The sequence below is a fragment of the Parus major genome, chromosome 9, assembly GCF_001522545.3.
Source record: "Parus major isolate Abel chromosome 9, Parus_major1.1, whole genome shotgun sequence".
Lineage (NCBI taxonomy): Eukaryota > Metazoa > Chordata > Aves > Passeriformes > Paridae > Parus > Parus major.
In genome coordinates, this window is record NC_031778.1 from 1,586,569 (window position 1) to 1,654,358 (window position 67,790).

The 67,790-nt window shown below is 45.1% G+C and overlaps 1 protein-coding gene and 1 long non-coding RNA gene across 11 annotated transcripts; one reads left to right on the forward strand and one right to left on the reverse strand.

Annotated features, from left to right (window-relative positions):
• The first annotated feature begins 1,972 nt into the window (after positions 1-1,972).
• YEATS2 (YEATS domain containing 2) lies at positions 1,973-49,483 on the forward strand. 9 transcript variants are annotated; one of them, XM_033516629.1, is made up of 31 exons: positions 1,973-2,017; positions 2,774-2,886; positions 5,976-6,073; positions 6,173-6,265; positions 9,440-9,682; positions 11,799-11,914; positions 13,089-13,250; positions 14,873-14,984; positions 16,464-16,508; positions 17,530-17,716; positions 19,386-19,625; positions 21,541-21,699; positions 24,075-24,178; positions 26,675-26,782; positions 27,689-27,859; positions 29,006-29,264; positions 29,998-30,159; positions 31,065-31,201; positions 31,545-31,700; positions 32,292-32,465; positions 32,927-33,125; positions 35,695-35,826; positions 36,085-36,174; positions 37,149-37,260; positions 38,465-38,538; positions 39,582-39,661; positions 40,563-40,764; positions 42,115-42,341; positions 43,396-43,470; positions 44,866-44,939; positions 47,080-49,483. In XM_033516629.1, the coding sequence occupies exons 2-31, from the start codon at positions 2,787-2,789 to the stop codon at positions 47,132-47,134; spliced, it is 4,146 nt and encodes a 1,381-aa protein (XP_033372520.1). In that variant the 5' UTR covers positions 1,973-2,017; positions 2,774-2,786; the 3' UTR covers positions 47,135-49,483. The 9 variants fall into 9 exon arrangements, 8 of the variants coding, with proteins under 8 accessions (XP_033372520.1, XP_033372521.1, XP_015493292.1 ...); XM_015637806.3 differs by having other exon boundaries at positions 1,974-2,017; positions 45,926-49,483; XM_015637807.2 differs by lacking the exon at positions 1,973-2,017 and adding an exon at positions 2,222-2,317 and having other exon boundaries at positions 45,926-49,483.
• Positions 49,484-52,499: 3,016 nt separating this feature from the next.
• Positions 52,500-67,790, reverse strand: LOC107209057. Of its 2 annotated transcripts, none has more exons than XR_001523413.1 (3): positions 67,717-67,790; positions 57,338-57,455; positions 52,500-54,625 (listed from the first exon to the last, which is right to left on the reverse strand). It is a non-coding gene; the product is annotated as an uncharacterized LOC107209057 (long non-coding RNA). The 2 variants fall into 2 exon arrangements; XR_004498761.1 differs by lacking the exon at positions 67,717-67,790 and adding an exon at positions 65,994-67,404.

Sequence of the window (67,790 nt, forward strand, 5' to 3'; positions counted from 1 at the left end):
ATGGGTTGGAAAGAATCCTGTAGGTTTGTTCTCCTAAAATGAGAGGCCTAGCCATCTCAGCAGGGGGTAAGGCTGTGGTAGAGCCCTAGAGAAAACGTGGCAGGCCAGCAGTGACTGCTGCAGCTCTGCAGTGTGGCCAGGCTCAGGTACAGCCACAATGGCTCTTGCTGCAGTGCCAAAAGCAACTTCCAGTCAAGTTCAGTGCTTGCAGAAGCTCAGGCTACTGAAGAAAGAAGTATCTGGGAAAAAAAATAAAAAATGAAAGGGAATCCACAGACTGCAAAGCAATGGAAATATTTTTGAGAGCTGGAGCCCACCTTAAGATATTTTAAGTCTTAAACACAGACAACTGGCGGCAGTATTTAACAACAGCTTCTTCCCCTTTCCATTAAGCAGAAATAAAGGAAGAAAATAAAACTGAGCTACATTACAGTCATTTCTAGTGAGCAGGATAGTAATTTAAGAACAGTCTCTGTCAATCTGCCATACTTCACATCTGTTGCTTGGCAGAAAGAAAGGCTAATAGTGTCAGAAAGGATAGGAGTGATCCTGAAATGAGAGGAGGACTTCGACAGCTAAGCTTTGAACATTCAGACTTGCTAATCAGTGGCCTCATAAATAAGTTTGCAAATCCATGAGTGAGCAGGATGTTAATTTGTGCTGGTTCAGGGCTCACTGCATGAAGCATGAGACTGCCACAGACCATGGTGTTAATGCCATTAGCTGCACCTGACAGAGGTATTGCAGCCTGGCCAGAACCAAACCCAAACCATGGCATTAACTGCACTCATTTGTACTGGTTTAACTCGGATTGGAGAGTATGAAGTATGATGAGCACTAAGTATGGTGAAAGGTTTTTTTTTGAAGTCCATCTAAGGGTAGGCCAGGGCTCATATCCTGGCCCATGCTGTGCACTCCTGCTGTCCTGCACTTCAATCAGCCCGGGACTCCTTTCTCTTGGGTGTTTTCTTCTGCTAATCATAGAATCACAGAATTCATTAGGCTGAAAAGACCTCGGAGATCGACTCCAGCCTACGACTGAACATCACCTTGACAACTAGATCACAGCACTAAGTGCCACATTCAGTCTTTTCTTAAATACCTCCATGGAAGGGACTCCACCGGCTCCCCGGGCAGCCCATTATAATGCCAATCACCCTTTCTGTATAGAATTTCTTCCTAATGTCCAATCTGGCCCTCCCCTGGCGAGGCTTAAGGCGATGTCCTCTCATCCTGCCCCTTGTTCCCAGAGAGCAGGGCCGGCCCCCGCCTGGCTACAACCTCGTAGAGAGTGGTAAGGTCCCCCTGAGCCTCCTTTTCTCCAGGTTAAACAGCCCAGCTCCCTCAGCCGCTCCTCACAGGACTCGTGCTGCTGCCCCTTCCCCAGCTCCGCTGCCGTTCTCTGGACACACTGCAGCACCTCCATCATCCTTTCATGAAATATCTTCACATTAAAGTCTTCCTCAGATCTTTTCACACGTTAAAACAGGTTGTTCCAGGCAGCAAGTCAGGATCAAATCACTGCATTCGTCTCTCCATACAGGAACCCGACCGCGTCGCCCATCTCGGTTTCTCCGCTGCCGCGGGCGAGCGCCACCCGTGCCCGCAGCCTCTGCTCGCCCGCCGCCGTGCCCGGCCCGGCCGCTCCGCCCTGAGGCGGCCCCTGCCCCCGCCGTGCCCGGCCCGGCCGCTCCGCCCTGAGGCGGCCCCTGCCCCCGCCGTGCCCGGCCCGGCCGCTCCGCCCTGAGGCGGCCCCTGCCCCCGCCGTGCCCGGCCCCTCCGGCCGCTGCGGGCCGTGAGGCGGCACCTGCCCGCAGCCGCCCCGCCCCCCGAGCGCTGCCCGCCTGCGCGGGCCCGCCCCGGCCGTGACGGGCAGCGCTCGGCCCTGCGCTCATGGCGGCGGCGGCGGCGGTGGGACAGCCCGGCGGGGGCCGGCGCTGAGCGCCCCGGGCAGCGCGGCGGGCGGGGGCGGCCGGTGCAGGCGGCGGGGCCGGGCCGGGCCGGGCGGCGGAGCGCGGTGAGCGGCGGGGCGGGCGGAGCGCGGGGAAGGAGCGCGGCCGCGGCGGCGGCTTTGTGTGCGCGGCGGGGGAGGGGAGCGGCGGCGCCGCACGTGGGACCGGCCGCGGGCAGCGCTCCGCCCTCCGCTCCCGGGGCGGCGCCGACACCGGCACCGCCGACACCGCCCCCCGCGGCGGCCTCCGCGCCGCCTCACGCCGGCGGGTCGAGCCCCGCGGTGCTCCCGCCTCGGGGGGACTCGCTGCCCCCTCACGGGCAGGGTCGTGGCTCGGGTTGAGCGGATCTGGGCGAGGGACAGCCGGTGTGTGACCCCGCAGCGGGGACCCCCGGGCCGGTGCCGAGGCACCTGGGCCCGTCCGCCGGCCCCGCGCACCTGGGGCGCCCAGCATTCCCCCTCCCACCGGCTCCGGTGTGCAGCGAGTCCCGCTTACCTGGTGTCGCACGCCGGAGCACGGGTGGCATCCCGAGCATCGCTCACGGGGCTCTTTGGCAGCCCTTTTCCGGGGGGGCACAGGGGCTTCACCACTGCGGCTCCGCTGGGGCTATGGGCACCCGGGCTCTGGTGAGCCACAGGCGTTTGAAGCTGGGCTGTGCAGAACAGAAGCAGCTCTCACCTGTGAATCTGTGTGATGATCACTCCCCCCCAGTAGTGACGCCCCTGCTCTTTTGGGGGGTGCAGCACAGGCCTGCCCGTGGGGACAGACAGCCTGGCCAGAAGGTCACTGGAAAACATTAATGTTTTTATTTTTCTTCTCAGTGGAGTAGAGAACATGTCTGGGATCAAGAGAGTGATCGCAGAGAAGGACCCCGACTATGAGGAGATCACCATCACCCATCCCAACAAGCGGCACAAGGCAGCCGAGCAGTCAGGTAGGAGCTGTGGAATTGGAAATTCTGGGGACGTGCTTGCTGTCTGTAAACTGGTCAGGAAAAGGCTGGGGTTGGAGTTAGGGGTAAAGGGCAGATGTTGAGCAAGGCAGATAGTGATACCTCTGTGCAGCCAAATGAGGATGTATCTTATGTGGACTCATCCCTACCTGCTATCTGGACCGTAAGTAAGGTGTGAGGATGCAGCCTTTGGTGCATGATAGGAGATGGAGCACAGGCTCTCCACGGCCCCAACACTTTGGTTCCTGTTGCTTCCTGAAGTACTTATAGTCCATCCTCCTGTGCTGAGTTGTGCTCCAGCCTCTAAAGAAGGCTGTGCATTTTTATTGTGGCTGAAGTCTGCTCTGGGAAACATTGCTAGATTGTTTACATTTTGGGGGATAGAGGTCACAGTGCAGCATGGGGAGGAGAAAAACAATCTGTGACTCTGCAGGGTGAAAGAGATGCACAACCCTGCAGTACCTGCGCTGGCTGTTGGAAGATGACAAATGTTTGCAAGAGCTGGCAGATGAAGCAGAAAGGAGCTTCTTTGATGAAGTGTAGAAAGGATAATTTAGGGAGAAGGAAGGGGCTTTGAAACATGCAAGAGAGGAGGAAGGGGAGCACGACTGACGGAAAGGTGGATAAAGAAGTGTGGTGGAGCAAGTAGCTGGATGAGTAGGTTTGCATTTGGCAGGCTTGGATATGCTTGCTTTGGGAACCAGCCTGTTGGCAGAGTGCCTGGGACAGGTTGCAGTCTCTGGGCAAATGAGAGTAGAGCTGCTTGCCCCGGGGGCAGGGAGTAGGCTAGTGATTTTTGGCATAGCACAGCTAGTGAGAGAGGATCGTGATGGGATAAGAGCTGACAAACACGGAGGTGAGAAAACTGAGGCTGGCTGTGGGCTCTGAAAAAGATCCAGGAATAGAGCTGGAGCTGCCAGTTGGAGAGGGACAGAGGATGGCTTCGTGGGTGATGTTTTGGAGGATGCTGTACAGCTGGACAAGTCTGAGGAGGCTGAACTCTGGGTTAAATGTGTTGCTGGGCATGTCCTGTCTGCCACGTGGGGCAGGGACCCTGCCAGTGGAGGCCCTGTGCAGCTGTGCTGGAGCTGGCTGTGTCACCACTCCCAGCCGCCTGCCCTGCCTGGCTGCCAGGAGTCACCACCCTCTGTTCTGGCGTGTCCCAGGGACTGCAGGCAGGCTTTTAGTCTGCTTCTGAAGCAACATTTCAGAAGGTCTTGATGATGAGCAGGCAGAGTCTCAGGGCCTTGGAAAACTGTCCTTGCCAAAGTGAACTTTGCTTTCAGGAGAGTCCTCCAAATTGGCTTCTTCTTTTCATGGAAGATCTCCAGCTTTCAATACTGGAATTCCTTAAGTACACAAATTTCACTAACATGATCTTAATGAGGGACTGTGGTTGACACTAAGCTGGGAAAAAAATGAATATAAAGTGTTCTTAAAAGCCTCTGTAATATAACCACAAATCCTAAAGTTCTTAAATCATCATGATGCTGCTGTGGCATGGCATCAGCCTTGGAAAGAGATGCAATTGTCCCTCTCTGAACCATACCTCTCATGCCTTAATCTGTTTAGGTTTATTTTAAGTTTATAGCCTTACATGAGAATTTCCTCATCATGGTGTTCATGGCTGGAGGTAAATTACATCCCTCTGGTTTTTAATGTTGCCTTACTCATACAGATTCAGCCATAATTGTGTTTTAATGTAGGCTTGAACTATTTCTGGTCCTAAAATATAAATATATATACACAAACATATATATATATATATATATGTATATATGTGTGTCTGTGTATATATATATATATATATATTTGTAAGTGGAAAGAAGGCAATATATTTAGGATACTCCTGTTGCATATAGAGGCATCAGTTGCCTCACTGCTCTTGTAGGTACCAGACAGTGAAATTATCTGTGCTGTCTGGAAGATGCCAGCAAAGCTTTAACTTGCTTTTCTTTCTCTTCTCTATGGTGATATTAGAAACCTCTTCAAATAGTTACGTACTTTTTAGGAAGATATATGCTTCCTCTAAAGCTCAAGCCAAAGTCATGGTGCTGTTGCCTCCTATTTCATGTAGAGACAGTGTGAGATTTTTCCAGGGAAAACCAGACTCTTCTGCTGATCTGCTTTATAGTGGGGTCACTCTATTACTGACACAGGCTGGAGCACATTTTCCAGGCTTGCTTCTAGAAGTGTAATTCCTGTTTTGCCACGTTCTGACTTAGAATTTTCTAAAAAGAGAAGTTGTTTGAAACCCCTTGATGTAATGGAGGTGACTTAAATGAAGGGCAGTATTAAAGTCTACAGTAGGTGTAGAGCAAAAAGAATAGTTCTTATGTCCTAGAAAAATATGATAATATGCCAATTCCATTCTTAGCCACTAATTTGCTGTAAGGTATTTGCACAGTTTGAAATACTAAACAACATACTTCCCACCAAGGTCAGTAAACTCCTGCTGAAAGCCTAAATTTTTTTGACTGCTGTGCTGGAAGAGGATTTTGTAAGAGGTAGACCAGCTTTTGATAATGTAGTTTCCTTTGTGAGTAATAAACAGCTTGTAGGCACTCCAGAACAGGCTGCTCTTCATGCCAGGGCTGTATAAATATGAGTTTGCTTTATTCTTGCTGCGTGAAGTGGTGTAAATTTCCTGGATGTGGATCTGGCCAAGGAGAGCAGAAAAATGTCCGTGGTGTTCCAGCTCACTCCGGCGCAACCGCAGCACTGATTGTGCTGGGCCAGCACCGTGGAGTTTTACTGTTTACAGCTTTACTGAGGGAGAAGTAAACAAACTGGCCTTGTTCTTCCCATTTTCTGTTATTTATCATCTCAGACCGAAAAAGGAAAAAGTAGTTCTCCACATAAGCCAGATTTTAAAGATACATGTGGTTTTTGTTAAGACATAACTTTTTTTTTGAGGAAAATGATCCATCCCTGTACGTGTGTGTGCTGAACTTATTATCCCTTCACTTCTCACTCTGTAGTGATTTCAGACCTTTCTGTATTCAAATAGATCCTCAGAAACAGAAATGTAAATACTTCCTCCTTTATTTTCCATTTGTGGCCTTGTACAGCTCGAGATGTTACTGTGCAGAAGATCGAGACCATTATAAAGGAACAGTTTGCCGTTGAAATGAAGAGTAAAGAACATGAAATTGAAGTTATAGATCAGGTATAAAGGTTTTGTTCTTACAAATACCTAAGGTCTTGGTGTTTGGGGTGTGGGGGATTGCTGCAGTACTTACCATTGCTCTGTGTTTCCTTTCTGCAGCGCCTGATTGAAGCCAGGAGGATGATGGACAAGCTGCGTGCCTGCATTGTGGCTAACTATTATGCCTCTGCTGGTCTCCTCAAAGCTGGAGAGGTAAAAACTGCTTTAGTAATAACAAGACTTCAGGGAATCTTTACAAAGGAAGGTGTGGAGTTCAGTGGCTGTTCAGCTGATGTTTGGTGTTAAGATGGGATTTAATGAAATAGTTGAATGCAAACTGCAGGTGGGGTGGCAATGGGAGAGGAGACCTCTGAATCATCTGCTGGGCCTCAGGTACTCAGCAAAGAGGAGTCTTCAAGAAGCAGTTGTGAAGTTGTTCAGCAGCCCCTGGTTCTGGTTTATGAAAGACACTGCATTTTTTTTTCATCCTCAGTTTTTCCCCAAGAGTGTCTTGTTTCTCAGACACTGCACAGTTTGTCTGTGCAAAGCCTTGAAAAGTGTGGAATATGTTTTCTCATTTCACAAGAGGAGAGTGGCAAGAGATGTGTTTGGGGACCCTTCAGGAAAAAAAGAAAAATAATAAAGATTTCAGGATTTCCTGAGTCTCAGGCAATGCTGTGAAACCATCTTCCCTTTGCCCTGGCAGTCAGTCTGTTAATGGGTTGGTGAACAGACTGGTGGCAGCAGTAAAGCAGGAGATAAATCAAGGAGATATCACAGAGTGATTAAAAATTCACAAGATTAAAAAACCTCAAAGCCTGTTAGTTAAACCCCAGTTCTGAGAACTCTGCCCTTAATGACTGCTAATTGCAGGGTGTTCATTACTAGTGCAGACTCCCAAATGGCATGTAGTTCATTACCAGTGTAGGCATTTTGTTACCATCTTTTCAATTCAAGTTGATCTGATTTCCAGTGATTTTTGGAAGCTGTAGATGAGTGCTGCAAACATTTTTCACTCTAGTCCCATAAGAATTTCTCTTCCAAGCACTTGATGTTAATGCTACTCCTGGTTTTCCTGTTGCGCTTTTCAGGGGATTTTGAGTGAGGTAAAAACAAAAAGGTTCAGCTTGTTTTTCCCTCACTGAACTGGAGTTGAGCAACTGGAGTTGGAAAAGGTTGTTGGTAGCCTTGGGAGGCTTGGAGATCTCTCTGCCCCTTTTGATTTTTCTGTAGGCAGCTGAAGAATGTGACCTAAGTTCTAATCTTTGTAAGTCTTTATCCATTGTCATCATGTGTCTGCAGGAGCTGTTCCTTGTTCTTTTTGTTCTCAAGAACACCCTCATTCAGGGTGTTCGCTTTTCTCCCTGGTGATTTTCACACTTTCCAGAAATAATTTATTTTGTAATTGTTTTGAGGTATTCACAAAACTTACTGGTGCCTTATCTAGTTTTCCAGTCGTTTTTTCGGAGTTTATGGCTAATCTAGCCATAAACTCAGAAAACTAGCAATGTACCTTTGATTACATTTTTAGTTTTTTTCTAAAAGTCCCAATTCACACACAGATTAAATCAGTTTGGTTTTTTTTAAGTTGTTGTGGATTTCAGTTTTCTTTGTTGTCTGTTTTTAGTTGTGGCTTATGTATGTTTGACCAGGCAGTGAAAGATTGTCTTGTTTCTGCTTCTGGTAGAAGAGGAGTCTTTGTATTTTAATTCAGAACTTCTGGGAAGATGATTTTCAAGTTCCTGACCTGTTCTCATAAATATGAACAATTCTCAAACCCAATGCTGCTGAGTTTGAGGCTTGTGATTCCTCATTATTGTGCTTTATTACGTTTTCCCACAAATTATTGGATGAGATGTTGGTCATTTTACTTGACTGGAGATAAAACAAAAGGAGATGTTCTTGGTGTGGGTTTGGTTTGGGCTTTGGGTTTTTTTGGACAGGTTGTGTGTGTGTTTGTCTGCCCTTGGATAAATAGCTATAATAAGCCATTAATAAAAATACTATTATTAATAAATGGCTATTGTAATATTACTAATAAATATCAGTGTATTTAATTTTATTTTATTATTAAACTTAATAATAGTATTAATGATATTATTAATAAATGGCTATCTCCCAAGCTGGTAAGTGAGAGTTGGTAACTGCTCTGCTTGTGCATGTAATGGACAGTTGGAAAGGAAGTTCTGGAATGGTCTCCTTTAGAGGCCAAGGTGGGACAGTGTTTATAACTCCACTCTTGCTACCACCTCTCAAGGGCAGTTCTGCTGCTCTGTAATGATGCTGGTGTCTGCCTCCCTCCCAGTCATGTTGGCAGAATCCTGAATCAGGGAATTTAATGTGGATTAAAAATAAAACTGCAAAGGGAAAAAAGCAAACAAAAACAGTAACAAAACCAACAAAGCAACAAATAAATCCCAAGTCAGTTTCTTGAGTTGTTTTCCTTTGTGACCAGCTTGGCTGATGGGGTGGTTTGGGCAGGGAAGAAGAGGTCTCTGTGAGCTGGTGCTGCCTGTGCCAGTCTGGTGTGAGTCTGTGGCTGCAGGAGCTGCAGGGAGGCTGTCAGTGCTCTGCTGCTGCACAGGGTGTTCCTGCTGACTTGGTTCATCCTCAGACCCAGGTAACAGGGAGATCTTGTGCCTGGGTCAAGAAGTGGCCAGGGGACGCTTGTTTTGTGTTGATGGATGTTTTCCTTCTACTTCTGAGGTAAAAAGCAAATGCAAGAGAAAAGGAGGGGCACTTGTCATGGTAATGAAAAAAAACAAGAGAGATTTAAACACTTGCCTGCCCTGTCCTCCCCCTTGCAGGTTTAGGAGGATCTAAGATTATCTCCAAGATGTCTGTTTTGAGGAAAGTTTGCAGCATGCCTAAGCACATTATTACTTATCCCCTGTTAAGCTTTGGGAGCAGACAGGGTGTAGCTTGCCTCATAGGTGTTGACAAGGCTGCCAATGAGTATCAAAGCTGAAAAGCCTGATGCACTTTCCTACCCTGCTTGCCTGCAGGAGCTGGGCAGCTGTGGCCTTCCTGTGTGTGGTGAGACTGGAGCTGTCTGCACAGGAAGAGAAGAGCTTATTTTCAAAGGGATGTTTTAGGTAGCTGAGTAGGCTGCAGTTCTCCCTTCCAAAACCTGATGGGTTTCTGAGATCAAAAGGTGTGAAGGAACAGATTCAGTTTGGGGTACTGCTTCTGTAGAACCATTTTAAGCTTTTATCTTCTGCAGCATCTGTTTTTCCTGCAGGGCAGCTGATTAAATATTTGCTTTTTCTTCATTCATTGACTTTTTCGTTTCTGTCACAGCTTTGTTTTTATCTGGGCTGTGGGGAAACAGTGACCAGATCTTCCTGGGGAAATACTGACCAAATCTTCCTGACCTCTTCGTTGCAGGGGACCAGGTCGTGCGACACAACAATTCTTAATCACCCTTCAATCAAGAAATTCTTGGAATCTCCCTCTAGATCATCGTCTCCAGCTAACCAGGGCTCAGACACTCCCTCTGCCAACCACTCTGAGAGTGACTCTCTCTCTCAGCACAATGACTTTCTCCTGGACAAGGACAATGGCAACTTGGACGCCGACGAGCGGCTGACAAACAGCCTGGACCAGAGACAGAGCAGAAATGCTGGCCGGGTAAAGTAAAACTCGAGTGGTGATCAAGTTGTTGGAGGTGTGTGCTCTGAGGACTCGGTGCTGGCACCAGGAGCTCTTCATGTTTTCACCCACCTTGCTGAAGATGTGTTTCTTACCCTCTCCAACCGCTTGCTCCCACTCCCTCAGCCTGGCTTTGCTGTAAGGCTAACTGAAGTGTCTGTAACGTGGGTACCTCCTCTTACCTCAGTCCTGCCCAAAGTGAGCTCAGCAGGCCAGGGAGAGCTGTGGGGTCAGCACAGCTCTGCCACCCTCTTGGTTGTACCCTCAGGGGAAGGAGGTGCTTCACAACCTGAGCTTGGGCTTTGCTGTACAGGTGGAAGTCAGGTCAGGAGGGGAGAGCCATGGCTCTGCACAGGAGAGCCACGTGTGTCATTCCCAGCGGTGTTTTCAGGAGGTAATGCTGCTGCCTGAGTGCCCATGGAGACTGCATTGCTTAGAACAGTTGATCCACTGGAGGGGTTTGGCCTCCTCAGCAGGCTGTAGTGCAAAGTGTAACAGGATTAGCTCACCCTGGTGAGTTGGTAGAGCCTGGGTGTACAGTTTAGGACCGTACAGGAGAGAATTATTTTTCTCTTGATGGTGCTGCTTGATGTTGTGCATTACCACCATTTGCTTAACTGAGCCAGTCTGACCCAAATAAAAATATGTTCTGTCAGTGTTCCCACAAGCTTTTTGGGGGGGTTATTTTTGACCTGGATTCAGTCCCTCCCTTTGTGGCGCACTGCTGCCACGCGAATGCTTCACCTGTTGGCTGCAGGTGGCTCCACTGGGGAGGCTCACTCAGTGTCTGGAGGCGAAATGTGAAATGAGGTGAAACTCTTCAGTTTCCTTTCAGTTCCTTTAAGTGGTCAGGCCTGCCAGAGGAGTTCAGCCAGGGGTGGTTATATCTCAGTGAATATGGCTGCATTCTGCAGCTGAATAAATTGCTTTAATACAGGGCGGAAAGAGCAGTGATTCCACCTCCATTAAGCAGTGTGACACCCTTGGTAGCAGGGCTGCAGTTTGCTGGAACTCTACCTTGGGTCTGTAGCAGAAGGCAGATGAGCCTACAGAACGTGGATCCACCTATATTTTAAACCACCAGACCAGCAGAACTTGTTTCTATGCTGGGGGCATAGATGGATGGAGCAGTTGTATTGCTTGGGGAGAGCACATTGGTACATCATTGACCAGTGCAGAGGAGGCTGAGGGAGTGATGAAGAGCAGGAGCCATCCCAGCCTTCTGTGACTCCTCATTCCACTTTGAGGCATCCCTGCTGCAGAGGAGGAATGGTTCCTCAGTGCTTCCCACGCTGACCCTCTGGCGAGTGCCCAGTGGAGTGCACGCACTGAGCTGCTCTGTGCTCCTTCACTCTCCAGCCAGAGACTTCATCCAGCAGGGTTGTAGAAAAGCCTCTCAGTTCCATGCTAACAACACTTCTATTTGTGTTTGCATAGTGGGTGGTCAGATCATTGTACTGGGAGTCTTGGCCACTGTTTAATAGCTGGGGTTATGTTACAGGGTGGCTGGGTTTATTGTGCCGAGGTATGGCCCTGGATGTGTGGGTTTACCTGGCTGGCAGTGACAGGTTATGGCTGCTCTCCCTGCTCAGCTGGAGCTGAATTCCTGTTTCAAACCCAGCTTCCATTCTTCACTGTGAGGCAACACCAGAGTACTCAGAGCAGCAGAGGCTGGGAATGAGGAAGATTTAGATTTTCAGCCCCCTCTCATGGGTGACTGAGCTTTGTTGCTGGCTGGTGACCATAACAATGCCATTCTAGCCATGCCAGGTTTTATTTCAGATGGTACAGGGGCAGTGCTTTTAGAACCCAGGCTGAAGCCGTGGCTCAGCACCATGGGATGTTGCACCATGTCTGCTCAGTGAAGCCATGCGGAGAGGATAGCATTGGTACATGCCTGAGTTGCTTAAATGTGCCTAGAGAGCAATTTAAGTATTTTTAGGGATGATTCCTTGTTGGTCTTTCATTTATGCAGGTTTTTGATTGTTTTTTTTTTTTTTTTAACAACACCTTACTTTTCTAGCACCAAACAAAATGATGTTTAAGAGGAATGTTTGGGTTTTTGTTTGCCTTTTTTTTCTTCCCCTACTCTCAGGACAGCTCGGGTGTTTCAAGCTCTCAAAAACCAGGACAACGAAATGCCGGACTGTCAAATGATGAAACTTCACGACTTTATGTGAAGAAAACGATTGTGGTTGGCAACGTCTCCAAGTTAGTATCCAGAGCCTGAGGGATGGTCCTTTATTTCAGGATTAAATTGAATAGAAAGTTACAATTAGGAGACAAATGAAATTGCTAGGCTGTCACAATATGAGCTGTTACCCTTGAATAATCACTGTACCCAAGGCAGCCCTCCTCTGGTCTCAGCACGAGTATTTTTTTGTGGAAGGAACAGGTGTTTTAGTAGTTATTTTATTTATAAATTTATATGTGTACAGAGGTTTTAAGATGCCTTTCTCTCACAGGAAGTCTTTCAGCCTTTTTTGATCAGGTAGAAGTCAGAAGTTTTCCCCAGAAAATCTGGAAAAGCAATTTGTCCTAATTGAGTATGTTGGCTAGTTGAATTAGTTGGCTAATTCAGGGTGTCCATGGGTACAGGGTGGGGGTTTTTTAAACAAGAAAAACCCCAAGAGAACAATGCACCACCAACCACAATGAGGAAAATCGTGCAAGTTCAGACTAGTCTAAATAAATTATTTTATACAGTTTCTACTTGTATTTAAAAGAAAACAGGGAAACATGTATAACTTTAGATCTTCAAGGAAATTAGTCTAGAAAGGCATCAGTTTTAGGAAATTGGACAATTCCAGGTTTTAACTCTCCATCCTTGCTCTACTCAAGTCAGTCTTTTGCACAGAATATATCAGACAACTGCTGACAAAACTTAGAGTCAGAATTGCTTCTTGAAAATCTACCTAGGCCTGGACCCAGAACTAAGTATTGACTGAAGTTGCATAAAAAATTATAAGAAGAATTGTATTTTTTTGTACTTATGGTAGCAGAGCTGTTGATGTTGTGTTCTGATGTGGTTTTGCTTCCTGATAGCTCAGAATAGGACGGGATAAGGAATTTGACAGTGGTAGAATGTTAAAATTAAGTCTTCTTAATTAAGAGCCAAATGTTTAAATGGGTGAATGTCATATGACAGTTGTGTTTTAAAACAGAGGAAATGTGTTAGAAACCTGGAGTAGATTATGGCACCTGTATGTGTTCCTGGATGAACTGTCAGAATAAGGACAAATGAGCAGAAATGTACAGGGGCAAGATTCCCAGAGGCATTCTAACATCCCCAGTGTTTTTTGCCTGATCTTTCCAGAAATACTTTTTGCAGTATTTGTCCATTTGGGATTTTTATCTTGTGTTTGTTATTTAATTTCTTTGCCAGGTACATTCCCCCTGACAAGAGAGAAGAAAATGATCAGTCAACCCATAAATGGATGGTGTATGTCCGAGGCTCTCGGAGAGAACCCAGCATAAATCATTTTGTCAAGAAAGTTTGGTTCTTCCTCCACCCCAGTTACAAACCTAATGACCTGGTAGAAGTGAGGTAATAAGGAATTATTCCAGTCACTCTTGTAGTCTCCATGTTGGCCAGGTTTACAGTGCCAAGTTTCTTAGAAAATTAACAACTTCTTTTCCTGGTTTAATACTCCATGTGTGTATTTAACCTCTGGCTTAACTTGGCTTACACCAAAATAGTAGTAAAAATAAATGAGGTTTTTTATGTAGCAAATGTGCCAAACAGGTTTGTTGGCTTGTTTTTGTTTTTTTTTTTAATTCCTTCTGAGAAAAAGCATTCAGTTGTTGCATTTCATGCTGTTCATGTGTTATAAACACTGTCTGCTGCTCAGGGTAGGCTGCTGGTGCAAAACAAGGTGTTTTCTACCACCCATCTATTCCAGTGTGGAAAAGAAAGAGGAATCTCCAAAAGCTGATTTGCCCACATGTGTGTTTGGGCATGAATATCCCACTCCAAAATATTTCTCCATGGTGTGAGATCAGTGGCATTGGCCTGATGCTTTGAGGACTTTCCCATCAGTGTAATAGTGCTGGTGCTAGATAAAGAGGGCAGCTTCCCTGTGTTCTCCCACACCTGTTTTCCAAGCTGTGACCCTGGGGGGGGTTAGGTTCTCTCTTGACTGCTACAGGGAAGTGCCCTGTCAGTCTCTCATCCTTCTTCCTTGGACAAGGCTGAGGGAGGATGCCTTTGAAATAGTTGGAGTCTTTCCAAAGAAGTTATTCTCCACAGGATGTTCAGCTGCCTCCTAGAGAGAGGAGTGCAGAATGGCAACTTAATTCTGGCAAAATTAAACCACTGAAAGGCAACTCCAGGAAGATGTACCTGAGATAAGAAGTGTTGGTATAGCTCAGCATAGACAACCCTGAGCAGGACAAAAGCAAACTTTGTTGTATTTCTTTTGTAACATACCAAATTACATTTGATTGTTGTCTTCTCGTGCCTTTCTCAGCACAGTTGTCAGTGCTGGTTATCTTCTGTTTTAATCCCATCTGGTTAATAGATTCCTGGTGTTACAGTCCCATTCATTGTAGTGAACATTGATGTTCTGGACTAAAAATTGCCTTTAAACCTCTTTGTTTTTCTTTCTTTTGAAGAAACCATATTTGCATTTGCAATAACAAGCTGAAATACAGAGTAAATGTTATAGATCCTTCTTTTTCAGCTTGGAGAATGACAGTGATTAACTTTTCCTTGTTGTCCCTATGTTGTTCTGTTGGTGTTATATGAAGCATGTGCCTTTTTGCTACTAGATAAGGAGCAGCAGGCAGTGATTGCAAAATGCTGCATGGGAAGCTCACCTTGCAGTGAGCTGACCTGAGTTTTTTTAACCAAGTGTTTTTCATCTGACATAGCACAGCCCTTTTTTTGTCTTCTTTTTAAAAATACCACACTTGTTTCCCACATGTCTCATCCAGCAGTGTTTTACCATTCTCTTCCTTGTCCCCCTTGTGTAAAGTTAAAGTGTGTTTTCAGCTGTCCAAAGCCATAAAATTCTCGTTGCTGGGATTACACTCTCTCTGTGGTGAATAGCAGACCTGAAGATAGCTTTAGTTGTCAGCTAGAAAAACAATCTTTGGCTTTCTGAAAAGGAGGGAGGTGAAAGGTGTACTGCTTCTGCATCAAAAAATGTAACCACCATTTGTTTCCAGAGAACCTCCATTTCACCTGACCAGGAGAGGCTGGGGAGAATTCCCAGTGAGAGTGCAGATACACTTCAAGGATAGCCAGAACAAAAGGATTGATATCATACACAATTTGAAGGTATTTGAACAAAATACTTTGGAGAAAGGCATTTAAATGAGCTCTCTTGCACAATCTAGAAGAGGCTCTGCTTGTGTATATGCTTTTGCCTCTGTGTTATGAGTGTCCTGGTGGTTATTTTCACAGGAATAGTTGGGTTGGAGAATTAAAATAGATCCAGGAAAGGCTCTTACCTTGGCTATACAGAGTTGCTGCAGTAGCGGGGAAGCGCAGCTTTGCAGCAGCTGGAGCTGAGTGTGCTCAGAGCAGCAGTGTTTACCTGGTTTTTCCCTACAATTTGAGATTTTTGTCATGTTTTCACTGGCTTTAACCTAACAGGGTGCTTCAGGGCTGTCTTTCTGCTGGTAAAGTGGCTGCCATGTCTGCTCCTTCAGCACAGGCACATACCAGCTAATGATTATCTTTGTTGTTAGAGTGGGCAGGGGGGGCTGAGATATCCTATTCCCTTTGAAGAGAGCTCCCTTTCCCAACTCATTCCCCCTTGCAGCACTCAGGATTTCTAGGATGCAGCAGTCCTGGAAAACTAGGCCATTGCTCATTTTCCTTTTAATGAGTAGTCCCTGGCATTAGTGGACTTAAGTTCTGAGCTGGGTTAGTCTCCTGTTTCTTTGAGCAGCATTAATTTTATTTGAACTCTGCCTGCATTAATGAATTTCATGCTAAATAAGGTACCTCATTGCAACCCTAAATATAGACAGTAGAGGAGGTTGAAAATATTCCCCTTCAGCTTAGGGACATTTAATGCAGATGGTGAGTAAAATATATTTGGGAAGACGTGACTTAGGGAGAAATCATTAACACTATGATGGATGGTGAAGGAAGCTCAGCCTACAGAAGAAAACTGAGCCAGTCCATGGCACACAGGAGCTCAAATCAGCAAATCTTTGCTGTTCTCACACTGAGCCTGTGGCTGCTGTGAGGGTGTAGCTGAGCCCTCCTCTGTGCCTGGCACCCTGTGTGCCCCTGAGCTCTGGCACATCCTACACCACTCAAACCCAGCTGCTTCTCCAGGTGCCTTCACAGGTGCCTCTGGGATGTTATACCTCTGTAATAGCTGATGGCTTGGTGTGGACACTTACTTAATCAAAAACTGCAGTGTAAACACAGCCATTGTGCTGGTCAGTTGAAAACTCAGAATTTTTCATCATTATTATTTCCTTATATTGACATCAGAAATAAAAGAAGGAAACTGCTTGAGGACTCCTCTTAGGTGAAAATACTCCCTCAATAATCTCATTTCCTTCAACTTTTTTGCTCCTTTCCACTTCAGTGTGGGCCTTGGATCATTGCTGAATTTTTTGCAGAGGAGAGGGAGAGCACTTATCAGAGCACACAGATTTCTGACCTTGTGGCCTCAAAACGTTGGATGCACTGCTGCTCAAATTGCATAGTTTGAAATTTACTTCAAACAATTTATATTGTAAATTCTAGCTAATATAATGCCTTGCCCTGGCTAATATACTGTGTTGTCTTTTCCAGCTGGACAGGACCTACACAGGCCTGCAGACACTTGGTGCAGAAACAGTGAGTCAGAGGGTTGTGGGATGGATTTGATTCTCTTAAAGATGTTTAAAAAGAAAAGATGCATGGGACTAAGCACAGAGTCATACCCATTTGATTTCACAATTTCTAGAATGCAGATTTTGCTCTCATGTTGAATGAAAGGATTATGATGCCTTGGCACTATTCATGACAACAGTCATTTTTACTCCTTCCTGGGTCAGGGGAGACTGTTTCCAGCTCTTCCTTCATAAAGAACTTGGCTTGTACTGGAGCTTTAAATTTTACTGCTTTTTGAGGCTTTTGGTACGAAATGTTCTGATTTTCATTCTGATTTGCTGCAGAGCTTACTCATGAAGAATTTAAGTTCAAGGCATCACCCAACTATTCTGTTGAAATTTTGCAGTATATTAAGTATTTCTAAGTTTCTGTATCTGTCAAGGTTAAGGACTTTAATGGAAAATGAACTACTGAAATAAATTAATTAATAACCCATAGTTTGCTATATTTCTAAAGTTTTCTTGATAGTGTTTTCCCCTTGTTGTACTGTAGTGAATGGAAATGTTGATGGTTAAATCACATTACTTCTGCTTTTCAGTTTGTGGAGAAAACATTAATGTGAAATGTCTACTGTTGTTAAAGAATACTTTTGAAGAGTAGATCACGTGGTGTGATTCTCAAGGCCTTACCAGAACAGACAGGCTTCAGTTTCGTGCCTGTCCCTCCAGGGGTGTGCAGTCCTTTCTTTAGTGGGTTGCTTAGAGCTGGGCTCCACAATCCTTGCAGTGTTTACAGTTCAGATTTCCCCATGGACCAAGATGTTCTGTTTTACTGTGGGAGTTCAATGTTGCAGGATTTCTGTTGTAGCTCAAGTACTGCTGGACCTTTGGGAACTGTCCCTGAAATGAATGGAAATGTTATGTAGAGTTGGGGGAAACAAAGGGAGAGGTTTTTAGGCATTAAAATAAAAAGGCAAAGTTGATTTTGGTTTCTATATCTTTACCCAGCTACCAAATACTAATGTCCTTTCTCCTATTTTTGGAAGGTAGTGGATGTGGAGCTACACAGGCATTCCCTTGGTGAGGAGTATCTCTTCTCCCAGTCTTCAGAGTCTGACCTTTCTGATGTTCCTACATCTCTATCACTGCCACTGAGTATCCCAGCACCAGTCAAAGCTTCTTCACCAATTAAACAGTTGAGGGACTCCAGCCCAGACGCTTCTCTGGACAAAGGTAAAGCAAATGGGTGTTGGTCAAATGCAAGTTCTTGGAACTTTGGCTCTGCTGGATACCTCATCTGAATTGCTCTTATGCCTCAAAGGTTGCTGCTGCTACCTGCTTGTTGCTCATCCCAGATCATGTTTTCCTTATATGCTCTGAAATGTAATTCAGAAATTGTTATAGATTATTTGGTTTTGGAGTTCGGTTTTGGTTTGGGTTTTTAATCTGAAGTTTGTTGAGCTGGCTCTGTTTTGCTAAAATATAGCAAGTAAAGAACAGCAGATGCAGTTGGAAAAAAGGTGGTTGAATACTACAAAGCCACTTGTAGTTTTGGCTTTGGCACACTATTTTCAGAGGGGTTTTTAGGTTTCTGAATGTTTTGTGGAGTGTGTATAGATTTCAGGAATTGGTTTAGTGGTGTGTTCAGTTATACAGGTTAGTGCCTAACATGAGCTGACCGAGGGAGCAAAAATCCTTGGGTCACTGTAGTTACTGGAGTGTTGAGAATAGAGACTGAAAAAGTTGTGTGTTTGTCTGAGGGACGAGGGCATCTCTGCACATTGGGCTCCCTTTCCCCTGAGGGATCAGGAAAGTCAGGATCCATTGCAGTGGGGCAGCAGTAGAGGCCTTAGGATCACTGAAGAGGCAGTGCTGGCCCCACACTGGTGGGATTTGTAGTTTGTGTGAAGTAGGAAGAGCTGTGCCTCTGGTGGCATTCAGCTGTGTTTTCTGGAACACTCGGTGTCCCAGCTTGACAGACCTTGGTTAACTGGGCTGAGATCCAAGGGTGTGTGTTACACTCTTCAGTGTGAGAAACCTTCTGGACACAGCCACATTATATTTCAAAACAGCATCAGATGCTGCATGGTCTGATGCTTTTCTTGGTTTATTCCCACGCTCCTGTGTCCAAGGGGTGGCTGTAAGCTGGTGCCATGCATGGTTGTGCCTCCTGATAGGCACTCTGGTGCCACTGGTGGTGTTCAGGTGCAGCAGGAGGAATGTCTGCTATTAAATGCTTATTAAATGTGGTCTTTTCATGTGGCAAATAAAGGACAAACACAACCAAATTTTAAAGGTACAGGTTTCTTATTCAAACAGGAAGATTTGTAGCATCTTTAGGTGAGCAGTGCTGCAGCCAACAGGAAGGAAGTAAAACTCCCTCCTTTTTTACACTGACAGGAAGTGACTTCTCTCAGCAGCTCCAGGTTAATTGATCTCTTTCTACATCAAATAAAGTGGATTCCATAGCCCAGCTCAAAAGGCAGTCCCTGGTCTCCTTGAGCTCTTACTCCAAAAAATGCACTGCGAGATTCTCTGCGAAGGAGATCCGGCCCTGGTCCTGTGGAGCCCTAACCAAGGACACTTGGAACTAGCAGCAGCTTTTGGTCAGTGGAAGGGCATTCCAAGGAAATGTGTAAGAAGTGGCTGATCACCTGCCACAGCTGAACAGGCTGTGCCTGACATCATTTTATTCTTCTTGTCCAGCAGATCCAGCAGGCCTGTGCAGGACCAATCTCCTCCCTCACTTTCTCACCGTTCAACGCTTCCCATCGGTTGCTTTTCCTTCCTTCCTTCAAGAGTGTGTTTGTCATACCTGAGTTATGCTTGTGTAGAGAGCACAGTAAGGAATCAGATGTGTCAGCCTAAGAAGTATTTCTGTTCTTTTCCCTGTTTTGATCAGGATTCTCTGGGAATGCTGAAACCGAAAGACATGCCGCGTTTTATTCCCTGCCATCCTCGATAGAACGGACTCCCACCAAGTTAGCCACACAGAAAGTTGCCTTTGGCTCTCATGGAAATTCAGCCTTTCAACCCATTGCAGCTAGCTGTAAAATAGTGCCTCAAGGTCAGAGTCCAAGCCCTGCAGAGTCACCAGGAAAATCCTTCCAGCCTATCACCATGAGTTGCAAGATTGTATCAGGTGAATGTTAGTTTACTTACCCGAGTGCCTCCCCCTGGAAAACCAGAGTGAACCAGTTGGACTTGTTTTGTGTCCTTCCCTTGATTTTTTGCCAGTCTTTGAGCATCAGACAGTAGGAAACTCTAGAATAAAGAGCTAAGCACGCTTCTTAATGTTCAATGTAAAAAAAAAAATACAGGCGTGAAATGGTTCACAACAAATCAAAAGCAGGATGAGAGCTGTTCTCTTCCTGTTCTTGAATGCTTTTAAGTATGAAATAGGTAGTCTTGAAATGGACTGCTACCCACAGAAAGGCCCAGGCAAAAACACATCTTCCATGTGGAATATTTTTATGTGGGAATAGTCCATTCTTCTCCCTCCTTTCATACAGCTGGGATGGATTAAGAATTTTTTCCTTGATTACTGGGCAAATAATTTAGTTTTAACTTGTAGACTCAAATAGATCCTCTTGTGCTTGCCATGTTGCATCAGATGGAGCAGCTTTGGTCTTTGTCTTCCAAAAGTCCATGTTATGTTGGATTAAATTGCCAGCTGGCTGCAGTGGGGCAGTGTGACAGCTTCTGAACCAAACATGGCCAAAGTGCTGCTTTGCTCATTTCACTTGTGGTCCCTTCCCTGCCTGGGTGTGATGCCAGTCACTGGATGATGTTTTACATCAAGAAGTATTAATGTACAGCTCACTGTGGCACATGCTGTGAGGCTGCAAGGTGACCTGTTGCAGCTCTTCAATTTCTGGTAGAGGATGAAACACCAGCTATCAATACGTGTGATTTCTGGTGAGCTGCTCCCAAATAATTTTCTTAAAGTGAGTCTGGTTTGTTGTTTTGTTTTTGTTTTGTTGTTTTTGGGTTTTTTCTAATTACATATCAATATTGTTCCTGACTGTTCTCAGGTTGATTCACACTTGAACCTATGCCAAGTGCTTTATTCTTTCTTTATAAGCTCTTCTCTTGATCTTTTCCCAAAGCTTCCTAGAAAGCAGGAATTACAGGGGCCATCCTATCTTTCCTAAAGTCCTTGGACTATTCTTTGTTATCTTTGCTATTTAAATGTTTCCCTGCTAAACCCCCAAGGTTCTGCTGTCTGCTGAGAAGGGTTACCCCTTTCAGATTTCAAAGCAATGTATAAGACACGGGGATTGTATTTGATGAGCATTATGTTCTAACTGTCAGTAACTGCCAAGAAAGTACATTAACAGGCAGGTGAAGGTTGGTGTTCGCTGCTGTCTCTTTTCTCTGATCACTTCCTTGCTAGTCCTTTTCTCTGAATTTCTTGTTTATTCCTTCATGCAGTTTTTTTCTTCTCTAGTTTCTCTCTCTGCTGGCTATGTTACCCAGAAGCAATCAATTGAAAATGAAGAATCGATTTTGCAGATTGATTTCAGGGGTTTCTGCTGTAGTGAGAATGGTGAAGGGATGGACCAGAGCAGTGAAGGGACCTGGGTGTTCCTGCTGCCTGAGGATGTTCCACGCAGCCTTTTTAGGGGAACTCCTTGGTACCCACTCCTGAGTGCCTGTACTTTGGGCTGCACAAGGGAAAGAGAGCTCAGCTCCCTTTCTCCATCTCCTTGGGTGCCCTGATCTTGGCAGTGAGAATGATGTAGCTAATATCCCTTAGGATTCAGGGATATGATATTCAGGGATATTGAGATGGCTTCTCAAGTTCCCTTTGAGCCCTGCTTGTCCTGGTAGGCAGAGTATGTCCAGAGTAGGTATGAGCCATAGTGCTTTATGTGCCTTTTCCTTTCCTTCTGTCTCCTCTTTCCTTCTCCAAGTCCAGTGACCTCTCTCAGGCTGGGAAATGCATCCTCAAAAAACATTCCTTTTCTAAGCCATTTTCAAAAGTACAACTATTGCCATGTTTTTATGTTCTGACAACATTTACAAGCTAGAAGCATTGGACTTTTTTTCTTAAGGTTCTCCAATATCGACCCCTAGTCCATCTCCGCTACCTCGTACCCCAACGTCCACTCCGGTGCACATGAAGCAAGGCTCTGCCAGCTCAGTCCTTAATAACCCGTATATTATTGTGGACAAGCCTGGACAGACGGTTGGAGCAGCAGCCACAAGCACAGGTGTGTAGAGTGACCACAGAAGGCAGTGGCTTAGTCTTACCCGTTCAAGTTTGTCCTCCCCCCGAAACGATCAGTGTAACAGCAGCGTTTCAGCTCGTGGAGATGGCAAAGTGCTCAGCAGAGAAAGAGGAAGGTGCTGGCGTGTGTGCGTGGCTGAGGATATCTCAGACTTGAGCGTTGCTTCCTTTAGGAAACAGCACACTGTAAAGCAAAACTGAGTTCACAGACACCTCTTCAAAGAGAGCCTGTTGTTTTCAGGTAAAAGGGAAGGGGAGAAGGTGATGTAGACTGTGTTGCAGTGCTTTAGATAGAAAGAGTGCACAGGTGGCTGGGTGACAATGCTGGTGTGGATGTGGCAGAGCATGGAGAAGTCACAGTGACTGGCAGATCAGTCTTAGGTCTCAGTGTGGGGCACAGGAGATGTGTTGAAGTGCAGAGACCCTGGTTACCAGGAGAACAGCTGTGCTGGATTTTGTTTGTGCTCTCAGCATCTACCTGGTCCAATTCCAGCTGGTTTGGATTCCTCTTAACTAGATTCCCTCAGGGGTGACAAAAGCCTGGGGCCACAGGGAGGGCTGAACCTCAGGACACAGGTGATGGATAGAGGAGTCAGTCAGTGATCTTTGTGTTGGGGTGGAGGCAAGGTCCCTCAGAAGTCATTTATTTGTTGTGGTATATGGCCAAGAACTGCTGTCTGTTTAAAAGCACACTTGTTTGTTTATGTGCATGCTGGCCAGCATCTCAGCAGGATGCCCAGGGCTAAGTGGGGGCATACAGCACCCATGGAACACAAACCGTTTGCTGGGCCATGGGCATGGTTGGAAAACACAAAAAATATTTTTATTAATGCTTCCTTCCTTTTTCAGAGGGAACACAGCTGTCATGTTCATTTTAACTTCATCACAGAGGGAATTGGTAGGGTAATTAATTGGTAGGAATTGTGTAGCTGTATCTGAATTTTTTTAAGTATGTTTTGTGGCTTTCTTGGTAACACTGATGCTGTTTCACCAATAGGGTTTGATTAGTTGGGGTTTTTTTGATTGGTTGGGGGATTTCTGCCTCTTATTTCTGTTTCTTTACCTCCAGCCTGACTGTCTTCTCTGCCTAAGTGGTTTATCATGGTTTGGGTAACTTCTGGGTTCTTCTAATAGAGGTTTGTACATGGAGGATAGGATGTGCAGGTGGTTGGGATGTACAAACTTTAATGTGCAGTTATTGTTAAAGCTGTGGTTTCCCACCACACTCTGCACACAGATGTGCAGAGTGGCCTGGCAGAGGCTGCTTGCTGCCTCTCCCTCCCTGCTCTCCTGTGCCTCCCCTGTATCCTGCACGAGTCAGATCACATCAGTGGCAGAGCAGAAGATTGATACCCTCCCCTCCCCAAACAACTTTGTTGTGAGAGAGCCTCTTCACCAGACCCTGTGTGAGGGTGCAAGAGGGTCTGTAGAACTCACTTTTTGGGGAACAGCAGCCAGGCTGAATTGAGCATAATGTGTTTTACAGAAAAAGTCACTGGGGCACTTTTGATAAGGCTGCAGAATTTAAGGAAAGGGGTGAGATCTTACTCGGTGAAAGCCAGCCTTCCCAAAGCCCGTTCTCAGAAGTGACTGCTCATTTACTTCTAAACTCAAGGGTGGATTATAGTACAGCTGTATGAGACACTGCCTTTTTGGATTTCATGTGTGTAATTCATGGCTTTGGTGTCTCTTGAACAAACAAAACTGCCAAAGCAGGCCAACAGCAGCAGTCAGAAAACTGTTGAGGAGCAGTCTTGTGCACAGGCTGATAATGCAGGGTAAGTTTACCACTGGACCCCCATCCATCCTGGGGGGCCAGGAGAGTGCTGTGGCACATGTGTCAGTCTGATAATTTTGCAAGAGCATCTGCCACAGATGACTCTATGCTTTCATTCCTTGTTTCTGTTTCTTCCTTTACCTTCCTCACTCTGTCCCTTGCTCTTGTAATTCTTCACTTTATCTCCATCCTTTTGTGACCTTTCTTTTCCTTCCCTTCCTGCCAGTGTCCAAGGCTAGTGTGGGTTCAGGGGGCTTCTGGGCAGCAGAGGATTTTGCATCTGTCCTAATTTCACATATTTGCACCTGTAGCTGATATCCTCAGCCACCCAGGAAGGTTCCTGACCATTTGCTTGCAGCACTCAGAGCAGTGGGTGGAGAGTACCTCCTCTGGGGCACAGTTCCTGCAGGTGGAAATTCGGTGGTGGATCTGTTTTGTGCCCATGGCGGTTCCTGCTGTTGCACGTGATGGAGAATGCAGATGAAATGAAATGCCCTGTTCCGTGTTAGAAGAGGTTTCATGTGTGCACTGGCCCTGCTCCCAGCCCTCACCCAGCGTTTGCTTTATTTCCTGCTGTGCAGGGAGCCCGACCAGCAAACTGAGCAGTGTCTGTCAGGCCTCTCACGGGACTGGATCTCCTGTGTCAAAGACCCATGGGAGCAGTTTTGGCACCTCAGCTGTCAAGGTAATGTTCTCATTAGGTGTGTACTTCCTGTTTGGAGTCCAGCTTTCTGTTAAATGGGACTCTTGAGCATTAAAAAGTCTACAGTTCAGGCACATTCTTTGGATTGTCATTTCATCCTGCATTTCATGTGAAGGTTTAGTGTGTCTAACAGATGGAGCCATAGGAGAGCATGGTGCTGATACAAGATGATAGTGTCACTTCATGCAGCTCTAATTAGGCTTGCCTACATATCTGTTAAAGGCACTGCTCTTCTGCTTCTCTGCAAGGAAATTCATGGAGGGCACAGCTCCCCAAACGTTGCATCTTTCAAAAAAGCTCCTCTGTAGCTGGCTTTGATGTTCTTCACTTTGTTAGTCACAGAGTATGATGAAACCAGAGATGCCTACCTCAAAACCTTCACTCTGTTCATTATTCTTGTACAGCAGCTGTTCCTAGCAGCCTGAAAATAACTCATGTAGTGGTTTTACAACTGCCTGCATTTAAAAAAAAAATGTTTATGTAAACAGTGTAGTAACATTTGGATGTGTAAACAAACAGCAATAAATACAGTTTATGCTTCTGATCTGCAAAGCCCAAAAGGTACAGAACTGAACTGTCTCACATAAAATCTTGCCCTCATCTTGTGCTAGGGATGATATTTCTGGCAGGGAAGTGGCGTCAGCAAGGCTCTGAAAGCAGCTGGTGGGTGTTCTGCTGGAAGCAGGAGCGTTTCCCTCTCTCCAAGCCTCAGTATTAAAGCAGGATATGGTGGGGGAAGGCTTGTCAGTCAGCCTGCAGAGAGCAAATCACTTCACATTTGGAACTGAGATGCTTCCTGTGTCTTCTGGGGGAAAAGTGTTGCAGCCTGTTGTCTGAAGCAGTTAGTTTGGAGTAGCATTTGCAGTGTCAAGTGTGCAGCTGGCTAGTCAGATTTTAAAAACCTGTGTGCTCAGATGGATTTCACTTAAGAATGTTGAAAATCATTCATTATTCTTTGTTTTTCATGGATTTGCAAGTTTTTTTCTGTAAAGTGTTCAGTGAGTCAGAGTAGACACACATCATTGGTAACAGCTGAATTCTGTATTTCCAGGGCAACGTTAAAAACTGAAGATATTTTTAAAAACCCATAAAAATCATACTTCTGTAAACAGAAATGTAATTTGATTTATGTCTTCTGGTTGCTGTAAAAGCTGTAATTTTAGGGTTTCTTTAAAGAGATGAGTGTGCCTGATAGTTCAGTGAGATATTACAGGTTGTGCTTAACTCACCACTTTTCATCTCTTCACTCTGTGCTAGTTTTCTGTATTTGTTTTAATGACTTCAGGCTGTGTTCCTGCAGCCAGTCTCAAATGCAGCTGCTGTTGGGAGGACAGGTTGTGCCTGTAGCCTTGTCTTCACACCTCCCCTTTGCTACCAGCTGTGCAGCTGTGTGGTGACCCAGAGCAGACAGCCCACCTGTGTGAGAACTAATGTTTCCAGCCACCTGTGTCAGTACAAGGAAGGTGCCAGGAGTTACAGGGCCTGATTTCTGCTCATGATCCAACCCAAGGATGGGCCAAGTGATTGTAAAACCATGGCTTTGGGGTTCACGTGGATTGTAAAAGAGAGCAGTCACACTGTAACAAACTCCCTAAAATGCACTTGACTTCTCTGCTGGCCTCAGATCCAGAAGTGCCAGGTGAAGGTGACAAAACTTTTTTTACTTAATGTTTGTTGTTTCTGCCAAATGGTGAGTTCTGTCTGGATCATTGTGTGCTACTGCATTGTTCCAGTTAGAGAGCATTAACTCCTCTGAGAGAAGAATTTTCCCCTCTGTAACTTGTTTCTTCTTACACTGTCTTCTCTCTCTGAGATTGTGTAAAGAATCACAAAATAATTGAGGCTGGGAGAGACCTCTAGAGATCAACCATTCCAAGTCAAAGCAGGGACATATAGAGTAGGTTCCTTGGGAATGTGTCCAATTGGGTTTTGAGTATCTTCAAGACTGAAGAGTCCCATCCTCTCTGACCAACCTGTTACTCTGTTTGGTCACCATAAACAACACTAACAAGATATTCCTTATCATTTCCTGTGTTTCAGTTTGTTCCCACTGACTCTGTCCATGCATGGGGTACTATTGAGTGTTGTCTGGCTTGACCTTCATTACACCTAAAAAGGTGTAGCAGGCATTTGTATGCATTGATAAGATGTCCCCTCAGCCTATTTGAATTTTAAGTGAAATACTTCTATATAAAAAATTGATCAGAGAACATGAGTTGATACTTTTGACTGTGTATGACACAGTAAGAAACAGTTACTGCTGTTGGAGATGCAACTTTCCAAGTAAAATTTGCTTTGTGGGTTGCATTACGAAAGACTCCTTTTACTCAAGCGTTGACTGATTTTTGGAAGTGTCTTATTTGCACAGGTAATTTGGCCTGCCCAGATGGTCCATGCTGCCCTTTATTAGCAGCCACTTGTGTTATTTCTTTTATTAGATGTATCACTGATTTTTGCACTGTGTCTTCTTATTTGCAGCAGGAGGACTCTCTTTTTGCCACCATGCCACCCCTTTGTCCCATTGGGAGTCATTCCAAGGTGCAAAGCCCCAAATCGGTCACTGGAGGACTGGGAGCTTTTACAAAGGTATTCCTCCTGACTTTTGTGCTGGGACAGGCAGCCCAGTAATGTCATTTAATGCTGACTTGTCTATAGCTATTGGTTGTAACGTTGCAGGATGGAAATAAAAAACAGTTGGTTTGGAATATGGGTTAGAAACTTGAGAGTGTCGTGTCTCCGTGCTGAGACACAGGGTCTGAAGAAGTTGGGTCTGGCCAAGTCCCGTGTCAGGATGAGTGGTACTTGTAACACTACTGTGCAATTACTGTGACTCTGTAATGTCACCTCTGAAATGGAGACTGCTTTGTCACTGTGTCACTTTGTCACCCCACCCTGTGTGGGAGCAGCCCTCACTTGGAGCCCTTGGAGAGTCCCCATGATGGTGAGCACCACGTGAGTTCAGAGTGTGCCTGCCCTTCCCTGCAGACAGGCTGCTCCACAAGCCATATTCAGTGCTTGAAGGTGATGCCTTGGAGGGGCTCCCTAGAACAGAGGCTAGGGAAGATTAAGAGAATAAAGTGGATATTTCTTAAAGGCCTTCAATAGGCACACCTTGGGCAGTCAGAAGCCACCCAGAGGCTGCACCCAAAGTGGACAATGGTCACGAGTTTTTCAGACAATTTAAGTTTAGTCCATTTACATATGTTAATCTTCCAATTACATCTTCAGCTAATGAAGTCATTTACCTCCAGTTTGCTCCTCCCAATTCACTTTTGTTTATACTTTCAGGGCCTGAGGCTGTGGGGTGTCCATGGGTTCCAGGCCCAGAGGGATTGTTTTGTCTGACCAAAGTGTGAAGACAGTATCTAACCCTCTGTTTAGAGTTTGGAGTTATACACTAATGCAGCACAGGATTTGATAAACATAAAGACTAAAATCCTAAGGCATCAAAGGTGTTTGCTTTCCTTGTGCGTGTTTGTTCCCCTTGCCCAGGTGATAATCAAGCAGGAGCCCGGGGAGCTGCCGCAGCAGGCGGCGGTGCCGGCGGCGGGCGCGGCGCAGCCCCCGCTGCAGCAGTACGTCACCGTCAAGGGCAGCCACATGCTGGCCCTGTCCCCGCAGAAACCCGCGGTGAGCGCCGGCGAGGGGACGGTGCAGTCCAAGGTAAGGGGCACACGGGCATCCCTGGGTGCTGGGAGCTGTCTGCTGGTGTTACTGCAGCCCTTGGTGTTTCTCCCAGGGGAGCTGGGTTGATCCTGCCTAGCTCCCAGGTGGCAGCACTGTGGCTAGCTGTATTCCTGTGTCCTGCTTCCATGTAGTGCTTGGGAAGGGAGCAGGCACTGCTGCATCTTACTGTGGACAGGGACATCTCCTGCTTCTGTCCAAGCCATTGCAGCAGTGAGGTGCAGGTGCTTTTGGACTGTCCACCCAGAAAGCAGGCTGCTGCCACCAGCTCTTGCTGAAACTCATCCAGGTCTTTCCATAAGAGAAGGTGAATTCTTTCCTAGGAATGCAGGCCTGCAGCACAAGAGAACAGCACAAGTAGGGAGCAGGGTGGAGGCTGAGCCAGAACTAACATTAGGTGAAAACAGTTCTATTTGAGTGGCAACTCAAGCATTTTACTGTAGGAATCATGCCAATGCAGTCCTGCTTTGACAGGAGTGACACAGCTTCCAGGAAGGCACAGTGCAGTGACAGGATGACAGATGTGTCAGAAATTGTCTCCATTCTTGCCTCTTTCCATTTTGGACAGAGTCAAGTGATGTGCCAGACACTAGAGATTACATAAAGAACTTCAATATTTGCATAAGTAAATACTTTCTTTGCATTTGCAACATTTCCTTGTTTTTGCTTCCTTTCTTGCCTGTTTGAGCAGGTATGCAAATACTCATGTTTCACTGCAGTTACCATTAGCACATAAAATGGAAGCACTTTGTGGGTTCTGCTTTGAGGCCGTAGTTTTCCCAGGGGATCTGTTCCCATGAACGTGTTGAAACTGAATTTCTACATCTCCTTAATTCACCAAGGCAAGCTTTATCTTCAGCTGGAATTAAGCCATTGCTTATAAATCAGTAAAAAAAGGAATTGCCCTGTGATTTGAATGAACTTAATCTTTTGTGGTTGCACTGAGATCCTGTCTGGGTTTAACAGTTTATCGTTTTACTTTGGATTGGCCTCTTGCCGATTTAATTTTGTTCTTGAGTGAAGAGCTTCTGTTCATGACCAGGCATGTCCTGAAATGTCTGGAGATGGGGGTGGTGTACCAGCCAGGATTCCCAGCAGGGCCCCATCCCATCCTGTTTGTTGCAGGTTGTTGGCGTTCCGGTTGGGTCTGCGCTGCAGTCGACAGTGAAACAAGCGGTGGCAATAAGTGGTGGGCAGATCCTTGTGGCAAAGTCCAGCTCCTCGGTAGCAAAAGCTGTTGGCTCGAAGCAGGTTGTGACTCAAGGTGTAGCCAAAGCCATCGTGAGTGGAGGTGGAGGGACAATTGTGGCTCAGCCCGTGCAGACTATAACAAAGGCGCAAGTTTCTTCCACAGGGGCTCTGAAAAGTACATCTCAAGGCTCAGGTAGAGTGATTTTACACCTTGTTAATAGCTAGTGATGGGTCTATAATGATTTATTCAACTGCAGAGTAACTGTGTGTGATTGAAAATCTTGGAACTGAGTAGAGAGCTCTGTAGGAAAATTCAGGCTGAGATTAATAATAAAGAAAGTGTTAATTCATTATCTGTAAGGGGGAAGAGGGGAGCACAAGTGCTTTAAAACATGTGGTGTTCTGGGAGTGGAGACTGGGTGGATACTATGGGGAATGTTCAGACTTTCATGGAGCCAGGTCTCACATTTTTGCCTGGCATTATGGTCCTTTCCCCGTGAATCCAGCCAGCCAGGTCCAAAGTGTCCCTATTTCATCCCCACGTCTTCCCCAGTGCTCACAGGTACAGGAGTATGGGCAGAAGCTCCCTGTGTGCATCTGCACACAGCTGCTTTAGCTGAGCACAGGCTGGGGCTCTGCGCTGTTGGAAAGCTGCTGTGGGGTGCCTGGGGCTGCAGGAAGCCTGCAAACCCCACAGCTGTGCTGCTTTGGCCTGCAGCCACAAGTGGGACTGCATGCACAGAGCTTCCAGAACTATTAAAAAAAGTGTCTGTGCATCACTGGTGGAGTTAATCTGCGGTTAGAGCAGCTAAGTAGGGATTACTGAGGGCTGGTTGCAAGTCACTGAGTACTTCCATCCTGTGCAGATTTCAGTGCATACTACTTTCTGCAAGCAGCTGTTTTATTGCTTTTTATTCTCTTTCTAGTGATGGCTACACTGCAATTACCAGCCACCAACCTGGCAAACTTGGCAAACTTACCACCAGGCACCAAGCTGTACCTCACCACCAACAGCAAGAACCCTTCTGGGAAAGGAAAACTGCTGCTGATACCCCAAGGAGCCATACTGCGAGCCACAAATAATGCTAGTTAGTCTTGCAGGGAAATGTAATGAGTTAAATAATGTAATCACTGCATAATTAATATGTTTGGCATTTTTGCTAGAAAGCATCCTGGTGCTGTGGAAATCAGTAACAGGATAGGGTGTCTTTGTTCACAGCAACCTATATGTGGTGCTTTTTAAGGCTGAGATCTCACAAGTGCCTTTTGTTTTCAGTGAAACTGCTTTTCATGCCGTGCTCTCAATGCAGAAATATTTTTGGTTAATAGGCCTGTGAATGGAACTCCCAGTGAAATACCTGCAGCTGGGGCAGTTCAACTTTGAACTCATTGGCAGCAGGGAAGATCAGATACTTGTGATGTTTATGACAGAGCTATGAGTACTTTTTTTACCTCTGTTTCTTAATGAGAGACTGCAAAAAGTCACTGTTCAGGCTGCTCCTTCTGGAGACAGGGAATATCAAAGTGTCATTGCACATTTCCACTGCTTGGTATCCATGACCTGTTATTCTGTTAACGAAATTGCATTGACAGCCAGTGAAATTAAAATTAAGAAGCCAGTGCCATTCAGAGTGTTTCCAGAGCTTTTGCTGCAGATCCATAACCTGCAAAAGAGTGATGAAAAGGTTGATTTTTTTTGGACAGCGTTTTCATTTCATAGAAAGTTCAAAGCAGCCTGAAATGAGCTTTGCTTGTCCACCAGCCCCCCATATCTCTTCAGTAGCTCCTCTGGTTCATGGCATTAGCTGAGCTGTAAGAGAGCACAGCAGCACAACTGAACTCTTCTTTATTGAATTAATAACATTACTTGACTGCAAAACACATGGCACCAAATGTGTGGCAAAGTCTTTTCAAGTACTTGTATAGACAGGGATGCTTTAGCAGCTGGCACTGTCTGATTACCAAAGGGTCAAGTCTTTTCCTCTGGTTACAGGTCTTCAGTCTGGTTCTTCTACAAATAGTGGAGGAGGAGGAGGAGGCGGCGGAGGAGGAGGGGGAACCCAAAGCACAAGCAGTAACTTGTCACAGCACCTCACCTATACATCCTACATCCTGAAGCAGACACCCCAGGTCAGTAGCAGAAGCATCTCAGTGGAAGCACACTGACATTTCAGGCTGCAGGGGTGTTAGGTGGATGTCCTGTGGTTCTGTAAAATGTGAAACGTTCTGGGACTCTGGTGTCTGGACTTTTCTCCTGCTCTGCTGAGAAGGTGTTCTGCAGCAAGAAGGCTGCATCCAGCTCTTAGTGCAAGAGCATCCAGTGTGGTTAGTATTGAGTGCCTTGTTGCAGAAGATGAAATGTTGTGCCTACAGTATAGCCACAAGCTTTTATCTGTTACTGACACTCCTAGATTTTTGTTGACTCTTAGATGTGTTCCAGAGTGCTGACCTCCCTGATTTCTTTCTGGAGCAGGGCACCTTTCTGGTTGGCCAGCCTTCACCTCAGGGCTCTGGGAAGCAGCTGACTCCAGCATCAGTTGTTCAGGGCAGTGTAGGAGTTGGAGCATCTTCCACACAAGGACAAGCCCTGAAAGTGATAACTGGACAGAAAACAGCTCTGTTTACACAGGTAATGTGCAGCTGGCATGTTTCTCCCTTACTAGTTTTGCCAGCTAAAGTACAGGAACCACACATTGTTGAGAGCATTTCCTTTCATAGCTGTTTGGTTTGATGTGGAATTTTGAACAACTGTGGTGCTGGCTGTACCACAATGAAAGCACACAAAAGGCTTGCTTTTGTCAGACTACAGATTTCCAGCTTTCTCTTCTCAGAGAGGGTCAGTTTGCAGTCTGTGTAAGCTTGGGGTTGCTGCTTTGTAAATGGGATCTCTTAGTGAAATGGAATTGGAAAAGTGAATAGTCAGGTGCAAAACTGTACATAAATGTACTTGAACTTTAGAAATGGGTCACCTGCTAAAGCTCTTAAAAATCTTTGGGTTTGGTACACCTCAAAGGTCCTTCTTTTAAAAAGTACCAAGTAGTCTCTATGAAATTCAAATGCCCCAAGAGCACTCACTGTTGTTTATCCAAAATTCAAGGTCAATAGACATGTATTTGCAAAGTCAACACTTACAAAGTTGATTTCTGAGGTGATAATTTTGTTCCAGCAATAAGACCCTAACTAATACACTGTTTTCCTTATGCTCCATTCTTTCTCAAAGGCTGCATCCAGTGGACAGACATCACTGGTGAAAATATCAGATGGGTCTATAAAATCAGTGCCTGCCTCATCACAGCTCTCCAAACCTGGCACCACCGTGCTGAGAGTATCAGGAGGTGTCATCACCACGGCTGCTGCTCCTGCCGTGGCCCTCCCCACAAATGGGGTGGCCCAGGTGAGAAACAGCACTGGCAGTGTTCTGGAATGCAGTGTTTGCACTCCTGACAGTCCCAGGGAAGGATAAGTGAGTGCTCTGTTGGGTGGATGCAGCCATGGATGCAATTGATGCGGGCTGCCCACCTGGAGTGGAGCTGCAATGCATGGAGAAGGGAGGAGGCAGCAACATGAAGAGAGTGGAATTCACTCTTGAGCCTGTTTCTTCCTATGAGCCCCTAATCTGTGCCTCCCAAATGCCTGTGGAGAGCGGATGCTGTGCTGCTGCAGCCTCCATTCTGTATGTGCCATTATTGTGTGTGGGCTTTTGCATATGAGCTTGAGAATCTCTTGCTTCCTAACATCTGACAGATAAAAATTTGGGTTTGCAACTTTTATTAATTATATTACCTTGTTGTGCTTACTTTTGAATCACGTGTGACATGAAAAGGGATTTGTTATCCCTCTCTGCCTCTTATCCAGCAAACAGATAATGCAGCTTCCAGTTCATCGTCTTCTGGAACTCCTGCAGCAAAGACACCTGGCCAGCAACACCAAATCTGTGTAAGCCAGAGCCAGTCTGCTTCATCAGTAGTGAATAAGACTGTGACTTCCAGTGTTGTAAGTGTTGCTTCCTTGATGACTACAGCAACACCTGTGACGGGAAAAGCTACAGTATCAGGTACTAAACTCCCTTCACACCTTTCCTAGAGAAAGTTAGAATCCAGGTGTGAGTTCTGAACATGTCTTCACTGTAAACAAAAGAATTTAGTCACCTGCATTTGTGAGTTTGTGAAAGTCATGCTTTCTAAAACATCTTATTAGCATAACTTTTGGCTTAGCCAAGGAAACTTCTAATAATTTGGCATCCTTTTGGTATTGACTGCATCTGTTACAAATAACAGCTTTGTAAAATAACAAATAACAAATTACCCTTTGGTATTGGAGAGGAATTTTAGTTTTCAAGCTAGGTTTTCACTAGAAGATGCATTTTGCCTGTCAGGAGCAGAGTGTGTCACAATCAAGACACCAGCAGTACTACAGACTTGATCAGTTTGTGAAACTCCATTGTATGCAGAGAGGGACCAGAATTTGTCTTTGAGGCTTTGCATCTGCTCTGTTGGGACTGAAAAGGAGAGAGATGTTGATTAGAGGGAACTGGAGCCTTTGAAGTCAGAATTCATTAAGTACAGTGAAATAGGCTGGATCTGGAACATTCAAGTTAATAAAAATGATGTAATAAAAATGGGATGCCCTTAAATGAAGGGGAGTTCTACTTATTTAGTTTTGTTGTATTTTCAGCATCTTTTGTGTCAGGGAGGGCAAATACAGCAGGTCTGAGAGTTAGGAGTTAGAACTGGAAATTTTTGTTTAGATTAATTTACCTGCTGGCATGTTCTGCTCACTTGAAATGGTTTCCTATGAAGTGAAAGCCGAGTGAAAATACAGAAAAGAGAAAATAAGTGACACTGAGCTCATCTGACAGTGTCTTCTTGGTGTAGCTCTTCTTGTTTCCTCTCGACTCAGACTTAAGCTTCTCCTTTCTCATGGGTATATTTTACCCAGAGCTTGAAAATAAACAGCATCAATTGCTAAGATTGACAGAACCCTGCAGGAAGCAATTCAGTATTTTTCTATTTGCAAGTAAAGCAGCCAGGTGGGTTTTTTGGAGGAAATAAGCCATACTCAATAGTTTTCAGATTAAGACTCCCATTTATGTGTGAGAATACACGTTTTGGGGTTTTTTTATAACCTGAGACGTTGACTTCATCGTGGAGAACTCTTGAAGAATCTCAGAAGGAACAGTGGCTATAAAAGTTATTTCAATGTAATAACAAAGAAAAACTCAAAACTGTTAAAATTCTGAATATTTGTATTTTTAAAGGCAGCTTTTTGAAAAGAATTTCAAACTTTGCTTTGTTTTGTATCAAGCAGTGTCTCCCACCCACCAGGCTGATAGGGTTTGTTGAAAAGGTTCTGAGACATCAGTGTGTCCCACACAAAGGAATGAGTAGCACTAGGTGAGCCTTCCTGCCTGGATGTGAAATCCTAACTGACTCAGGATGATGGGCATCCTGAAAAATCAAGAAAAACCAAGGCATCTTCACCAGAATTTGCATGTTTAGTACTTGGAAGGCAGCTGTGTTTTAGTACTGGTACTGCTAATAATAATAAAATAATGTCAAGAAAAATCCTATTTACAGAATTGCCATGGTGAAATGAAGAAGTTTATTGTTGTTAATGTTTTAAAAGAGAAGCCTGCTAAATTTCCACAATCTGAGGAAAAGTTAGCTAAAGTTAGATTGAATACAATTACATGGAAAATAGCCAGTTTACCTGTAGAAAGCATGGACGTAGGCCCAAATCACAGTGTTAGAGTGCTGGCTGTGGTGCCTTGGGGTGACACCACAAGGAGATGATATCTCCCTGTGGAGGAGAGAGCTGGCAGACAGGTGATGAGCACTCCTCACTCATGGGACTGTGGCACACCTTGGAGTCCTGCTGATTTCTCCCAAAGTTACTGATCATTGATAATGCCATTAATATCTGAGTGTTCTGCTCGTTCTTTTAGCCTCTACTAAAATCAGGGATTTAGTTCAGTCTCCAGTTTAATTAATTTAATTTCCTAGTCTGATTAGCCATCCTCCTGGGTGTGTTCAGTGCACCTTGCAGAGAGACTCACACAATGCTCAGTTCAGGTGTGTCCTTTGTCAGACCTGCTGCACAGCAGCCTTGGGCTTGTCCCATAGTTGGAACAGGGTTATTGTGCCCTGCTGAGTGCAGTGGATGCTGCTAAGCTGATCTGCAGAGGTGTGAGTGGCACTGGGATACCTCCCTGACAGCAGCTGTGTGGCTACAACAGAGCTGTAGTTCACTGGCTTACCGCAGCCTTGAGCACAAGGTCTGGTCCTGACAAGAGTGTTTTACTCTGCTGAGCCTGCTTCAGTTGAAAGGTTTGTTACATCAACTTTTGCTTGAGATTCCTTAGGTAATGAGGAGATTTGCTTTACAGCTCTCAGAGTGCTGTGCAGCATGTAAGAGTGCACACTGTGGTGCAGCACTACAGCGTTTGAGCCATCACTTGTGCCAGTGGAAACTCGTCCTGACAGCTCACCCAACTGTGGCTTGTTAAGAGGGTGGCAGTGCTAGGTTACATGCCATCCTGCTTCAAGCAGAAAGGGAGAGAAGTAGCTGGAGGTAAACTAACTGGTGTGTTTTATTTAACATTTTGTCTTCCGTTCTTCTTGCAGGGTTGCTAAAAATCCACTCAAATCAGTCTAGTCCACAGCAGGCTGTTCTGACAGTTCCCAGCCAGCTTAAACAGCTCGGTGTAAACACAGCTTCTGGAGGTGTTCAGACAATACTCATGCCTATGAACAAAGGTAAAGGGCAGAGGAGGATGACACACGGTGTTTGAAAATCTCCTTTGACACAGGGTAGCACTTGGTCACTGTTGGCATACATGGTCCGGAGTAGAGATAGAGGAAATTGTAGCAAGGAATTCATCCCTAAACTTTGTGCTGCAAAAAGTGGGCTGCTTCTGAAAATGTTAATTTGTCACAGCGTATGAAATTTGATTTCCTTTTTTTTTTCTTCTTTGTTGCCCCCTTCCCTTTTTTTTTTCTTCTTTTAATCTCCAGTGCTACAGTCACTTTCTACCAGCAAAGTTTCAGCAGTCACAGCAGCAAGTACAGTTGTCCCAAGTCCCTCCACAGCATCCATTGCCAAAGGTAAAAAGGGATTTCTTAGTAAGACAAGCAGTAAAAAAAAGCTAGTGCTGCTTTATGCAAGTGGCCTGACTATTATCCATGACTGTGGGTTCCTTTATTTTCATTATTAGTAGAGTTTAAATCAAGTTAAAATGACACCTGGGGACTAGGAATTTAACAGTAACTTCCCCCTCAACAAATCCCAGAGCTCAGAGAAATATGTAGGAAAATGAGAATGTTCTAGAAAACGACAAGGAGTACCTTAAACACTCACTGTTTCAGTCTATATTTGCAGAACTGCATAGAGGAACAGGTATTCAACCCCAGATCCTGCTGTTCTCAGCCAGATGTACTGGAGGTTGCTTTCCAGACAGCACGTGTCCCTGTGCACACAGAGGGGAAAGAGATACACACAATCCTTCCCAGAATCAAGCATGGGGCAGAGTTCACACACCTGAAGTCCAGTTCTGGCAGAACTGTCATTTCTCTTTCCATCCCATAGCTGCATGACCAGACTGCCTGGTTATTTGGGTTCAGCACATCTCTCACTGCTTCTGTCTCAGCAGAGTTCTGTCCTAGACGTGAGAAAGTTCACATGTCAGAATCAGTGGTGTCTTGAAAAAAGTTGTGACTTTGAAATGTCACTTCTTGTTAAAACTTGGTAGCTTTCTGTCCAGCTCTTTGTTTGCAGATGGGCCAGGCAGTTCAGTTTAGATCAGGCAGTCATATGCAAAACAGCAGCAATTGATTATGCAGGTGTTCTGACAAGGATGAGATGTGAGCATGGGGAGATTTGAGGGGGGAACATGTTCTGGTAGGTCTCTTTCAGCAAAATTGAAGGTCGAATTGTTCATGCTTAGCAATGAGAATGCAAACAATAAATGAAGGGATGTTATGTAAGGCCTTTAGTTTTACTGGAATCTCACAAGGCTGTTCGGTACTTTTATCAAGCTGGCTGTACTTTTTGTCTTAAAATGTGCTCTGTTTCTTTGAAGTTAAGATGGAGCCTGATTCAACAGCACAAAACTGCAGTTCTGTGGGTACCCAGGAAGGCCAAGCAGCAGTTAAAACAGAAGAGAGCTCTGAACTTGGGAATTATGTTATCAAGTAATTGTTCATTTCTCTATAAGGATTTCTGATCTTTGAAGTGCTGGGGGAATGGAGATGGTTCTGGGGATGCGTGCAGTCATGTTACTTTGACCTAGAAATACATTATAAAATCTGTCCCATATACTGCTGTATCTGTACTAATCCTGTTGGGTGGCATTTGTTTCAGACAGTGTTGCAATGTTTTATTTGTGAATGGATTTTTATGCACGGTTCACAAAAGGGAAAAAATTATTTGAAGATTTGCAGTTGTTTTGGGCTTTATTAAAATCACAGGCTGCCAAAATCTCTTTACCATCACATCACATACTGTGCTTGTGAAAGTCCCATGGCCACTGCATGGCCTTTGTCAGGTCACACTGCCCAGTGAAATGCAGCTCTGAAAAGGGACATCTGAAATAAGTAGAACTGTCCACCTTCTGGACTCTAAAGTCTTGTGAAGCTCATGTATTTGTGTAATTACTTAGTATGAGGGTTGCTTTGCTTTAGAATTAGAATTCAATAATAATGAGTATTTGATCACTGGATGCTGTGAAATCCAGTGCCTTGTTTGCAGTGCTTTTGCAAGTACTTGTTAGTGTTTTTTCACCAGAACTCAGACAGCAGAATTTCCTCTGCACATTTCTTGCAGTGTGTAGGATGTCTCTTCTGCTCTTGATTCCTCCAACTTTCCTGTCTCTGTGGTTTTTAAAGTTTTGTTATCTCAGTGTATCCCTGCAGATACTACCCTGATGGAGTGTGTGTAAGAGACAGGAATAAATCTTCAGTCACTACACACTGAAAATTATCTTAGTTACAAGATAATTATTGGAAAATACAGTTCCTGACAGTTTAATAGACTTATGGCTGGTTAAGTCAAGTCCCATAAATACAAAGTGTCCCATGTTTCCTACTCGGGCAGCCTGCACTAATTATCCCTCAAAGTAACGTTGCAGCTTGCGAGACTAATGCAAGGATTTTCTCCAAGCCTGTCTTCAGTTTCTTCAGCCTGAAAAATTCAGCTTCAGATGTGGACACTTTGGCAAGAGGAAGGGCTGTTTGAAATAGTTTCTCTGGATTGGGGTGTAACAGTTTATCCTCACACTGCTATTTGTAATGCCTTGGGGCTAAAGACTTTAAACCATGCAGTGATTTTGAAACCTTTTACATCTGATTCATTGCTTCCAACAGCAATCTTCACTGTGATTCTTTTTATCCCTTGCAGCATAGAATATTTGGAGAACATCCAGCAGCTTTTAACAGCAATAGTGAAGAAGGTTCCATTAATTGCTGAAAAAAGTAAGCAGTAAATGAAGAGGCCTTGCTCTGTATTGTCACTGTATCAACAGAATGCCTTGCATACTTTGTAGTCACAGAAGTTATTAAAAGGTGGAATGAAATGAAGCCATTATCCTAAAGAGTTTACCCCAGAGGTTTTTCTGAAGATGCTTAGAATTAGGTTCTTTCAGTAAAGTCAAATACGTTGTTAGCAGTTAAAATCTTTAATCTGTTTTTTTTTCATTAGAAATAGATTGTATTTCTTCACATAATGGCTGCAAGTAGGTTTTCTTTTTCCTGGTTTGTCCTTAATGGATTTGCTTTTTGCTTTTCTTTTTTCACTTTTTAAATTTAAAACTGGGGTTTCATCACGATGGCAAATACAATAACATATCTCAACACTGAAATGTGTTTTTATTGGAGTTTTTGCCTTCTTTTTTAAGCAAAAGGGAATAATTTGCAGAGAAACATTTTAATCTTGTATGGTACTTTATTATTTCATTCCTCTTACTCATGTTCATAACTGAAAATGTATCAACTTTCCCTGGTAACCAGTACACTTTGAATGAGTGGTCCTGGAGTCTGGGTAGAGCGGATCCTCTCAAGCAGAGGCAGCAAAGAAGGAGTGAGAGGCACAGTAAAGCTTTCATCACATACAGCTCTTGTGCTTTTGCCAGGAAACCTTTTTCACTGTTTCATTTTTATGTTGTCATTTGTTTGGAAAACAAATAAATCCAGTTTTCCAAAGGAAAATACTTTGACTAGTGAGGCAAACTTACAGGTCTACATAATAGAGTTTAGGGGGTGGGGAAGGAGGCTTAAACCAGCCTATAGCTCCAGGTTCTGTGTATATGACCCAAGAGGGAGGCTGATTTTGCATTCAAAAACCAGTGTCAGTCCCTCTTGGAGAGAGCACAACATTTGTAAGAATTGATTGCAGCCATTGAGCCTGTGAGCATGAAATGCATTTCCCTCTTCCTCTTTGCTAAATAACATCAAACCCTGAATTCATCTTATGTCACTTATTGAAAATTTAATAGAGTTTTTGATTTTGTGTTTTTTAGGTGAGGATGTAAGCTCTTTTTGTGCCAGTTCAGTGGAACAGTATTACAGCTGGAACATTGGGAAGAGGAGGGCAGCTGAGGTAATTCTCTCCTCCAGTGTTTCATAAGAAGTCACTAGGAACACAAGAAGGATTTCAGAATTATGGAACCTTCCTTGTTACCTTATTTGTTTCCTGAATAAATTTGTTATTTTAAATAGCAGCATTCCTTTACTGCAAGGTGCACTGACTTGTGTTCAGTGATCCAGTTTATTGTTCACAGGCTTTCTCAAGCAGGAAGGATGCTAAAGGTCATTTTTTAGTTTATTTATAGTAAGATGTTTTTTGTAGCATTTTTTTTAAAGCTCTGAATTTTTTCAAACTGGTAGTATTTTATCCTCATCTCTCCTCTGTGGAATGTTACAGTCAAGGGAGTTTTATCCAACCTACTTTATCTATCTGTGTCTGCTTTATGTAGGATGAGAATTGAGGGATCTGACATAAGCAGTACTAGTGATGAAGCAGACTGTCAGTTCACCAAAGATAAATATTTCAGTTAACCTGGACCTTTTGTATTGTGGTTTTCCCTCTATTTCTTCATAACTTTGCCATTTTGCTGTGGACTTTTGCAGGGAAGATGTTAACACTGAATTAGATCCTCTGCTGGTGCCAGCTTAAATGATCAAAGAGTTAAACCAAATTTTAAGAACATATTTTGCTCTAGTGGATTTCTTGCACTATGCCATCTTTGATATTACTTGGAGATGAAACATTTCAAGCAAGACAAATGTGACTAGGCCCCTGTAAATGCGTGTCCCTTTTCTTGAGGGTTTTTTTTTGATGATAAAGCAAAGTTTAAATGACTTGTCAGAAGTCACTCTGATTCCTGAGAAAATCATGCACCTTTTCTGTTTCCCTTGCAACCTGGGTTATGGTTCTGGTCTTTAAGCTAACCATAAATGTTCTAGCTGGTGTGATGAGCTTTCTCTTTGGTTGGTCACAGTGGCAACGAGCAATGACAGTGAGAAAGATCCTCCAAGAAATCGTAGAGAAGCACCCCAGGTTTCACAGTATCACCCCCCTGAAAACAAAGCACGTGGTGCAGTGGTGTCGGTGCCATGGCTACACGCCCCCTGACCCTGAGACCCTGCGGAACGAGGAGGATTCCATTGAGGATGTGCTGACACAGATAGACAGTGAGCCAGGTGAGTGTGGAGGGACAGGGAGCTCCTTTCTGCCAAAGACACTGTTTATTAAATTCCTGTGTACAAGCACATCTGCAGAAGGACATTCTTACTGTCTTTCTTTCCACTTAAATTCACTTGGAATAACTAAACTTGGAGATGATAAGGGCAGGCCTACAAATGGGGCTGTCCCATGTCCCTCTCAGTCATGATGTTTTTCTGGGGCTTCTCTTAGTTTTTCATGTGCTTTGGGGGCCCTGCTCAGTGTAGATATATCTCATAAAAGATGATCCTTCCTCCACAGTGTGATCATTTATAAGTGGATACACAAGGTAAGCATGGGGAGTAATGACATTTCTGCCCTTGGGTAGGCTTAGCCTCTGTTAAGAGTTACCATGCAAACACTATGAATGAGTTCAGGTACAGAACAAAATACACCAAACCTGGCAGTGGCAGCTCAGTGGGGATTAATTTACCTCCAAAAGTGAGGTGAATTGGCTCGTGTGAAGCTTCATGCTTTGTATTACAGCTGCTACATTATTCCACTAGGATAGCTCTAGGATCGCCTCAGTTCATTTCAGTATGTATTAAAATCACATCTTTAATTTCATCCATTCTTCACAGGTAAGCTCTCTTGTTTCACCTTCAGATAATCCCTTTCCAAAAGCTGAATGTTTTTCTGTTCTGATCATACTAGGATTTAAGGTATTTCACAGAAATATATGGAATTGATTATATATTATAAAGCCTGGCCCTGCATTGCAGTTGTTGAAGGTGGAAAAGAAGCCTACATCCTTATAATGTTTTTATCTAAATCACTTTGTGTTTGTTTTGAAGAGAATCTGTTTACTGCAAAGATTTGCACTGAAGGTTTTACTGGCTTGTATCAGTCATTCAGAGAAGACATTCTCTTTTGCCATTCCACTGTGACCCTGTCTTCTGATTTTTACTTAAGAAGCATGATAATGCTCATCACAATGTAAAAGATGATTTAGCACTACATGGCGCCTACATATAAACGCTTCACTTCCCTAAGCAAGTTGAAGAGAATCAGACTGATTTGTCAGTTCCCAAAAAGCTTAAAAAGCTTCTGTGATAATGTTTGGGAGACTGACATGAGCCTGGTTTTGTATGAAATGCAGCCTTCTTGATTGGTGTAGGAGCAGATGTGGGAGAGAACCATGAGTGTCATGAAGATATAATTGGAAGGCTCTTAATGACTGTTTGCATTTCTGTTCACCATTATATTTGGTAGGCACTACAAAAATAACTTGCAATTACCTTAATTTCTTACCATATTTTGAGTGTGCATCTGTTTATAAACAGCTTTCCATAACCTATCATGTGTTTAATTGATTGCTTCTATTTCAGAATGCCCTTCGTCTTACAGCAGCGGTGAGGAGCTGTGCCGAAAACTGGAAGAACTACAGCAATTTCTGAAACAGGAGCCAGAACACGAAGAGGAAGTAGATATTCTCAGCTTTAGTGAGCCATTAAAAATAAACATTAAGAAAGAACAGGAGGAGAAACAAGAAGAGATGAAGTTCTACATGGCTTCCTTGCCTGCATCAGAGTTTGTGAGGGATGCTGCTGAGAAGGTAATAAGTGAATCATAAAGCTAATTAGAACTGTTGTTGAGCTATTTAGTTGCATTTCTTTCATCTATATAGGCCTTAGGACTTTTTAATGACAGTTTTTATAGATGCCCTGGAAAAATTGGACCTTCTGACTCAAGACACCCAGCTGCCTGTTCTGGCAGGGGAAAGGGAAGAATGCCAGCTGGGAGCTCACTTCAGAGTAGCTGTTTTGCAGGGCTTAGTACAGAAAAATCATCTTGAAAGGCTAAAAGGAAGGATAAATGAGGGATGAGGAGCACTAGAACTCAATTCTTCCTGTCCCATCATGTGAAAGATGTGGACTTGTTGCTTGGACCAATACTGTGTTATAGCAGTTCCTGAAATGGGGTTGTGGTAGAATTCAGCCAACTTCTCTGCTGCTTGGAGTTCTTCCTCCTGATCAGTTGAGGGCAGAAGAGAGGGAGGTTTTTTGTCACAGCAGCAGGAGAGAGAGAGAGAGGACTGACTTGGCTTGTAGGAAAGAGTGCTTGCTGTTGTACCAGAGCAGCAGGAGGGGTTTGCATGGAGCAATTGTCAGAGAAAGGATCCCTGTCCCCACCTCACCTGCTGACAGCAAGAGACAAAACTGGTTCTGCAGTGTGTCTCTTGCTGCGCAGGTGACACAGTGAGAGTGGAACTGTGGGATGAAACACTCTTGGTGTGGAGCTGCTCTGCCAGGAGTACTGTTTAAAGTGGTTTCAGTGGCCAGCCACAGTTTGACGAGTAGATGGATTGAAGATATGTACAACAGAAGATACCCAGTGAAGCGTGGGTTTTGTGTGGACTTTCTGAAACAAAAACTAAAACATGCTTTTGATCTTTCTCACTTCCAGAGGCATTTCTATAGGCTGTGCTAATTTTACCCAGATTTTTTTAAAATTAAGCCTGAGATTATACTGCTTGAAAGCTCTGTATGTCAATTCACTTCTAACTACCTTTCATAGTAGGTTGTTTTCTGTTAATCTTATCTAATTCTAGTAAATGTAAGTTGCATTTTTTGATATAGTAATTCTTTTTTCTCTCTTGTATTTTATAGATAGGGATTTCTTTTCAACCTGCTGAGGTACAAAAGAATGTTTATGCATCTGTAATAGAAGATATGATTTTAAAGGTAAGAAATTACTTCACAGGAAGGATTTGTCCGTAATTGTATTAACTCAGCAGTTAGAAAAAAAGATGGAATATCTTTATTAACGGGCATTTATCAAATTAAAGTCTGTCTTTCTGCATGAATAGATAGATAAATATCTGCCCAAAAAGGGTTCTACACTTTTGTGTGGGTTTTCAGTTTTCTGACTGGTTTGTTGGCTTGGACACAGAATAGTGATTTGCAAATTCTCGCTACCACTAAGATACTGACTCATTCTGTAACTTTGAAAGTACTTCTTGCTTTGTCCTTCCCTTCAGAACTGGGTGGGAATCTTTCAGATTCTGTAAGACTTGATTGCTTTATCCAAGGTTAGCTATATTTTCCTAAATACTGCTTAGTTACATTGCCCAGGTTGTCTCTGCTGGGAGACTGCTGAATTCCTGCGGAGAGTAGCACTTCTGCCATGAGTGAGAAGCTATTTCTCTATCATAACCACTTCTGGAAAAACAGAGAAATGGTTTTGCACCAAAATTTGAACAGCAGGGATCTGGAGTTCCTGGGTTTGGACTGAAGGCTAACACAGATTATTTCTAGCAGCACTCTGGTGTATTTCATGCCAAAGATGATTTTGGGGTTGTTTATACAGACTGCAGCTTTCAGAAGCTGAGTTTTACAAAAGCTGATTGATTCCAGGTGACACATGCACTCATGTGCATGCCTGTGCTGTGCCTCCCTATTACTTGCCATAGTTGAACTCTGATGCAGATACATCCATTTGTAGACACAGATTGTAGCCATCAGGTTGCTCCACTATAATTGTAGAGTTATGCCAGCTTTCCTCACTGAATGTTGCAGAAACCTCTCCTCTGGTCTGGATACAGCACAGAAAGCCAAGAGCCTTAATTAGCTTTTGACTGAACCTTGGTTATTAAACCAAGTGTTGGGCATATGGCTGCCCAGGCTGAGAGGTTTCTGTGAGGGTGTCTTGACACAAGCCTGGTAACACAGGGAGAGGGCTGGGATGCAGGTATTGGTTCCCATGAGAATATCTGCGGTCTGCCATGTACAAAACCTGCTCTGGTGTGTGAGAGGAAAGGTCCTGAAATGCTCCTGGAAGCTCAGGCTCTGGAACACTTGATCCACTCTGCTGGGCATGTACAGCTTTGCAGGTCTTGAGGGAAAGCAGGCTGGGAAGTTGCAGCCTGAGCTCTGTGCACCTCTGGCTCTCTTTCTGTTAAATAAACTCATGTCTTAAGTAATAAAACTCACTAGGGCATCTTGAACTGCCCTGTGCTGATCATTTGAGGATTGAAGCTAGCCAAAATTTCAGCTGCTTTTTACACTGATACTTGAGCAAATAGCAAGTTCCTTTGCTCTTTTTGTCATGCTGCCTCCTAATGCTGTCTCTTCTCTCAGGCCACTGAACAGCTGATGAGTGATATCCTACGGCAAGCGCTCGCTGTGGCGTACCAGACAGCTCCTCACAACAGGTACAGCACGGGGCTGCTCTGCCACCACTCTCACTGGCACTGAGGGTGTCATGGCTTCAGGAATTTAGACAGGCTTTGTGTGGCTCAGACCACAACACTGAGGGAATTTATGGACTATTCTCTGAGAAAAACTGAGGCGGGGTTCTCTGGTGTTGCCTTGCCTCAGAGGCAGATGACCTGTTTCTGCAGAGGCACACTGGAAGGACTGGCTCACTCTTGCCCATCTCAGGTTACTGTGTAGACAGCTTAGCCATGGCCTGCTGGAACTTAACCTAAAGAATCTCTTTATTTTACTGATACACACTTTTCTGCCTCAGATGCTGAGTGATTTTTATAAAATCATAAAATGATTTGGACTGGAAGTGACCTTAAAGATCAACTTGTTCTACCCCCCTGCCACAGGCAGGGACACCTTCCACTATCTCAGGTTGTTCCAAGCCCCATCCAACCTGGCCTTGAACACTTGCAGGGATGGGGCAGCCACAGCTTCTCTGGGCAACTTGTCCAGTGCCTCACCACCCTCAACAGTAAAGAATTTTTTTTTAATAACTAATGATGAGGCCACATTTTGATTTCTGTTCAGCAGCATGATTTGGGATAACTTAAATTGATTTAAAAGAACCCAAACACTATGAGAAAATGCTCAGTTTAAATATTCACTTGTATGCTATATAAATATTTACATAATATATTAAAAATTGTGTAAACATGTTATATATAGAAGTACTCACACACAACAGTTGTGCTATACAAGTTCAAGAATTCATACGTTGGAACTTGATTTTCCTGTCCCATTGCCCAAGAGGTTCCCCCCAGTCATTTGAGTGGCTTTTTTTGTGTTGTGATATTTTAATGCTTTCCCTGCATTGCTCTAACTCCTGCTCTTATATCCTTTTTTTGCTTTGATTGTTATTTTTGACTTGCTGCTTTATAGACCTATGGTTTTTTTGTGTATTATAATAGCATCTCTGATGCATTCCCTGCAGGACTCCAAGAGAGATCACAGTGATGAATATTCACAAAGCCATCTGTAATATTCCCTTTCTTGACTTCCTCACAAACAAACATATGAAGATACTAAATGAGGAGCAATGAAATAGAGCAGAGAAGGTGCTACAGGAAAGGTGGATTTATGACTGAAGTTGGGCTGACAAATCCAGTATTTCTGTAGGACACTATTACATTTATAACATTGGGCTACTAGATTGTTACCTCCAATTAAAGATGCACCTTAATGCAACAAAATGATGCTCTGTTCCAAATCAAGTTGTTAAATGTCAGTGTTTACTTGGTAAGTGTATGTTCAGTGGCTGAACAAACATTGTCAGTTTGCATCGAGTTGCTAGCTGTGAGAGACTCCACAGGCCTGGTCCCTCTGAGACGGCTCTGCTGGTGAGACTAAACTGGTTTTTAAGATGAGAAATGATGTTTTTTAACCCAGTCTACATATGTGTTGGTTTCCCCATGCATTGAGCAGGGCACGTGCTTTGGCACTTTGAATATGGGAAAAGTCAAAGGCAGCTCTGTAAGGTGGGCCATTTGAGTAAATGGGTGGATTAGGTGTGGGCTGGGGGGAGTAGAAGGCTGATGGCAGCAGCAGATTTGGCCATTCTTGCCTGAGCATGATGTGTGTGACTGAGAACACAGCTGTGTAGGTTTGTCAGCAGCGTACTCAGCTAACTAGAGGAGGTGTCAGGTGCCACCTTTCTTAGTCACCTTGGAAAGGGTGATCCTCAAGCAAGATGAACAAACCACAATCAGGAAAGATTTGACTGACCACTTGTCCTGCATGGGAAAGGAGAGGAACAAAGACAATATTCAGGGTTTGTGGGCTTGGGCTGGCTGAAATGCTTTGCTTGCCCAGCGAGCACCTCCCCAGGCTGCCAGAAAGTTTGAAGAGTGCTGGAGGGCAGATGACCAGCGGTGTTGTACAAGTCTTAATGTTGTAGCAGTGTTCACCAAGTATCAGCCTAAACTGTGAAGTGCTGTGGGAGCAGCACTGCTTTGGCTTAAGTTCTGCTAAACACAAGAGGCCTGGTAGGATCGAACAATCAAAGATTTGCTGCTTGTGGGGAGATCTTCTGATGTCTTGACTGCAGGAAGAAGTTCTGCTACTAACCCCAGCACTTACCTGTCTCAGGAACACCACTGGTGAGGGAGACATGTCTGCAGCCTGGCTATCAACACCTTGCTGAAGAAAGCTTCGTTGACAACATCCTGACCACCCCACATCCACTACCCCTTTGTCCTGCACCATGGGTGCTTATTGGTAGCGTGAATAAGCCATTGTGAAGTTGGTGGGACTCCTGTGGGACTGTTGTGCTTTCAGCATGCTTGTTTTGTCTGGCAGTGCTGTCATGGGTGGAGCATGGGCCAAACAGCCAGAACCTCCAGTGTGCTGATCTCAGCTGGGTCTCTGATCTGCTGCATGGCCTTTGATTTAATCACTCTGTGCCTCAGTTTCCCCATCTCTGAGCATGGGGAGCAGGATACCTACCTCACAGGGGTGTACTGAGGCCTCGCTCTTGTTGGTGCCGTGCTTTGACAATACAAAGCCTTTTATAAACATTAAACTACAGTTATCTTTCTTGGCCTGGGGTAGGAGCAGAATGTTATCTTATGGTGCTTTTTTGGGGCTAGAACACATGCAATGGTAACTACAGTAGCATGCAGGAACTGTGAAAAATGCTTCAGTTAGAGGCTTCAGACTTGGAAGGAGAGTAGTGTAAGTTTGACACAGCTGTTAAACTGAAGAAAGCACTGTGTACCTCAGATGGGATGCCACCTGTCTTCTCCACTTTAAATAAAACTGGGGTCTGCAGGAAAGCCCCTCTCAGTTCATCACAGCTAACAGGGAGCTGCAGTTCTGTTGAATATAAGAGTGGCAGAACCTGACCCCTGAATCTAGGAAATGGGACCAATGGATAAAATCCAAACAGCATTCAGAGAAGGACTTAAATGCTCCCTAGGAAGGACATTACAGATGCTCTGGATTCAAAAGCTAATCCTGGCTTGTTCGGGTGAGCTGAGTGCAGGATTGCCTGTGAAAGGAAAGGGCACAGCTTAGCCCTGACATTACTTTATCAGCGGAGGTCAGTGTGATGGAGTTGAGCAGCAGTGATTGTTTCAGCTCAGTGTTGAGCTGGGAGGAATCCAGATAGCTGGGGGGAACTGCAGGCCCCCTGCTTTTGTAGGCTGTAGTGAACTTGGTGTCTGCTGTTTTCAGGCACCCCTGTACACTTTATGAAAGAGAAGGGCATTTTCAAGATCCCTGTCACTATCACAATAGCTTGCAGGTTCTGTGGGAGCAGCCTTTTGGGCAAACTCAGTCATGCTATGATCTGTAATAACTTCGAGTACTGTGTGCAGTTTTGGGTGCCACAATATAAAAAAGACATTAAATTATTGGAGAGCATCCAAAGCAGGGCCACAGGGATGGGGAAGGGTCTGGAGGGGAAGCTGTAGGAACAGCTGAGGTCACTTGGTCTGTTCAGCCTGGAGGAGACGGAGGGGAGACTTCATTGTGGTCTTCAGCATCCTCCTGAGGGGCAGGTACCAGTCTCCTCATTCATGAGTAGTGACAGGACCCAAGGAAATGGCATGAAGTTGAGTTAGAGGAGGTTTAGGTTGAATATCAGGAAAAGATTCTTCACCCAGAGGGTGGTTGGGTACCGGAACAGGCTCCCCAGGGCAGTGGGCAAAGCACCAAACCTGTCTGAGTTCAAGATGCATTTTGACAATACTCTCAGACATGTGGTGTGACTTGGGGTGACCTGTACAGGGCCAGGAGTTGGACTCGGTGATCCCTGTGGGTCCCTTCCAACTCGGCGTGTTCTGTGATTCTGTACACATGCATTTCCAGCCCCTGTCTCCTGCAGGCTTTGTTTCTGGGACTCTGATAACACCCAGAGCAGCTTTTGAGGATGCAGGAGCTCATTTTTGGGCATCTGTTTGCAAATTGTGGCTTCTTTGCCTGTGTCCTGCTTTTCTGTAAGGAATGGAGTTTCAGAAAACGTCTTGAACCTGGCCCTCAAGCAGGCAGGTACATACCCCTCTTAATGGGGAACTTGTAGTGGAGATCTATTGCTACATTTCTGAGCAACCACAGGTTATTCTCCTAGGAGATGCTATATTATTAGTATATAAAGTTTGCTGAAGAAAAATAAACTGTTAAAAGCAGATAGAAAATGACACATTTGTTTAGTTCTTCAGATGTTGGAAACATTTGCAACAAGTTCTTTGCATATTGAATAGTGGTGGGAGAAAAATTTGTTGATGAGAAGTTCCTGTGGGAATTGCTTGGAGATAAGGTAGAGGTTGTGGAATTTCACACATCCCTTCAGGTGTTTGTGGAATGCTACAGGTGCGGTGTGCTGAAACATTATGGTATATTTCTCTGACTTTCTGAAGAGTTAAAGATCTCTTTATGAATATTGCCCCTGTTTGTAATGCTGAGTGTTTAATTCCTTCATGTTATCTGTATTATACTGTATAATTGTGTAATATACGTATGTTTACAATAAAATCTTTTATTAGCTGTGGTAGGATTGTCTGACTGTCACCTGTCACTCGAAGTTTCTCCAGATCCACAGGTATTTTTGTGCTCTGTGTATTCAGAATGTTGCAGTTAGTTCTGGATAAGAATTGGTAATTGAGGAATTTATCTGAAGGAAAAGGTAATTTTCCCCTTTTCAAGGGGAAAGTTATTTTAAAAAGCTCCTGGTTTTAGAAGCTGGGGGCAGGGAAGCCATGAGCTGAGCTCCTCCAACCTTTTGCTTCCAGAGCAGCCTGCTTAAATAGCAAGTCATTGGTTTGTGTGGAAGACTTCTGAGAAGTACGGTGGGTTGAGGTTGGCCAGCTGCCAGACACCCACCCAGCCGCTCTCATTCCCTTTCAGAATTCAAGAGAAAGTAACATGTCTCATGTGAGTCAGGATAATGTACCACAGAATCACTGAGTTTGGAAAACACCTCTAAGGTGACCAAGTCCAGTTGTCATCGCCAAGCCCGCTGTTAACCATGTCCACGAGTCCCACATCTACATGTCTTTTAAATGCCACCACAGATGGGGATGCCACCAATGCCCTGAGCAGGTCAACGAAATCAGTAGATAAAACCAGGGACATCGTGGACTGGTTACTGCCATAGGCAAAACTGGCTCAACTTGGTGAAAATTAGTTGAACTTACTGCCAAATCGAAGCTGGGTGATGAGAGGCAAAGGCCAAAAAAACCGCCAAGACAGCCTCCCCTCCCCCGCAAAAAAAAAAAAAAAACAAACGGGAAAAAAGCCCCAAAATACCTCAAAATGCTTTCCCCTCGTCTTCTTTTCTTTCTCAGACGGATGTCTTCAGTCCTTCACCGCTAACTGCTGCCTCTCCGCTCTCTAAGCCCCGGCTCCTCCGACGGCTTCAGCAGCCCGAGGGCGGGGGGCACCGGCGGTGTCCGGAACGGGGCAGCCCCTTCCCTCACATAGACCTCTCCTTGGAGACCTCCCCACAGCTCCCTTCCCTCACATAGACCTCTCCTTGGAGACCTCCCCACAGCTCCCTCCCCTCAGAGATTCCTCTCAGAGACCCCCCCACAGCTCCCTCCCCTCAGACACCCCCTCACACAGACCTTTCCTCAGAGATTCCCCTCAGACCCCCTCACAGCTCCGTCCTCTCAGAGACCCCTTCACAGAGACTTTATCTCAGAGACCCCCACACACAGACCCCCTCAGAGACTTTCCCTCAGAGATCCCCTCATAGAGACCCCCTCACAGAGACTTTCCCTCAGAGATTCCCCTCAGAGATCCCCTCACAGCTTCCTCCCCTGAGATTCCTCTCAGAGACCCGCTGTCACAGACCGTCTCTTAGAGATTCACCTCAGAGACCCCCTCACAGAGACTTCCCCTCAGATTCCCCTCAAAGATCCCCTCACAGCTCCCTCCCCTCACAGCTTCATCCTCCGAGATTCTCCTCAGAGACCCCCTCACAGAGACCCCCTCACAGGTCTCTCCCATCAGAGATTCCCCTCAGACCCCCACCACTCCCTGCCATCGCTGGGCGCCGGCACTTGACGCGGACAAGTTTTTGAACCGAAAGAGTAAAGTTACCAAACTTCCGTGTTCTCTCCGCCCTGCGGGGAGGAGCCGTGGGTCTCTGTGAACAGACTAACGCTCCGCTCCGTTGTTTTTGGAAGTGCTGTGTTAGTGCTAAATGCCACAGAAGTGCCTCCTGCCCTAGAAGTAAACACAGCCTTTCTGGGCTGCGTGGCACCAGCAATCCATTTGTGGCATCTCAGGTTGGTCCTTAGGATCAGACATTACCGCAGCGGCCAAGGTAGAGGAAATGGGTATGAATAAGGTAGAGGTGATAGGTTTGCATCGGATTCTTCGCTCTCAAAGAAATTATGAGATGCAGAGAGAAATGTGCAATTTATGAAAGCAAGCAAATCAGTTATGTGCTGCTTGTGAATTTTGCAAGTTCACAATAAGAACTCTCCTCAGTAATGGTGTATTTCCCACACCAAAATTTGCATTGAGCATGTGGCAGCGCAGGTATTCACTGCTCCCTGACACAAAACTCACCTTCAGCATCACAACAGGCCAGGTGTCAGCAGGATTAAACAAAACAAGCAGGTTCAGTGTCACCCTAGAGGTAGTAAATTCTAAAGTTACACTTATAAACCCTTCCTTTTTAAAGGACATTTCTTTATGTATCAAATAACCCTTACTTGCAGTGTGATTCACAGTCGAAAATCCTTGAGGGACTTGGACATGGGCCCAGAGCAATTGGGAAGACAAATACTAGTGTGAGAGCAGTGTTGGAAGCAATCCTGGCATCACGACTCCCTGGAGCTTGCAAAACTCACGTAGATTTGACTTCTTCAGAGGAACTTGCTGTGATACCTTTCAATTTGTCTGAGGCAGGTGCTTTTCATACAAAATCAGGTAAGTTGCAGACATTGACAGCCAGTGGCACCATCCTGGACCTTACAGTGGTAAGTACCTGCTCACTTTTCCATCTGTTCTTCGCTGATGTACACTGAGCAGAAGCTTGTGAGCCTTTGGCTTTCTCCCGGAAGTCTTTTGAGGCGTAGCTAGAAGAGCTATTGCACTGCCTAGGGAAGCTGGTTGTATCTTCAGCACTTTTAGTGACTGAAATATACATGGGAATAACTGTAAAGCAATGCTCTCTTAACATTCAACGCTATCACCTTTTCCTCTGATTTATGTGAGATGGCAGAGCGAAACTAAGGTGAAACTTAACAGGGCACAGTGTGGATACTGCAGAAAGGGTTCTTCAAAGCATGGCATCTACATCAAAGTGGATCAAACCTCTGTGTGTTTCATAGGGAATGCAGCTGGGCCACAGCTCTGAGTGTGCCTTCAAGCTGCCCTTGCTGGGGGCTGTGCCTGGGGAAAAGCTCCAGGAGTAAGGAATTGACTGCTGCTGGCACTGAATGCATCCCCAGTGCCTTGCTTGGTGCTCAGTGTGCCCTGCTGTCATGCAGTGATAAATTGTACTATAAGGTTGACAACCCAAGGGTTGTATTTTACAACAACAACAACAAAAAATATGGGAGAGAACCAATAGCCAAAATACATTTTAATTTATTAAATTCCAGTCCATTTGATAAAATACAAGCTTATTATATTACCAATTTGTTTAAACCTGGGTCATATTTTTAAGAAATACAGTCAATTAAGAAGAGATAATAGACAATTTCCTTTTTACTTTTTTTCCCCTTGCTGTTAATAAAGTCCAGGATTGAAATGAACTTAAATTGTTTGAACAAAACTGCTAAAAACGTTATAAAGAGATCAAACAAGCAGATTGAATTCTTAGAAACATCTAACATGCAAAACTTTTAGCACAGTTTGAATGCTTCAATGAATTTCCTGAAAAATGAATTTCCTGAAAAATTATTTTGGCAAGCACTGGGATTACTGCAGGTTTCTCCAAGGATGAGTGTGGGAAGAGCCATCCCTTGTCCCAGCCAAATGCAGGTTACTGCAGGTGTTCCCTGTTCTGGTGGTTGTGCTCAGTCCCACTACAGTGAACACCATTAAATTCTCACATAATGCAGTGAGAAGATGCTGTCTGCATGTATTGCAAGTACAATTCACACGCCCAACAGCTGAAAAATTGTTCTTATGCGAATTATCAGCAATGCATATGTTTTCTGCAGAATCCCTGAAGTTCATTAAATTTGCTTTAAACTTCAGCTAGTAAGAAGTTCAAGAAAAAGTCCTCCTGTGTTGAAAGTCTGTTTCATTACAGATGAATGAATATCTGATCACTGTTAAAGTCTGAGGATAGTTTCCCTTTGTTCTGGACAACACATGTGTTGCAAACACAAAGTAAGAGTTTTTCAATTTTTTTTTCCAAAATAATTAGTAAATCCATTAAATAAGCAGTAGACTAATTATATTGCATAAGTTATCGAAATAGAAATTGTAAAGTCTCAATGAACAAAGGCTAAAAAAATGGTTTCTTAAAACACATGTACCTCAGCAAAAGTTAAATATGCAGCAGTCTAAAAAAATCAGCTTCAGAACAATGACATTTGAAACGGCCTATCTTAAAAATGACAGATGGCTTACATTCTACATTACATTTTTCTTTAAGAAGAATTTCTAAGTAACATTCGCTTGTGGTTGTTCCTAGCATTAGCATTACCAATATACAGGCGATAATTTAGGAATTTCAAGGCAATATTTTCCACCTTGCATATGCAAAGAGTTAACATTTATTAAAAGTATAAGCATATCCTTTTCATTAAAGGATCACAAATTGCTTTAGGTAAAATCCATGTACAATATTTACAGTCACCCTAACAACTCTACAAATTATGTAAGTATCCTAGATCCTCTGGAGGAGTCTGGTGGGTGCCTGGCTGTATCCATGCACTCTTCTCCAAACCAGTTTGGTGCACTGCTGTCAGGGCTGTCTCCTGGAGTGGTCCTCTCTTGCTCCTGCATCTGCTCTCCAATTTTGGTAATATCCAGCTTCCCAGCCTTAAAGGCCCAAGACACTGCATGTGCCAGATTTATTTTAGAGTTCAATGACATTGGCTTCCTCCAGCTTCTAAAACAACTCTGGAAGTTCAGACCAGCCCCTTCAAAGCTCTACTTTCTGGTGATGCCATTTGAGGTCCTACTCCCAAAACCCCTCAAGAATGTCAGAAGTCAGCCAAACTACTCCCTGTCTTTCAGCAGCCTACTTAGAGGGTGTTGCTAAATAAAACTGGTTTGGGTTTTAATTATCCATCCCGCTTGCAATTGTTTTCCCTCCTACCCTGTGTATTTCTGAGTAGGGATGTTGCCTGCAATCCTGCCTTTGCTGCCCAAAGTCAATCTCCTAATGTGACGCCAGCTGGCATAGTAATGAACCTGCTCCTGTGAAAAACTAGGTCACTCCTCGCAGCGTGTTTTGCCAGTTCTGAACCAAGCGCTTTGCGGTTTGTTGTGTTAACAGAAAGTGTGTGTGCATATCATTAATCACTGGAGCTGCTTTTGATAACACCAGTTCTTTGATCTTAACACTCCTCATGAAAGTTGCATAGTGATACATCTTAACAGAAACTCTGCATTTAAGCTGTCTGGGTGTGAGGAGGGTCCAGGTTCATACGTTGAGGATCCGCGATGGCGCCTGGAAAACAGCAGAAGGGTTGGGGGAGAATCTGGTCTTCACCTCTGGGATCTAGTGGGGTGAGGAAGGGAGAAAAGCATTAGTGTTACACAGGATACAACTGTCTAGAGAGTTTGAGGGTCCTGGGGTGTTGTGAGGATCTACGTGCTCTCCTTGTAACCACTACCCAGGTGTTAGCCTCTGGCTGGGCATCAGTGAGACTGGCCTTGCTGTACAGGGGGATTCAAGGGCAGGTGTGATGCTGGGCCAGTGAGGAGGGGTGTGGTTGTAACCCAGCCCTTGGACCTTGGAGGTGTGTGGTGTGATGGGGATAACCATGGCTGGGCAGGCCTTGGCTGGACCCAGCCTCTGCAAGGTGAAGAGCTGTCTCTTCACAAAGCCCTGCTGGCAAACACTCTATGAGCATCACAACAAATTCACTGCTGGATGGGTGCTGGATTTAAGTGAGAGGAATTACAGTGGTGTGCATCTTGTCCTCAAGCTTTTGGAGAATGCCATCCAGGCTCCACTAAAATGTTCCATTAGGGGCCACAGTCTGTGTCTGCTGTGAATAGAGGTGCAGACCTGGAGAACCCAAAGGAGAAAAACTGTTTATTGGACCTTCCAGGCTGGTTAAACTGCAAGGACTTGGATAAGGATGTAAACTTCTTACACCTGGAGGAAAGACAGAGATAACAATGGTTGCTTTCTCTGATGCAGACTCTGATGTCTGTGGAATCAGAATTTCATGCAATATGTAGCTCCTGTAGTTGTACTGAAGCATGAAGGACACCTGGATGCTTCTGTCATCCCTAATGCTGAAAACTCAAATGATTTTTTATAGGACTGGCCATAGATGTGCATCCAGCCCAGGAGTCAGGGTGAGTCTGGCCATAAAACATGAAAGGGTCAAAAGCTTTGCTGGGTATGCTGATGGCACCATCCAAGCAGAGAAAAGAGCACAAAACTGCAGGCAAAGAGAGTACAGGGAAACAGGGAAAGCTATTGATCTCTGGTTGATGTTTCATTGTTCTGATTTTTCCATTCCTCTGGGGATGCATCTGACACACTAAGGAACAAGTGAGATGTCACAAACAGCATATACACAGCTCAGTGGCTGGGGAAAAGCAGCAGCCTGAGTCCTACCTGTAGCTGTCAGGACATACCATAAACCCAATTCCCACATGTCTGGCAAAGTCAGGGGCTTCAGGTAAGAGTGAAAGTCCTATTGGCCAGGTGTGAACCAGGGAGTCTGACTTCTCTTTGGACTGGTGGCTTTTTGGTACTGTCTTCATTCCTGACTACACCTTTGCCAAGCTGTCTGTTAGAGAGACTGTGATGGTGCCCTGGGGCCCCAGGACATGGGACCTATGCTTGTATGGTTCAGAGTGCAGTGTTCTTGGTAGCATGTGTTTGTGTCTAGGATTCTAGTCTTCTCTTTCCCTTCCTCAACAAATGAGATAGGGACCTTCAGGGGTTTATCGTGGACCCCCTTTGCATCCAATCTGGAAAACTGGAAAACACTGTATTTTGAATCCTTAAGGTCAAAATGCAAAATTAAATCAACAAGGGTCAAATACAAGGTTTAAGGGTTAAATGCAAAGTCTATCCTCATTGCTGCACCTCAATAAATAGCCCAGACTATTCAGAGCAAGGAAGAAGTTTTGGTGAGGTTTGCAAATTGTGTTTTGCCTGAGGTCACTGTCCCACTTTCAGCAGAACTGGCTATACCCATCGTGAGCCTTGTTGCAGCAGCGTGCCAGCAGTCCTCTGCGGAGGAGGCACTTGACTGTCTGCTGATTAAACACTTCTTCCTTGTCTCCTCCAAGGCAAAGATTTACTTTTCACACGTGGCCCTGGAGTAGCTGCTGTTACCTCTACTGGCACAGCACACTGCGGCTGGGGAGTTCAGCCCCAGCCCTGGCTCTGCGTTCTGAGTCATTCAGTGCAGCCTGTGAACAATTCCTGTGGCTGGCTGGGAGATGCTGTTCTCTTTGGTGGTCTAATGTAAAAAGCAGCTAAAACACAGCCTTGTCAGTGTGCACTTTCCTTTATTCTGGGGATGGGAAGTAGCGGGGGCCCTGTCAGGGAAAATGCTGAGCACAGAGTGTTTCCTCATGGGATTTTCAGTAGCACATGCATTTCACAACAAGAAAATTATCTTTGCTGGTATAGAGAAACTCACAGAAAAAAAATGTAGAAACTCACAGGAAAATCCCAAGGAAGTCTCAGAGCTGTGCAGCTTGTCTGTTCATCACAGCCATGTCCTCCTTGGCATTCATAGTGGGAGCAGCTTCTGCCCACACCAGCAAGGGAGAGTTTTGTGCTGTCTGGGCAGGTGCTGCTCTCTAGGCAGTGATCTGCAAAGGTTCCCAAGCGAACACCTGTGCCCAGAGGCTGACTCACTCTGCAGCCCTAGTGCTAGTCCACACTGACTGCTCCAAGTTAGTGCAGAAGGTGTTAACGACACCTTTCACACATAGATGTGGTGACACACACCTTGTACATAAAGTATCCAACTGAGGGAATCATAAATCTTGAACTTTCTGTTATGCAGTTTAAAATTTTTGTTTTGGGTTGAATTCTGATCAGTTACAGTATGACATTGTCTAGCATGCCTTTCTGAAGGCAAGGGATGGCCACATTACCTAATGGGCAGTGACAAAACAGTTGTCAGTGAGTATGTGGCTTTATGCACCACTGCAATCAAATATGAGGATTTCCTGATGGGTACTTTGGGAATTATTCACACCGACTTTAGGGCTTTTAAAAACTGCTAATTACCTTAAAGTCTGCCTTGTAGCTTGTCTCTTGAACAAAATGGTCTTCTGGGATAATGAAGCCTTGTTTTGACTTTATAGGCTTGGATGGTTTTGCTCCAGTCCATGGACGATACTCTTGTCTGAAATGAGATTGTCAAGACAGAAGAATTTGTAAAAGACAACATTTTCACAGGGTACTTCTGCTCAGAGTGGTTGCAAAGCCAGAAGGCAAGGTGGGATACAATCAAGGTTAAACTTGTCTGAGGCATACCGAGCATTCATAAAAGAACTGAGCCTAGCAGCCTGTTTCTCTCAGAAAGCCCAGACTGAAAGATGGAACGGCACAAACTGGGCTAGCCAGATTCCCTGACTTAACTCTTCTTTTTTTCCTACAAAATGTGCTCTCCTGGAGGTCACTGATGCTTCCCTCCTGGATAAGAAATCAGTGTAACTTTTTGCATGCTCACCCACTGACCACTTACAATGTAAGTGTAACACTGTCTGGCACCTTGGCCACTTACACTGTAAGACACCTTGGTCTGGTGTTTGGTGCTCACATATGCTGAGAGCCTGCTGATGTTGCCATACCTGGCTGTGGCTCTCTCAGCAGCAGGCCAGTGTGTGCTGTGCTGCACAGCTGTGGCAGCTCAGTCTGAAATGCATCCAAAGGGAGACACCGTCTCAGCTGGCAGATGCTTACGCTGATGATTTTCCTTCACATGGGGCAAAGTGCTTTAAATCTGCCTGATGATGCCTGAGAAGGCATTGCTGCTTCAAGAATAAGTCAGCCAAGGGTCATCTGAGAAATGGGAGCAGAGACTGCACTGAGAAAGGGGCAGCACCTTTTGAGAGCACTTAAGTACAGCATTGCAGGGTCTACTCAGCTGCCAGTTCCCTTCTGCAACTTTCCCTCTGCTTCTCTGCACCCCATGTCACAAACAGGCCTCAGTAATGCCCTTGCCATTACGACTTTCTGGATGCTGCAGTAGCAGCCAACTGAGCTGTCTTGTTGATCAGAGGAAGACAGAAGTCTGCTCTGTTTGTGTGTGTATCTCTGGCAACCAATTCAGGCAGCTTCTGTAGCAAAAGGAGAGGTGACTAACCGAGATGTGACAATCTTATTTTCATACCCTGGCATGGTTCAATAACCACATTTTACTACCTGCTTATGCACAGGATCAAGGGGTAAGACTGAGACTTGTTTTAATGTGTTGAGCTAATCTTTGATCACATCCTTTCTGAGTTTCATTTTCCCAAGCATGCTATTTGCTGTATTTATAATAGTTGCAATTTCCTCTTTTAAATAGATATCTAACTTAAAGTGCATGAGTGTGGAGTATTATTTTAGAATGCATGGTTTGGAATTGATCCTTTTAGTATGTTATAGATAATGTCCTATGGAAGAACTTCCTGCTCTTGGAAAGCAAAGCCAGGCCCCTGTCAGAGCTGTCTATGTGGATTGCAAATCTTGTTTATAATTAGTTTGTTCTTGCTGTCCTGAGCTGCCTTCTCTGTACCATGCTGTTTGGGCCTGCTCAGGCAGCAGGTGAGTGCCCATGCAGCTCCCCTGGTTCCTGCTCCCTTCCTGTAACACCTCAGGATAAGGCAGCACTTTTGAAGAAAGGTGATTTTGGCCAAGCGATGCCCCAAGAAGGCAACCTTTCAGCAGGGAATCCCGGATGTGAATGAAAGCAGAGTTAAATCTGACCTCTGTTCTGCTGCACAGCCAGAGGGAGGACACAGCTACTGGGCAAAATACCAGCAAAATGGTACAAAACCATCAGTTACATCCCTGCAGTTTCTAGGAACTGGAACCTGCTGCTCCACATAAAGGCTGATTTCCTCAAGAATGCTGGTGGCATTGATTCCTAACCATTCATCCTTGTGCTGACTGGTCTCCCTGCTGCAATGGAGTGTGTCTACAGCTTTCAATGAATGACTGTGCTGCCTGCCTGTGCAGCCAACTCTGTCTCAATGCTTTATAGCAGATCATTTGCTGATTTGGCAGGCCCCCAAACCTGGAGTCCTTTTGGATCACAAGACCCTCATTTTGGCTGGAAGTCAAACAATTTTCATCTCAGCCTGGATAGTCAAAACTATTTTTGAGGCACCTACATGCACTGAGGAAATGCTCCCCACAGAATCAGAAACATAAGAGCAGATACAGTCATGGCCCACACCACAGCAGCATTTCTGATTTGGAACTGGGATTTTGCTCTGGGAGAACTCAGAACTCCAAGCAAAAGTGAAGGGCAGAGCAGAACAGAGACAACTTAGCTTAACTCCTTTTGGGAGCTGAGGTACTTAAACCAAGAAAGGAATATTATAACCTTTGGTTGAGAAAGTGTGGCTAACTAAATTTGCTCTGCCTCTAAGCTTGCAGGACACATGTTCCCATCCCCAGCTCCATAGCCAAGAATCAGAAGGAACATGAGCCCAAATATCAGTCTGGTGACTTGACTAGAAATCAGTCTTGGTGTGATGAGTGGACTCAATCTCATCAAGGCCTGGGGAAGAGGGATGACCTTCTTTTTAATGTTACTTAGTTTAAGATGTCAAGTGACAAGATTAGTGACTATCTTCCCCTTTGTATGCTGTGTAGTGTGACATCCAGCTGCTACTGTGGATGAACATGCAAGACTGACTGTTGCTGCTCAAGACAGTAATCTTCATCCTTCCCACTGCACCCCTCTCTTCCTCCCCTTGTTCCTGGACAGCAGCAGCTGTCAGGTTCCTATGGGGCTGTAAGGACCTGCAGTAGAGGGAAAGTAATCTCCCAGGCCCAGAACTCGGTGACCAGGCTCTCTTTTGGTTCTGTTTGTCCTCCACTCTTACAACCTAGAGATTTTTGATCTCCATAAATACAAATGACCCAGTGGTACTTGAAGAACTAAACCATTGGAGCTGTGAAAAAGAAAGACCTCCTGAGTAGCACACAGGCTTTAAAACAGTAGGGATCAAGAGGGAAGGGCTGCTTTTTATGTACTGCTGCTTCTTTACCTCTAACTCACTCTAGGATGAATTAAGAAGCAGCTTCTTGCATGTGGGTTGCCCCGGTGCTTTAATCATACAAATCACTGCTTTTTCAGCTGTTTCTGTGCTCTTTCTCAAAACTAGTTAATAGAGCCTGAGAAAAGGCCTTTCTTTTGTAATGTGTGGGGATGTGTCTGCAGGGGAAGGTTTGAATCAACACAGTGTGGAAAAGGAGGCTTGTGGCCTGCTGGGACAGTTTAACTCCTGTGGTGATGAGAGATGGAGCAAGTGGGAGTACAAATAATGTATAGGCTAGAAACAAAAAAAAACCCAAAACCACTGGATTGTTAATTACCATGGTGTTGTGATGAAGCCCAGCATTGATGAGAGCTGTTTCACTGAGCTGGTGTTTATGTGCCACCTCCTCCCCTGGGTGAGCAGGACTGCCTGTACCAGGCTCTCAAACAGCTGAGACTGGAGACCAGGCAGAGAAATGTCCCCACCATCATTCATCATGTGGCCTCACAGACTTCAGGGCATGATTTGGGAATGGTGGATTTGGGATTGTTCTTTCCAAACACAGTGCCTGCTGCTGCAGCTCAAGCTGCTGTATGCTATGAATTACACGATGACCAGCTATGTGCCTCTAGCTCTTCCCCCATTTCATGTGCTCTGCTAATGTTTTCTGCTCTGCAGAGAAAGCTGTCTGCAAAATCCTTTTTTATTTCACTGACCTAGGGAAAATCTAGCCTAGAAGGCTTTTTAATTTCATCAAGGTGGAGGGCACTTCTGTTAGGCATAGGGAAGCAGACAGTGGGAATCCCAGCAGGGCTGTTTGCAGTGCTGGGGCTGCTGTTTCCATACAGATTTATCTTCAGCACTGATAGTCATACACCACCAATGCCAGAACAGTTGTCATTTTAGTACCTCATCTTTATGTCAAAATTTGCTTCGCATGATTAATTAGCAGTGGCGGTTCTGAGCCACTGCATAACATTTCTTATTAAAGAATTGGAGAAAAAGGCTCAATCTGTATAGCTGACTGCAACTCAAAGCTATGCTGCCTGACCTACCTAGTCTGTGTCTATTCTTCTGCCCTCTTCCTTCTCATACCCAGCACACTAGTGAGAATTAAACAGGATAATAAACATTCTTCCAAATTTCCCTTTAGAAAGAAATTTGTGTACACAGCTTGGGCTGCCTGTTATTTTCCAAAAGAAAATACAAACTACTCTAGATGTCCCCTGGGGAAGCCAGACTGGTGTGGGAGAGGTTTTGGCAGAAGGTGTGGGGTGTGAAATGTCTCCCTGCTCCTTTGAGCAGGGAGCAAAGTGTTGCAAAGAGCTCCTTTGCAACACAGCTCTTCACAGGCTACTGTCAGGGCCATGCATTCTGGTTCGTCCAGGCAGAGCTGGGTGGCCAGTCCTGGTGCCCTTCCAAGGACAGGCTAAGTCCACCTGCTGGCAAACACCCCCATAGGTCAGGGAGGGTTCTATGATGTCTCCTAGCAAATAGAGGATTGCTAATGTTACGAGTCATGGTCACAGTGAGAGTTCTGCATGACAAAGTCAGGAGCCCTCCTGGATAATGGAGCCACTAAACAGCTTTTCCGCTGAGCTGTGTCACATAGCGGTGGGGTGCCCTTCCAATCCCTGGACACTGAGGCAGATTGTGCCCATTCTCCTATCCAGCCAAAGAGCCCAGCACAAGGACAGAAATGGGGGAAAAGCTGAAGGAGGGGAAAAAATAGAGGGATAGAGAAAAGACGTAGCAGAAAGACAGAGAGACCAGCACACAGGAATTGCAGAGGAGGAAAGCAGAAGCCACCTGGATAGTTCCTGTCTCAACTCTTACCACCCCCAGTAAGGTCAGGCAGTACCTGGAACCATTCATAAGTCACAAGAAGGAAGCAACAGCAAAAGACTTGAAAGAAGTCTTGTACTTGAAAGCACAAGACAAAAACCCTAAGACTCTAACAATTACCTTAGGGTGAGTTTTAGGGACTTGCCTTGTTGACAGGTAGATGCTTCCCTTTTTTCAGAACTATGTGACTGGGGATGTGTGGGTAGGTCTGAAGGTCTTGACTTCTACCATTCACCCACTTTCCATTCTTTCACTCTAACCTAAGGTTGAGTGGACTTTCAAGAAGGAAATTCCTCCTACTTTAAGGAACATCTTTGAATTCCACACTTCAGTTTTACAGTGTACAGACAAGTCATAGTTTGCATTACACCCTCTCTTGAGCCCCTATTCCCAGCCCCACTGTGTCTCTCGTCACACACCTCTGTGCCCCTCCAAGCCCTCTCTGCCCCAGCCAGGCTATGCAGTGCACAGTGAGTCCTCTGGATCCATCCCAATGCCTGCGCCAAGCAAGCTTACTTCTTAAATAGCATAAAAATCAGGGGCTTGAGTATTAATTTCCCCAAGCAGCGAGATACTTAAGAATGTAAAGATAACTGTAAGCCTTGATTATAAAAGATTTACTGCTATTATTAAGGATAAGCATGCCTTTAAAGATCTTTCTGGATCAAGGATGGAGCTCCTCATACACAGTACTATTAACCCTGCCGGCTCAGGTGTGTGCCCTGATCTCATACATTGCTGAACACAAGCTCAGGTATTTTCTCTGTTTTCTGCACAGCTGCAGTAAGATGTTTTTCAGTGTGAAGGAGTTGCCACAGTTCACTTTGTTTTTCTACACAGGCACTATTTGAAGGTAGATGAATATACAGGCAGCCAAATAACACACTCTGTGAGTGCATCCATGGGTATGGGGAAAAGTGTCAATCACGTTCATTCTACAGTATTCCTTCTGGGGGGAATGTCTGCTTCATGGTCATGGAATGGCATGTGCTGAGTATTTGTGCAAGAAGGTGGGAATTCAGTTTGCTGAGGTACCTTCCACCTACTATTCCCAAAAATTATGAGCAATGGCACAACAGCACATTTTCCCTTAATTACTCCAGGTCCTTATGAGCTTTCTTTCCATCAGAAAAATGTGGCTCACGCTGGGTGAGCAGGAAACCCTTATGATCTCAGGGTCCAAGCTTGGTCTTCACTGCTGTGCCTTCTGAGAGCAAACAAGTTGGGTGCTCTTGACTTTCACACCTGCTCAAAATACCTGTCATGGAAACCCCAGCAGCAGACAGTGAGTGGGCTCTGCTCGGGGCCTGCATTATGCCTGTGTGCAGAAATTTGCAGCCATCTCCCAGCTCCCCAAGTGCCAATACAAGTAAAGCCAATGGGTGAGGGGAAGAGGCAAAACAACTGTTCACAGCTCTGGTGCAACATTCTCACACATCTGAAGTGTTTTCCAAAAGCTGGCAGGTTACTGCAGGGAAAACTGATGCCTGTAGTGATTTATAGTCTAGGTGAGCCTTAAACAGGGTTTTCCTCCCAGAAACACTGGTCCTGGCAGAGAGGCTGTGCCTTCATCCCTGTTGCCTTCTAACAAGGTAAGAAGATGACATCCAGACAGCCAGCTGGGGATACCTGCTGACAGCACCAGCTTCTCTCATCCTCTGTTGAGGGAGCTAAGTAAAGCACTTCGCTATTTCTAGAATGTCTGCTAAATGTAATCAAGACCCAGTACTACAATTAATTGTGTGCAAAGCCAAAAGTACACAGCACCTGCAACTTACTGCTGAAGGGAGAAGTCACTTCTGTGACACTAAAGGACAAACCCTTGGGAAGGTGCAGAGAGGCCACTCAGCACTTTCTTCTACCTCCTCCAGCATCAGTAAGGTGTAATCTACTGCAACCCTCTGCAGCAGTCCCTGGGATCTTTTCACAGTTGGAACACATCCCATTTTAGCCTTTCAAGTGCAGCTTGTATCAATTTGCCTTGGCCTGTGTGCCTGAGCTCCCACAATGCAGCCCCATTGGGATTGACTTAATTTAGACCCTGCAAAACTCCAGCCAAAATTCAGAGACTGGAGGGAGAGAGCAGCTGCCCAAAGATCTGGGGACACAGGGCAGCAGTCTGTATGGCAGGCAGTTGTGCTGTCCTTCCACCTTTTATTCAGTTATTATTTCAAATTGCACAAAATCTTTGCTTCCTCAGGAGTACAGATACTCTTCCAACACCCTCTCCACCTTCATCTTTATTCTGGCCATAGACAGATTCCTCCAGTCTCAGTCACTGATCCCAGAGGTTATTTTGTTCTGGGAAATGCCAGGTCATGCTAACCAGCTACACTATATAGAGTTTTGTGTGCAGCTGTTTCCTTCTGAGCTTAAAGCAGAGTGCAGAATGAAGTCTCACAGGAGCATTGCACTGATACACAAAAGCACATCAAATGGTGCTGAATGTTACAGGGGTCTCAACACTACACTTGGGTGCTTCACAGAAACAAACACAATAGGCTGGCAGAGTCAAAATTCCTGAATTAAAAAAACCCAAAGAAACTACAAAACCTAAAAAAGTCCCAACACCTTACAGAGTTAAGGAAGAAAACCACTATTGACATTAAAAGCATGGAGTGGACCACTGTCAATGCCAGCTCTTCAGCACTGTCTTGTTCAAGTCAGCCTTGATTTCTCTTTCCCACTAAGCAAACCCAGGCAGCTGCTGAGACCACAAAGTACAGGTGGAGGTTACTGACCAGCAGTGCCCACATTGCAGAAGCCAATCATCCAGGAAGAGCCTCGTGGTGGTGTGCCTGACCCAGCTGTGTGCAGAACCTGCTGGAGCACCCAGAGCACAAAGGACTCAAATGACCCATTTCATGGGAGAGTGGACACAGCTCCCCATGCAGAGAACCCAGGCCTCAGGGCTGCCCTACCTCCTCACTGGGCTGACCCACAAGGAAGGGCTGAAACTGCTGCAAGCAGAAAAGAGGGAATCCCCCTGATGTTCTCCCTAGCAAGGCAGTGAGACTGTCTTACAAAAAACATGCACTATTATACCTTTGCTCCTCTCTACCATCTGCTGCAGTGGTCTCTGTAGGACACTCCCTTTTTCCAATTCCCCCAAAGATATCATGGGGTCCACCATCCTCCTCCTCAGGACACAATGGGCCTTGGTAAGAGCAACCCCTTTGCCTTGCTTCTACCACAAGTGATCTGAACTTCCCTGCTGTCCCCTCTCACTTCTGGGGGACTACAGTCTACAAGAAGCAGGGCAGATCCCTGTTGCCAGAGCACAGTGGGGCGGTGTATGGCCACCAAGGGACAGTTTAATAAACAAGGAAGGTGTTTATGGTCTTTGATACAGAGGAAGATTAAGAATATCAACCCTTAATGCTGCTGTTTGGCTACTACCTGAATATTGGGCAAATGTTTGCAGACTGCAGTGCTGCCTTTGGAAAATAAGGTGAGAGGAAAGGAGTGAACTGTAGTGGTTTTCATGGAGATGTCCTTGTGGGTTGTGAGTGCTCAGCTCACCAAAGGTGGGAGTGCTGTGATCACCCCTTCCTTACTTCAGGAGTGCCATCACTGAAGCTACCAAATACAAACCCAGTACCCCAAGGGTAACCAATAATGAGTGTAATTCTACCAAGAACATGCTTATTCTTTTTTTAAAAAAAAAAAATCTAAATGAAAACATACTCTTGGAGCCTATGAAGCTATTGTGAACTTTTCTCCTGCTGCTTGTCGTGACTTTGTGCTCAGTGGTACGGCGACTTAAATGTGACATTGTACCAGGTGATAATCTATATAAACAACAGAAATTACTGGAATAAGGCAAAAGTGGTTTGACTTACACAGATCTGTCTGCATCCCAGTTGTTTACTGTGCCTTCAAACAGGTTAAAGGTTTTATATGAGAATTTTTTCTGGTGTGGCTGTCCTGGCTTGTGCCTCCATCCTTGTCATTAACTGTTCCTCCTTTCAGCTGTGAGTAGTTCCTCAACTACCTTGAAGTCTTTTTGTAAAATTTGTTTTGGTTTGAATGTTGGTATGTTGCCCCACTCAGTACTTGGTCCTGTGATCTGTAAACTTCTTGTTCTTTGATGACAGTCTGTGATGACAGAGCCTTGTGTAAGGAAAAGTCAGAGGAAGGAAGGTGAGAAAAGTAATTTGAACAGCTATAGGAAAGCTGTGGCTCTAAAGCAGGCTGATGCAGCCTTCCTCTCGAGTCAGGCTAAAAAGGCAGGGGAGGCTTCAACAAGGTGGAGATGGATGTGTTTCTGAAAGGTGGATCTTGCTAGTCTTGTTCTACACAGGTTTCTCTGAAGTAGTTCCTTGCTGCTTTGAAACTGAAAAGTGCTTTGCCTCAAAACCAATAATTACTCTGTGATTGTCCTGTGAGATGTGGCAAAGGAGAAAATAGCACAAATTCAAGCACTGCAGTTCTCCTTTTACAGTCTGCATGTTAACTGCACATAGAGCAGGACAGCTGCCTGTGCAGGAGGAGTGGGATAAGCAATACTGCTGTGCAGGCTGGTAATCCTCCCCAGGGCCCCCAGTTTGTCCTAAAAGCACTGTGATAAATAATCTAATGAATTGCAGTGATGAAGAGAAACATCTCCTAGGTAGATAATAATAGGTAATAAGTGCCTAAATACTTGTGAATCAGTTAGAATAAAAACAATTACTCTATTAGTATACATCATAGGTATATTAAAACCTGCCGAACATCATTATGAGGGAGCATGTGGTAACAACATGAAACTGATACAATATTCAACAGCAGCATTGTAGGAGCTGAAATCCCTCTCCTCCCATGGAGGATGTCAATAAGAACAAAAGTCGGATTTAGGTGCATCCTACCTGACTGCTTGTTGCAGAAAATAAGCATCTGTAATCGGTTATACTGTTCAGAGGGAAAGGAAGAGATCAATAAGATAAGTCACTTAATTTTTAAATGCTCTGAGACAAGTGGTTTGTGACAATTTTTTCCATTGCCCATTAGACGACATAGGGGATATATCCTGCAAATGTCTTCTTGTCTGACTAATCTTTTAAGGCTGTCATTTGGCTCGCCTTGAATGTCGCATTCCAGGAGTTTTAAAGGGAAAAGGATGATGGCACTAAGGGATGCGGCTGTTGGGCACGGACGGGACGCGGACAGCTCCGGCTGTCGGAGGTGCGGTGTCTCCCGGCAGCGGGGGGAATAAAACGCTGCTGCGCCAGGGATGGCATCATGGATCCCACCCCGGCGTGCTCCCTCCTCTCCCTGGGCGCGGGGCGGGCAGCGGCGCGCACTGAGGCCGGCTCCGCTGCCCCGGCACACAGAGGGGCCGCCGGGGCCAGGCACCCGAGACGCTTTTAAGGACCGTACTTCTAAAAGCAAAGGCGGCTTCGGCGAGAGGCTGAGCCCGCCGGCGAGCCGGCAGCCCCCGTAACCCCTCCCCTCGGTGGCGGCTCCCCCGCGCCGCGGTCGCCCGCCGGCATCCCCGCCCCGCGCTGCGGAGGAGCGTCCCCCGCCCGCGGCAGGAGCAACCCCGGCTAGGGGCGGAGCGGGGGGATCGCCGGGCCCGGTTACCTGTAGGAGGTGGTGTGGCCGCCGTCCGCCTGCGAGCGCGGCCGGAGCTGCTCGGGGCCGTCGACCGCCGGTCT

Coding starts and splice junctions, on each gene's coding strand:
- YEATS2 (XM_015637806.3), top strand. CDS start 2,787: ATGTCTGGGATCAAGAGAGTGATCGCAGAGAAGGACCCCGACTATGAG. Junction 9,683..11,798: donor AGAGCAGAAATGCTGGCCGG/GTAAAGTAAAAC, acceptor CCCTACTCTCAG/GACAGCTCGGGTGTTTCAAG. Junction 21,700..24,074: donor AGCAGCAGCCACAAGCACAG/GTGTGTAGAGTG, acceptor CCTGCTGTGCAG/GGAGCCCGACCAGCAAACTG.